The sequence below is a fragment of the Papaver somniferum genome, chromosome 9, assembly GCF_003573695.1.
Source record: "Papaver somniferum cultivar HN1 chromosome 9, ASM357369v1, whole genome shotgun sequence".
In the NCBI taxonomy this organism is placed as follows: Eukaryota; Viridiplantae; Streptophyta; class Magnoliopsida; order Ranunculales; family Papaveraceae; genus Papaver; species Papaver somniferum.
Window position 1 is genome coordinate 153,682,152 of NC_039366.1, and position 72,089 is coordinate 153,754,240.

The following is a 72,089-nucleotide window of genomic DNA, read 5'->3' on the forward strand; positions in this document are numbered from 1 at the left end:
GCATTTGGATGAGAAGCTACAAATATTTATTTATTTTATAATCCATATGTATTGATGGTTTTGTCATTAAATTTGACAAAGGGGGAGATTGTTAGAGCACTGCTCGATCGAACTCGCATGCGTTTCTATCTCAAGCATGTTTATCAATGTTAGTGATCAAATTTATAAGTCTTGATTTCTAGCCTATTTATAGATGTCTCGGACTAGGACATAGATTGCGTAGTTGAGCTTATTTTCACGGCGCTCATCATTTGAAGACGAAGAACTACAAAGGGGAGATTGTGGAACTTCATCGACAAAAGGTATGTGGAGACTTAAACTCATCTATCACTTGGAAAGTCTATTTCTACTCTATCTCCTATATTTAGACATAAGTCACATTACGATATAGTTTTTTATATGCACATTTGAGTTTTCGAGTTGAGTTTATCTCGCTTACATATTTCTCGAAATATGTGTTGGCAAGCTTTCGCTTCGACCAAGTTCATCTTATATCATGTGAAAATTTTCGAGTAACATCTTACATGGTTTGTGTGATACAATCATTTAGTGTTGCCTTGGAATGTTTCGTAATGATTAATGATTATTTCAATAACTTGAAAATTGCTTTGATACTAATAATGTGTGAAAACGACTATTTTCATCCTCTAAGAGAGTTTCAATGATTGAAATAAGAGTTTAGAACACTTAACCATTATTGGATATGTCATGTTGTGTACTCTTGCACATATGTAATCCATGTCCGGGAACCATAGTATGCGCACCCGTTTGCATACCTGTTGGTTTGAGAAATCCGGGAACCTAAGTATGCATACCCGTTTGCATACTGGCGTACAGGTTCATGTCCGAGAATTTCTGCTGGGATTTGAAATTCGCGTACCCATTTGCGTACTGGCGGAACTCAATCTTAGTCCGGGTATTTCAAGTATGTGTACCCGCCTGCATACTTGAAGGTTAAAGTTCTAAAATCGGTTTAAACATGAAGATAAACATTTATATAATAAGGAATGCAATCTTTGCAAACCGTGGCTATAATGTTCATGATTGATTCGAGTGAATCAAACCGATTTTGCTTCAATTGTGTTCTTGTATAATTCTATGAGAATATAGCAATTGAACAACTCTTTAACTAGTTTCATTTGAGTCATTTGAACTAGTTATGGTTAAGATGAATAAGGTTGATATGAGAGTAATCATACGGCTAATCTCGGTTAATTATTTGTGAACCAACATGATGTACACGTTTAGGTACGGTTACATAAACCTAAATGAGGGTACATTTCATTTGTGTGTAACAAGCTAAGTCCGATCTAACGGTTGAAAGATATTAGCTTGGTTGAATCAGGTTTTTCATCTAACGGTGAATATTGAATGCTTTGTTACCAAGGTAACTTGGATTGCAAACTCTGATTTGAAAACTATATAACGGAGAACTCTAGCAACTGGGAAACCTAATCCCTACACCTCATGTATGTTATTAGTTGCATAACTAGAGTCAATTCTCCTTTAACCTTAGGTTTCTATCGAGACCCTGTAGGTTAATGACTTCAAAGACTTCATTGGGATTGTGAAGCCAGACCCAACTATTTTCTTTGTAGTTGCGTAATCTGATCTTGCCTGATTCTATCGTATTGAGTACAATTGAAATAATTGACTCGAGATTAATTTCTCTGATACGCAAGATAAAAGTAATCACAAACATCTTCGTCTCATCATTTGTGATTCCACAATATCTTGTTTCGCTAGTCGATTAATATTATTGTGAGGTGATTGATAATACTAGGTTGTTCTTAGGGAATATAAGTCTGGTTTATCAATTGGTTCCTGTTCACCTTGATTTATCAAAAGACGGAATAAAAACTCTTGGGTATTTCTGTGGGAGACAGATTTATTCAATCTATAGACTTTTCTGTGTGAGACAGATTTGTTTATCAAGTCTTCGACTTTGGGTCGTAGCAACTCTTGGTTGTGGGTGAGATCAACTAAGGGAATCAAGTGTGTAGTATCCTGCTGGGATCAGAGACGTAAGGAACGCAAATGTACCTTGAATCATTGTGAGATTGATTAGGGTTCAACTACAGTCCAGTCCGAAGTTAATTGGTAGTAGGATAGAGTCTGTAGCGGCTTAATTCAGTGTGGTGTTCAATCTGGACTAGGTCCCGGGGTTTTTCTGCATTGCGGCTTCCTCGCTAACAAAATTGTGGTGTCTGTGTTATTTCTTTTCTGTATTATATTTTGTTATATTATTGAAATATTACAGGTTGTGCGTTAAGAACAATCAATTAAAATATCCAACCTTTGGTTGTTGATTTACATTGATTGACACTTGAACGTTGGTGTTTGGTACCGTTCAAGTAAATCCTCTTATTCAATCGGGCTCGCATATTTATATTTGCTGATTGCGGATTGAATTAAGAGCTAGAGATATTCAACTCTTTGACATACTTTAGATTGACTCTGAATGTCTAGTTGATTCTCTAGAAAGTGTATTGGAGTAAGTCCTCTCAGATTGCCAAACGAATTGCTGGGTGTGGTTGTTAGACCCCCGCATTTTCAACCACATCACACATATACAGTCCAAATGTAAAGACTTGATGTGGGTATAGATAAGTCTTATGCTCTCAGTAAAACTTCTCCTTGCCTATATAACTTCCAAGCAAGAGACGAGAACATGATCCAACAGAATTATTACTTGACTAGCTAAGAATTTATGTCTGCTCTAAGAAGAATGTCTAATCATAAAAATTGATATATGTTAAACCTAAAAAATATAGGCATGAATTAACGAAGTTTTCATATTCTTGAGACATACACTTAGCTCAAGTAATCATTATCTTCATTTTCACTATTTCTCAAGTAATGGTATTGGAAGGATTTCCCCGCATACAAACCTGAAGGAAGGTAAAATCGATACCTCACCATTTTAATTTGAGTTCTAGTTCGTGAACAGAATCCTCTTAGAAATTTCTTTTGTTCTAAAACTCCTCACAGTTAGTTGTCCTTTCTTTTTAAGTCTCACATTAGTTATGGAACTCTTCCAAAATATTGCTTATGGAGTGATGCATATGTGTCTTATGAACACAAACCCATATTCGTAAGAACTATGGAGCCTCCAAGCAAGATATATTCTAATGAGACATGTATTCCTATGGTTGTGGACAATCACACAACCATGAAGGAAGATGAAAAGTCCTCTCCCAAGGAGAAACATTATTATTCAAAAGGAACAAGAAGAGCATGAAAAAGCCTAAAGAAAATTGCTCCAACCAATAATGGTTTGCAACCCTTATTGAATAACTTAAGAATACTAAGAGGGAAGTGGAGAGACTGAAATACATCCTGCGAAAATCGCTTGAGATTCAAGAAACATTTTTCAAACAACAGCCTAATATGTTTGGGGGAGTAAACGCTCTTATTCACAAACCCTATATTCCAATGTTAATTTATCCTTGTAGATTCTTATTATTTTAAGGAGGAACACTAGTTTTTGGAGCAGCCTTTATATGGTTACATTAGATATTACAAATACTATCATCTTGCAATGATTAAAATTTATTTATTTAAATTTTATTTTGGAGATGACTCGTAATGTATGATATTTATTGAGTATATATATATATGTGTTGCTTGTTTTTTGAGATTTGTTCTTTGCTATCATATTTCTGGTGATTAGAACGGATATCTCATATGTTCTCATGGGTTAAGCTCTTAACTCTTTGTGCTCGTTACTGCCTAAAAAATGAGTAAATTATCTTGAGAATTGCAACATTGATCTTCCTACAGTTACACTTTTATGAATATATTGGATGGACTCCGTAAGATGGTCTTATTTGTCGCCTTTCCTCCTTGAATGTGTAATTGCCAAGGAATAATATCGAGAAATTTAATCTATACGTCTGTACATGGCTAGAGAAAATAAAGCTCTTATGTTGAGTCGTATCGCATAAATTCTCCTATTTGTTTGTAACTGTCCTAAAGAATAGTTTTTGTCGATGATTATTTTTCTCACGAAAATAATGTATCTTGGTGCCTCTAACATTATGATCAATATTTTTAACTTCTTTGTTTGTAACTGGTGGGAAGAGCGAAAAACATTGGGATACAAATCTACTTTGTTCGTAACTGGCAAGTAAATCTGTTAATTTCAAGAAAATCCTTCTCTTGTGATTAGACAAAGGTCGCTCATGTTGTTCTTTTGGGAATGCCACTGAATAGGGGAGAGTTCAATTTGAACTTGTGCTTAATTATCATATATCTTTGTGGGGATTGCGACTGTGAAATTGTTGGAGATGCGTGTACCTATATACCTCCTTGATGAAAACGTTAAGTTTACTCGGTGGAATCGTCTAAATAAAAGTTGGTATGTGTTCTCTATCCTTGATAACTTCTTTGTTTTAATTCATTACAATCCATGTTTTCGCATTTGCCAATTTTGTTGGCAAAAAGAGGGAGACTTATTTAGTAGCATTCTATTAGAAGATATGGTTTTTCGGAGCATTATGTAAGTGGGAATTGATTATAGGTTTTACCCATCATGCAAAAGAAATAAGTAATGACTAAGGGGGAGAACGTATCACCATAGTACTGTTTCAAATTTGTGGTGCAATTAAACTTTGAGGAAGGTAACAATACTATATTTTGGTATAACAACCATTGAGTTGAGTGATCTATCATACTACAAAAGCTCTAAACGAGCATTCTCATAAGTTTTTATCGCTATGGGTATTTAACAACAAAGGAGATGAAACGACCATATGCAGGACCATAGAAAAACTTAAAGAACGAAGAATTCAAGATGATGTTTAAGAACCAAGGAAATTAAGCATGATAGAATTTCAGCTGAAAGACCTTGAATCCTTATGTATTAATAGTTTTGTCACTAAAATTGACAAATGGGGAGATATTTAGAGCATTGCTTGGATGAAATCGCAAGTTTTGCTATCTCAAGATTATTGTCAATGTTAGTTGCACAAAACTATATCTTTATTTCAAGTCTACTAAAGTAAAGTCTATGATTAGGATTATAGGTTGGTAGTTGAGTATCATACATCACTGAATAACCCTTGAAGATTGAAGACTAAAGATCAAACAAAAACATTTGGAGCACACCATCAACAAAGAGGTATGTGAAGACTAAACCATTCTCTTTACTCACACAAGTATTATCATTCTATCTATATGAGACTATATCGTATGAATTCTAGTAGATTTAATATTGCAAAGAAGAAGTTTCGAGTCAATGTTGTCTTGTTAAACATCTCGAAATATGAATCAAGCAATGGATGTTCATGGGTCCTTATCAATCTTAGTTCGAAATAATTTATTTTTTAAGAACTATGCTTGTGGATGATTTGAAAATTCCCCAAGCAATGATATCTATATCTATGGCGATTGGGAATATTTCAAAAATTAAAAATAGAGTTTCTAGAACTACTGAAATTGGACCGAGAGTAGGTACGCATATCCAATACATGTACCATGTGAAAAGCGGGGGTCTACAACCACACCCAATATTTCGTTTGGCAATCTGAATAGAAAAACTCCAAATACTTTCAAGAGAATCAACTAGACAGTTAGACTCAATCTAGAGAAAAGTATATCCAAGAGTTTTGTATCTCTATCTCTCAATTCAATCTGCAATCAGCAAATAGAAATTTGCGAGCCCGATTGAATATAAGAGAAATAACTTGAACGGTACCAAAGACCAATGTTCAAGGATCAATTTAGTTTCAATCAAAAACCAAAGGTTGGATTTCCCAATTGATCGATTCAACGCACAACCTGTGATATTTCAATTACATAAAAAAATATAATGTGGAAAATAAATAACACAGACACCAAAGTTTTGTTAACGAGGGAACCGCAAATGCAAAAAAACCCCGGGACCTAGTCCAGATTTGAACACCACACCGTATTAAGCCGCTACAGACACTAGCCTACTACCAATGAACTTCGGACTGGACTGTAATTGAACCCTAATCAATCTCACACTGATTCAAGGTACAGTTGCGCTCCTTACGTCTCTTATCCCAGTGGGATACTACGCAATTGATTCCTCTAGCTGATCTCACCCACAACTAAGAGTTCCTACGACCCAAAGTCGAAGACTTGATAAACAAATCTGTCTCACACAGAAAAGTCTATAAGAATAGATAAATCTGTCTCCCACAGAAATACCTACGAGTTTTGTTTCGTCTTTTGATAAATCAAGGTGAACAGGAACCAATTGATAACCCCGACTTATATTCCCGAAGAACATCCTAGTATTATATATCAATCACCTCATAATGATCTTAATCGTATGGTAGCGAAATAAGATATTATGGGATCACAAACGATGAGACGAAGATGTTTGTGACTACTTTTTATCTTGCCTATCGGAGAATAAATCTCGAGCCAATCTTAAAGAATATCGTACTCAATACGATAGAAACAACAAGATCAGATCACGCAACTACAGAGAAAATTGGGTCTGGCTTCACAATCCAAATGAAGTCTTCAAGTCGTTAACCTACAGGGTTTCGTGAAAAACCTAACGTTAAAGGAGAATTGACTCTAGCTTATGCAACTAGTATCACACAAGAGATGTGGGGATTAGGTTTCCCAGTTGCTAGAGTTCTCCTTTATATAGTTTTCAAATCATGGTTTGCAATCTAAGTTACCTTGGTAACAAAGCATTCGATATTCACCGTTAGATGAAAACCTGATTAGTTTCAAGCTAATATCTTTCAACCGTTAGATCGAACTTAGCTTGTTACACACAAATGAAATGTACCTTCATTTAGGTTTATGTAACCGTACCTAAACGTGTACACCATGTTGGCTCAAAAATAGTTAACCAAGGTTAGCCATATGAACAGGTTTTCATCTAACGGTTCAAATGAAACTAGTTAACGAGTTGTTCAATTGTTATATTCTCATAGAAGTATACAAGAAGACAATTGAAGCAAAATCGGTTTGATTCACTCGAATCAATTCATGAACATTATATCCACGGTTTGAAAAGAACACATTCCTTATTATATAAATGTATTAGTTCATGAACTTAACCGATTTTAAAAGTTTTACCGTCAAGTACGCAAACGGGTACGCATACTTGAAATATCCTGACTGAAATTGGGTTTCTCCAGTACGCGAACGGGTACACATACCACCAATCCCAGCAGAAAATCTCGGACATGAACCTTACGTCAGTACGCATACGGGTGCCCATGCTTAGGTTCCCGGACTTCTCAAACCAACAGGTAAGCATACGGGGTACGCATACTATGGTTCTTGGACATGGATTACATATGTGCAAGAGTACACAACATGTCACAATCCAATAATGGTTAAGTGTTCTAAACTCTTATTTCAATCATTGAAACTTTCTTAGAGGATGACAATAGCCGTTTTCACACACTATTAGCATCAAAGAAATTTTCAAGTTATTGAAATAATCATAACGAAACATTCCAAGTCTACATCAAATGATTGTGTAACACAAACCATGTAAGATGTTACTCGGCAATTTTCACATGATCATCTTTTTAATTTCGTCAAGAATATAAGATGAACTTGGTCGAAGCGAAAGCTTGCCAACCCATATTCTGAGAAATATGTAAGCGAGTTAAACTCAGCTCGAAATCTCAAATGTGTATAGTAGAAAACTATACCGTAACACGACTTATGTCTCAATATAGGAGATAGAGTAGAAATAGACTTTCCAAGTGATAGATGAGTTTCAGTCTCCACATACCTTTTTGTTGATGAAGTTCCACAATCTCCCCTTAGTAGTTCTTCGTCTTCAATCGATGAACGTCGTGAAGTCTAATGCTCAACTACACTTTCGATCCTAATCCGAGACTTAGCTATAAGTAGACTGGAAATCAAGACTTATAGTTTTGGCAACTAAACTTGACAAACAAGCTTGAGATAGCAACGCTTGCGAGTTCGACCGAGCAATGCTCTAACAATCTCACCCTTTGTCAATTCTAGTGACAAAACTATCAATAAATATGGATTACAAAATAAATAAACTTTGTAGCTTCTCATCCAAATGCTTGATCTCCTTGGTTCTTCAACTTTACTCGAAATCTTCGTCACTTTCAAGTACTCCAATGATTCCAAATGTGTTCAACTCAGCATCATAGTTGTTGAAGATCCGTAGCTATAACAATGAGAAAACGGTTGCTTTCAATCATTGTTATACAGTGTCATAGTATCATTACACAACATGAAAGTTCAATTGTATCACAACTTTGACAACAATACTATAGTGATATGTATCACTCCTCCTTAGTCAATACTTCATCATACAATGAAAACCACTCCCCCTTACATAATGATCCGTAAACCATATGTATTTGTAGTGTGAACTACACATTAATTCTCCTTATTTTTGTCAATATAAAATGGCAAAGGTACGAAAAGTAGTGGGATCCTCATGAAATTTTCATAGAGATACTTCATGACCAAAAGAGAATAACATACCAACTTATTTAAATGCAATCATATAGCCGAAGCTAAATGCATTCATCAAGGAGTTTATAAAGATACAAGATAACTCCTACAATATTCCACAACCACACTCCCCACAAAGATTTGGCAATTAAGCACAAGTTCAAAAAAGAACTCTCCCCCATAAAATGTCATTCCCGAAAGAACAACAAGAGCGACCTTACTTTTACGAGAAAAGAAGGATTTCTTTGGACATAATCAAATCAGATGAGAACATGAATTTGTATCCAAAAATCACAATTGAATGAGCCACAAAAATGATTAATTCAATTGGCCATGCTCGAGATAAGAGAACTTACGGAGCAACACGATATATGCACAAAGTTGTGGATCAGGGAAAGACCAATACTGCGGAATAAACAAAGATTCATTCAATTTTTCATCACTATTTGCACAATGACATATAATAGACTTAATATTTGTAAACAAAATTTTATCCTTTCTTCCATCAATATTTGCATAATGACATAAAAGGCTTAACTTTTGTTTGTCAAAAGTTCATTCTATCTTTTATCAATAGTTTCATACCGACATAATAGAGATAACTTTTGAACAAGTTCATATGTACTTCTTATGAACTCAGCACAATTAGCAATTTAATTGAAAGAACGTAATCATTCAAGGCTAAGGCGCCATTAAAGTTATTACATCACATAACCTTAATTTAAGCTCAACAGAAGAAGTTTAAACAGATAACAGTAAAATATAAGAAGTTCAACAAGCCATGAAAAGCAAGTAACAAAATTACTAGAGCAGAGAACAATCACTTCTCCCATTCTGACTACTAATTTTCCCATAGTCTACGTAATGTATACAACTCAGAGAATCGGATACTAAGTAATATTGATACCTCTGTTGAACTGATGATGCTAAGTGATAAAAGATACACAAGATCACGATAATAACAAAGAACAACAATATGAAGTAAATGCTACTCCCTCTGTTTCTGAAAGACCGTCCTCTATTCCTTTTTCGTCAGTTTCAAAATTGTGTCCAGCTTATGTTTATAGTCATACTTTTTCAATGAACTCTCTAATATACCCTTGAATTTTTTATAATCATAAATCCATTTTTAACGCGACACAATCTAAAATATTAAAGAAATTAGTATAATTGAGGAAACAAATATATCCTTCATTCCTTTTAAGAAAATATACATTTAACTCTAAAAATTAAATTCCTAATAAAATTTATACTTCATAAATTCGATATCTTTTAAATTTTCCTTTTATATTTTGTATTTATAATTCTCACAACAATTTTGGATAGTCTTTATTGCTAGCATTTTTATTAAAATAAAATAGGTAAGTAACTAAGGGTAGTCAAGTAAAATAGTATGGTCTCCTTAATATTTTGAAAAAGTCAAAGCGGACCGTCTTTGTGAAACGGAGGGAGTACTAAGTTATCATGAGACACAAGAGATTACGTGGTTCGCCTTTTGTCTACATCCACGGGGTAATCAGTGATTTTTTTATATTAAGTTGTGGTGGTTACAAAGATCTTAAATGTTTCCCAAAGTAATAGAGAGAACTCAAGTTGAAGTAAATACTTAAGTTATAAACATTAAAGAGGTATAAGCTTAAGACTAGATCTTCTTCTCCTAGATATTGAATGCCCTTATTTTGTTGGTGAATCTTGGTATTTATATTCCCTTCAACTCCAGATATATCTTTAACCTTCAAGTACGTGAACGGGTACGCATACTTGAAATACCCGGACTGAAATTGCGTTTCGCCGGTACGCGAACGGGTACGCAAACCACCAATCCCAGCAGAAAATCTCGGACATGAACCTTACGCCAGTACGCATACGAGTGCGCATACTTAGGTTCCCGGACTTCTCAAACCAACAGGTACGCATACTATGGTTCCCAGACATGGTTTACATATTTGCAAGAGTACAAAACATGTCACATTCCAATAATGGTTAAGTGTTCTAAACTCTTATTTCAATCATTGAAACTTTCTTAGAGGATGACAATAGTCGTTTTCACACACTATTAGCATCAAAGCAATTTTCAAGTTATTGAAATAATCATAATGAAACATGCCAAGTCTACATCAAATGATTGTATCACACAAACCATGTACGATGTTACTCGACAATTTTCACATGATCATATTTTGAATTTCGTCAAGAATATAAGATGAACTTGGTCGAAACGAAAACTTGCCAATACATATTCCGAGAAATATGTAAGTGAGTTAAACTCAACTCGAAATCTCAAATGTGTATAATAGAAAACTATATCGTAACACGACTTATGTCTCAATATAGGGGATAGCTTAGAAATAGACTTTCCAAGTGATAAATGAGTTTTAGTCTCCACATACCTTTTTGTTGATGAAGTTCCAAAAGCTTTCCTTAGTAGTTCTTCGTCTTCAATGATGAACATCGTGAAGTCTAATGCTCAACTACACAATCTATCCTATTCCGAGACATCTATAAGTAGACTAGAAATCAAGACTTATAGTTTTGATCACTAACATTGACAAACAAGCTTGAGATAGCAATGCTTGCGAGTTCGACCGAGCAGTGCTCTAACACCATGGATATCTAAAATTGCGGAATATAGGTGGGTACTCATACCCAGTACACGTATCATGGTGTTCTGAGTTCGTAAATGAGGGGAGGTACGCATACCCAGTACGCGTACCTCAAGGACCTGAGTTCGTGAATAACCTTAGGGTATACATATGCAGTACGCGTACCTTGGCCATCTGAATTCACGAACTAGTTCATGGGCACGCGTATCTGTTAGATCACTGCTCGGTCGAACTCGCAAGCGTTGCTATCTCAAGCTTGTTTGTCAAGTTTAGGTGTCAAAACTATAAGTCTTGATTTCTAGTCTACTTATAGCTACGTCTCAGTTTAGGATAGAATGTGTAGTTACACTTTAGACTTCACGACGTTCATCGATTGAAGACGAAGATCTACTAAGGGGAGCTTGGAGGAACTTCATCAACAAAAGGTATATGGAGACTTAAACTCGTCTATCACTCAGAAGTATATTATATTATATCTCCTATTGAGACTAATTCATATAGGTATGTAGACTTTACATTATACACATTTGATATTTCGAATTGAGTCTAACTCACTTATATCTTTCTCGAAATATGTGTTGGAAAGCTTTTTTCTTTAACTATGCTCATCATTATTCTTGACGAGTTTAGTTGCAAACAATTTATTTGTTGGAAACTAAACAATGAGTCAAAAGATGATCATGTGAAAATTTCCTTGTAACAACTTACATGATTTGTGTGAGACAGTCATTTGATGTAGACTCGGAATGTTTCGTATGGATCATTCGATCACTTGAAAATTACTTATAAGTTAATAGTTTGTGTGAGACAGTTATTGTCGTCTTCTAAGGATGTTTCAATGATTGAAACGGGAGTTTAGAAAAATTAACCATTGTCTGGATATTGCACAGTATGCATACCCGTATGCAAACTATTGTAAGAATGATTCAGGGTCGGGAACCAAGTATGCACACCCGTATGCAAACGGTTTTAACTGTTAAAGTTCGGGAACCAAGTTTTCGTACCCGTTTGCAAATTGTTTCACCTGAGTTCGGTTTGGAACGACAGTATGCGTTTTCGTTTGCGAACTGTCGGAAAAGATCAAAGTCCGGAACTCTAGTTTGCATACCTGTTTGCAAACTGAGTTGGTTTATGTTATAAAATCGGTTAAGTATTGTTGATGGTGGTTTTCAGTTCAGGGCTAAAATTGTAAAACCCTATGTTTAATGTGTCATCGTTCTGCAAAGAAACTGAGCCATTTAAGAGTGATGAGTTCCCATGCCTCTTTACTTACATATGTATTGAGCAACTCAGTATATTTATATATAAAATTTATCCAGAATGGTGCGTGCAGCAACACCAAATATTCTGTAAATTTTATCCTTCACCTGCATTACTCACTAATGCATGGCCTATGTTCGCTCGCAGCAGAGTAGCATGAGTTTCCCGAAGTGTCAGGATTAAGATATGCATGGAAGTACTCAATCAGAGACAGACAAAGTTATGTTGTCCTCTGAAATATAATTAGTGATTTTGTATGAACGCACAAAATTCACAAGAAATTGACTAATTTTGTGTCAGCCCACATAATTCAATTTTTCTAAACCTAATTTTACTGATTTACAAAAATTAGGTCTTTTTTGCGGCCTGCGCAATATCTCGAACCTTATTGGTCGAGACCAAACCTAGGAAAGCTAAGAAATTGATCCGCCATGGACTAGTAGGATTAAAATCCTGCCAAAAGTATAAAACAAGAAGTAAAAGAGAAACTGCGACAAATAAAAGCAGCAGCAAAAGGAGGCGCGGCCACGCCACTTAGCCGGCCGGTTTACCCTAGCAGACACTGCCTGTGGCTGGCCGGCCACGCCCCATATTATTGCTTGCCGGCCCCTCTTTCATACCGACCAATTAGATCATTCCAAAAGCGCCACACACACTTTTAAGTAAAGTTGGAAGTTGGTTGGTCGACACACCTAATTCCTTAAGGAATCTAATATAGGCTGCCCATGTCAGTCTTAAAACGATCACGACCGAAAGTTTTGTCCGGTCTAGCCACCTCCTAACATAGTCGGACAAGCGCCACCATGCGCACCGGCGGGCTGTATGGGCTGTCGTAGGCTCAAAAAATTAATAAATATATTTCCCACTAATTAACTGGTAATATAGCGGTAGTAAGAGATCGTTCCCATAAAGAGCTGTGTAATTGATAGGTTATTTGATCAGCAAGATAAAGTAAATAACAAAGGGGGTTTGGTTGTGAGATAAATAAAGAGACAATAAAGAAAATGGATGATTAAGGAATCCTTCGCCATTACCAAGCGATAACTGGATTAATATACTTACCTATTATTTGTAAGAACCATTCATCACCAACCGTGGAATAACAGCTAGCTCAGTGTTATCCCCAAAACTCCTTTTACCACGGATACGGAAGCTCTCCAATATCAGATTATATACAACTGAACCACCAAGTAGTAGCTCACTCAAGGTGTAATCCAATCGAATGCTTTAAGCTTTGTGAATTAGGTTGATCCCAGTAGTTAAACTCTTAGCTCAAGGTTTACTTGCTGGTGTTATCTTCACACACGATTGCTACACAGAGTCCCTCTGTAAGGTCTCGCAATTTCTACTTGTGTAGAGAGTTAATCGACGATTACTTATCTCATAACTTCCACTAGCAATAGAACAATTAATATATTGATCTAATAGGCCTCTCAAATCAATATAAGAATCACTCATAAACCCTAGATATGGTAAAGACAAACGATGATGATAAAAACTCTCAATAGATTCGTATTATTAATAAAGCTTCATGCTTAGAACATTGAATTCATCCTTAATCAACAAAGGATTTAGCTACTCATATTACAAAGAAGATGATAATGGTGGTTTCCCCCTAAAGGGGTAAACCCTAGGTTTTGATGTAGAACTTGTGATATGAGATTCAATGATATTTTTACATAACCTAATATCTTTTTATTGGTTTACATTGCTTGGTCTCTAAGTATTTAGTTAGGTTTAGGAACCCAACCCGAAAATATGACCTAACGAGTTCAAACGTGCCCTTAGGCCTTCCAAGGTGTGAATACACGTTTCCCATTTGATAAGTTTGCGTACCCAGTCCGTAAACTTCAAATTCTAGCAGATATTTTCGGAAATAAGTCTGCGAACTCGGTTCGCAAACCCAGTTCGCGGACTTCACTGTCTTCCGTATTCAATGAAAACTGTTTTGGCCACAACTTCTTCATCCGAACTCAGAATGTCCTCATTCTTTTTGAATCCTTTTTATCTTTCAATTATATTCAAGATGATGATGAGAAATACTTAATTTGAATGAGTTAAGATCGGTCTTTGGCCTATGTCTTAATCATGAGTGTTTTGCTCCTTTTCGTCGCACTTCTTCCACTTCTCTTGGACTTGGGCGCTTGGATACTTGTGATACTTCTCTTCTTAGCTCTTTTCAGCACTTTGTAGCTCCTTTTTTGATGATTCACCTAATAGATACAAATAAGAGAAAGCAAAGGTAATAATAAGAATACATGCAAGAATAATAGCTAAAACAAGTATGGAATGGACACTAAAATTATATGAATTATGCACTTATCAAATTCCCCCACACTTAGATTTTGCTAGTCCTCGAGCAACCTAAATAAAACTAATCCTAAATACAACAACTCCATGTCGTGAGGATACGGTTACTCTTAGCATGAATAACAAGCCTTTAAACCCCTAGGTGTCCCTAGTGGACGAATTATAGTCTCGTGAGGGCTTACAATAGGTATACCCACAAAACCTATTCCAATTTCTCGCCTTGGAAGAACCACTAAGGATAGACGCAAAGTAAAACCCAAATAATTAGCTCGCATAAGTTCTTTAGCCACAAACATCCTACATACATTCCAATCCGTACACATAAGCAATTACTTATGTATGTCATTCAACCTGATTGCAAAAACTCTACTAAGATAGTCATCGTACTTGTTGCAACGTTTATCACAACACTCGCATACTGAAATCACATGGATAGATAAGAAAATGGAGATAGAAAAGTGAAGTGTGCAAATGTTGACTTAGGTGAAAGATGTTACTCACAATACTTGTATGAATGTCGTCAAAGGATATATATTTATAGCGCACTAGTTGAGAGAAGCACCCATTTAACTCGACCACATGATTAGATACTCTAAGCGCATGTTCCTTTTCAGCAAGTATGTGATAGTTGCCTTGGATCCTGCACTCCACGCTTGCTTAGGAGACGGAGACAGGGACAACGTTTCACACATACTTTTATCCAAGTGTCAAGAACCTCATAAATAGTCTTTTTGACTTTCTATATAATGATGATATGGTTTTTGTTTTCATCGACTATGATTATCCGCGATTCCGGACCTATCATTTATTAGTGTTGATAAATGAAGAGGAGCCTTATATATACATTTCTTTCTTTCTTTCTTTTTTTTTCTCCTTTTTTTTCCGGCTCACTCTTTATGAGTGTTAGACAATTGTCTACGGGGATTTCAAATACTCAACCAATGATTATCTTGCTACAACATCTACGGTAGTATCAAGATCCCACCAAATCACTTTAGAGAAACATAAAACTGCAAAGATAAAAAGAAAGTGATTCAGTAACAATTAATTGCGAGGATGAATCTTTCACATTCAATTATGAACGTGTATATTTAAGGATTGAAATAAATGGAACTTAATCTATAGCCATAAGAACTGTTTCAACCTAAAAAGGTTTAGAGTGTCATCTTAAGTAGCTCATAATTAACTCCAAAAGATGAAGTCTCAAGAATGAAAGAAATCAAAGAGTATTATTATTTATTTATTTATTATTTTATATGCAAACCAAACATGCTTAACTACTCCCCCACACTTAAACTCAACATTGTCCTCAATGTTCAAAACTGAAAATTCTGATTTCTGACATAACAGCCCTGAAAAACTCAAAAACTGTACAAATGGGTTGGGAACTAAGAAAAACATCCAAACAAAAGTTTTTCACCTACGTATTTTCTATAACGTGTCAAAAGGGCACAGAGTTTTAATAAACGGTCTGACTTTGATGGCCTCCAAACTGACTGACATGCAATCTGAAAAAGTTCTGGAAAAATACCGAAACTCAAATGTCCAGGCCTATATCTCCAACTTAACAGACTCCGAATTCAGATTTTCTTTTTGGAAAAGAAATGTGATTCTGTCCTCTTTAAAATTTGAGGTCAACCACTCAAATCGGACTCCGTATGAAATCTCGAGAGTTGTTTTCGTGACAACTGCGCAGTCAGAATTTTCTGTCGAGAATTCGTCAAAACTTTCATTATAGAAATAAGACTTGTAAAATATAAGATGATAATGTAAGATATGATATGCAAAACTAATAAAACTAAAAAATAAAAGGGATAAAAATACAAAACCGATGGGTTGCCTCCCATGAAGCGCTTAGTTTAACGTCGTCAAAGCCCGACGTTATTGTTATCGTCTGTACACCAACAATCTGAAAATTTGGTAATCCTTCAAATAACAATATGCAATTCAAATAATAGCTTCACAAAAACATTAGCACAACATATAAATATTGAAGCTATCAATTTATTGAAGTTTCCCCGACACTTAATCCTTTCTACACTCGGAAGTGGATAGAGAACATAAAATTCGGGAACTTCAAAAGGTTCCTCAGCTTGGTGAACCTGCACAATTCTCGAATCAAACACATCTAGTGGTGGATACTTAGAAACAAAATAATCCGTTAAAACTTTGGAAGCACACAACTCCAATCCTAAGTGATGTATTTTCATAAAAGTTGGGTTAACAACTCTTTCGGGAACTACTTCAATTGGATGGAAAGGATCAATAGATATAGAATTATGCAAAGGATTAGACAAACCTTGTTTCGGATCCTCATTAATTGTATCCAGTGAATTATTTACCTCAAGTATGTCGTGGTACTCTATCAAACTATCATTATCTAGGTCAATTGGGTCTTCCGCGACTTCAATCAATTTGATTTCATTCTCAATCTCCATCTCTTCAACACTCTCGTCATCCGAATCAAATTCCGCTCTCAGGAACTCTTCTTCAGTGTATATTTTGGGGTATTCTGTATAAGTGTCCGTCGAGGAAATAATCGGGTCTACTTCTTGCAAATCAACTGGCTTAAAAACATTTTAATATGGATGTTCATTGTAACGTTGATATGCATTTGAGTATGTCACCGTTCATAGCAATGGTTCGGTCACCAAGGCTCCTCCTTTTGAATAGGCGAATGATCATTATTATGATCCGGAGTTGGGATAACTTCATCATTGTTACATGGAATCTCCAAAGGTTGCTCATCTTCAAAATATTCTTTGTCGTCCAAAGGAATTTCAGAATTGTTTTGGTTTTGAGGCGAAACTTCTTCTTCATTCATTGTCAAGCTGAGTTGAGCAATGCGATTCTTCATGATATCTATAGACCTTTGAAGTCCTTCGAGTGCATCTTCAGTCTTTTTGCTATGCTCATACATATTATTCATAAATTGGAACATTAGATTTTCCAGATTAGAAGAACTATCATTATGAGCATTGATATCCATATTTTGGTAGCGTTCCTCCATACTTTGAATTTGCTGGTCCATTTTATGTATGCATCGTTGCAGAAGATCTGTCAGACTAGAAGAATCATGATTAGAAGCATAACTATCCTCCCATCCTCGTGGTTGTTCACTTGCATACCCGTCATAAGGTTTTTGATATGTATGTGAGTGTCCATTAGGTTCCGTGGGATATTGACCATAACCAAAAGATTGGTTTTGATTATACCCATAGGCTGGTTGGTAGTTGTCATATGAATGAGATTGAAAACCATATTGATTACCACTGTCATATGAGTGGTCTCGTGCTCCGTACATGTTATTTCCGTAAGAAAACATGACGACTCACAAGAAGGAGAAAAATAAAAATAAAAATCTAAAAACAAGAGCAAAACAAGCTAAAAAAATAACAAATCAATTTGCGACTGTTCCCCGGCAGCGGTGCCAAAATTTGTATGGGCTGTCGTAGGCTCAATAAATTAACAAATATATTTCCCACTAATTAACTGGTAATATAGCGGTAGTAAGAGATCGTTCCCACAGAGAGATGTGTAATTGATAGGTTATTTGATCATCAAGATAAAGTAAATAACAAAGCGGGTTTGGTTGTGAGATAAATAAAGAGACAATAAAAAAAAGGATGATTAAGGAATCCTTCGCCGTTACCAAGCGATAACTGGATTAATATACTTATCTATTGTTTGTAAGAACCATTCATCACCAACCATGGAATAACATCTAGCTCAGTGTTATCCCCAAAACTCCTTTTACCACGGATACGGAAGCTCTCCAATATCAGATTCTATTCAACTGAACCACCTAGTAGTAGCTCACTCAAGCTGTAATCCAATCGAACGTTTTAAGCTTTGTGAATTAGGTTGATCCCAGTAGTTAAACTCTTACTCAAGGTTTACTTGCTGGTGTTATCTTCACACACGATTGCTACACAGAATCCCTCTGTAAGGCCTCGCGATTTCTACTTGTGTAGAGAGTTAATCGACGATTACTTATCTCATAACTTCTACTAGCAATAGAACAATCAATATATTGATCTAATAGGCCTCCCAAATCAATATAAGAATCACTCGTAAACCCTAGATATGGTAAAGACAAACGATGCTGATAAAAACTCTCAATAAATTTGTATTATTAATAAAGCTTCATGCTTAGAACATTGAATTCATCCTTAATCAACAAAGGATTTAGCTACTCATATTACAAAGAAGATGATAATGATGGTTTCCCCCTAAAGGGGTAAACCCTAGGTTTTGATGTAGAACTTGTTATATGAGATTCAATGATATTTTTACATAACCTAATATCTTTTTATAGGTTTACATTGCTTGGTCTCCAAGTATTTAGTTAGGTTTAGGAACCCGACCCGAAAATATGACCTAACGACTTCAAACGTGCCCTTAGGCCTTCCAAGGTGTGAATACACGTTTCCCATTTGATAAGTTCGCGTACCCAGTCCGCAAACTTCAAATTCCAGCATATATTTTCGGAAATAAGTCTGCGAACTCGGTTCGCAAACCCAGTTCGCGGACTTCACTGTCTTTGGTATTCAATGAAAATTTTTTTGGCCACAACTTCTTCATCCGAACTCGGAATGTCCTCATTCTTTTTGCATTCTTTTTATTTTTAAATTATATTAAAGATGATGATGAAAAATACTTAATTTGAATGAGTTAAGATCGGTCTTTGTCCTGTGTCTTGATTATGAGCGTTTTGCTCATTTTCGTCGCACTTCTTCCACTTCTCTTGGACTTGGGCGCTTGGATACTTGGGATACTTCTCTTCTTAGATCTTTTCAGCACTTTGTAGCTGCTTTTTGGATGATTCACCTAATAGAGACAAATAAGATAAAGCAATGGTAATAATACGAATGCATGCAAGAATAATAACTAAAACAAGTATGGAATTGACACTAAAATCATATGAATTATGCACTTATCACGGGCCCACTAATGCTTCGGACAATCGGAGTCCTTCCAACTCTCAAGCGGAGCCACTAAATGATTACCCAAAGAAGGCTGGACGCGCGGGTTACAAAACCCGTCGGAATACGATCTTGGCCGCCCAACTTCGCCAGCCGAATTGACCGGCCTAGATTCAATCACAATCAACGAGAAAGGATATGCTCACCAGTGGTCCGGATATTGTGCTGGCCAGACGAACAACTCCCAGCACGCGCTAATACCAAAAACCGTTGGCCCAAAATGGGTTGGCCACACGTATTTTAAAACCTAAATTGAATCAACAGCAGTATGCAACTGCCGCAAAGCATCTCGGTCGTCCAACTTCGCTAGCCGAATTGACTGGCCTATATCTAATTTTAGGCAACCAATAAGATGTCTCTGTGATCACCAGCCATCTCCCTTCCATGAGGAATGATCGTCCAAGCCGCGACTTGCCTACACGACTCCCAAATGGCTGCCCAAAGGTGTCCAGTCACGCGGAATTTTAATAGATTCAATGGGCAGCCATTAACTGCCGCAAATCATCTCATCCACTCAATTTGTTTAGCCAATTTAACCGGTCTAGATTCAACATGGGCCGACCAATAGGGTGTCAAAATGGCTACAAGCCATCACTCTCTTATAAGGACCGACCGGCTCACCTTTGGCGTGCATGAATAGCTCCTGATAGCTTCCTGAAGTTGGCCGATCATGCTCCTTTTAAGACATTAAGCTCCACGACTAATTTAAACGAGCTTTATACAACAATGCTTTATGAGCATCGATTTCACAAATAATTTAATTATTTTACCTAAAAAGCATTACACGCTATTTCTTGCGGCAAGTCTCATGGCTTAACTTATAACATATGACCGCCCGCATCCTAGCTTGCGCGTGATTGGTCAAAATATCTAGGTCTTGCCAGCAAGACCCACAACTTGCTACATATTTTCCACGAAAATACTCGAGACATCAAACATGTCACAAACTGGGGGATGTTCATCAGGGTATTGGTCTGGAGGTTTACAACGTGCGGCGTGCAACACGCCCATTATAAGAAAATGTCAGGAAAGACGGACAGTTAGTGGCAGCAGAGAAGTATGGGTGTAAACCAATCCGTATTCTCTCATAGAAAGACGTGGTTTTCAACATTTTTACACGATTCCCACTTCTCCATCACTCAACTACTTCCACTTCCCATGAGATCAAGGTGCGTTCAACTATGACTTATATAAATAGGTTCTCAACCTATTTTAACCAACAACAAGTGTTATCACACAAGTATCCAGAAAACATAAAAAGAAATGATAGCTTACATTCCGCAAGCCAGTTCCACATTCTGATACAAGTCATAAAACAACCACGCCTTCAGAGTTAACCATTCTGATCTCAACACCTTCTTCGCTTCCCTCCCTAAGATCAACCCTCTCCTTCATTTTGTGACCGAAACAAGACTGGAACAAGCATTTCTTGGTTTAGGCCAGGATTGTACAAATTAATATCTTGAATCTAAAGTACTCTCGTGCAGTGTTTAGGGTTTAGATTCGTTTCTCGGCGGCACACCCAAATTTACCATTTCCAGCAGAATCAGTTTTTACCCGAAAACAAGTATGATTTATACTCATGAACAATACATGTATAAATTAAGGAATGCAATCTTTGCAAACCGTGGCTAAAATGTTCATGAACTGATTCTTTTGAATCAATCCGATTTTGCTTCAATTGTGTCTTGTATACTTCTATGAGAATATAAACAATTGAACAACTTTATGAGTAACATAATTAGATCCATTTGATTATCATTTGATCTATAAGTGTTAAGATGAATGTGGTTAATACAAAAGTGTTCCTATGGCTAACTTCGGTTATCTGTTATTGAGCCAACTTAATATACACGTTTAGGTACGGTTACCCATATATAAATGAAGGCATATCTTATTTCTGTGTAACAAGCTAAGACCATCTAACGGTGGAGAGATATAGATTTGGTTTTAAGTAAACTTAGCTTGAATATTAAATCAAGTTTTCATCTAACGGTGAATATTGATTGCTTTGTTTCAAAGTTATCAAACCCTGATTTTAAGATTCTATAAGAGAAAACTCTAGCAACTGGGAAACCTAATCCTCACACCTCCTGTGTGATACTAGTTGCGACTATAGTCGATTCTCCTTTAACCTAGGTTTTTCCTAAAACCATTATAGGTTAACGACTTAAAGACTTCATTGGGATTCTGAAGCCAGACCCAATTATTTTCTCCGTAGTTGCATGTTCTGATCTTACTTGTTTATCGTATTGAGTACTATCTTCTCTAAGATTTGCTCGAGATTTACCTCCAATAGGTAAGATATAAAAAGTAATCACAAAGCTTTTCGTCTCATTTTTTGTGATTCCACAATAACTTGTTCTGCTACCATATAGTTAAGTTATTGTGAGGTGATTGACATTTCTAGGCAGTTCTTCGGGAATATAGGACCAGATTATCAATTGGTTCATGTTCACCTTGATTTATCAAAAGACTGAACAAACTTCATAGGTATTTCTGTGGGAGACAGATTTATCTGTCAGAATAGACTTTTCTGTGGGAGACAGATTTATTTATCAAATCTTCGACTTTGGGTCGTAGCAACTCTTAGTTGTGGGTGAGATCAGCTAAGGGAATCAAGTGCGTAAAGTCCTGCTAGGATTCAGAGGCGTAAGGAACGCATACCTTAATCAGTGTGAGATTGGTTAGGGCTCAACCACATTCCAGTCCGAAGTTAACTTGTAGTAGGCTATAGTCTGTAGCGACTTAATACAGTGTGGTGTTCAAATCTGGACTAGGTCCCGGGGTTTTTCTGCATTTGCAGTTTCCTCGTTAACAAAACTTCTGGTGTCTGTGTTATTTCTTTTCCGCATTATATTTTTATATAATTGAAACATCACAGGTTGTGCGTAGTTCAATCAATTGGTAAATCCAACCTTTGGTTGTTGATTGAAATTGATTGGCACTTGAACATTGGTCTTTGGTACCGTTCAAGTTATTTATCATATCAATCTGGCTCACATATTTTTATCTGTTCGAATGCAGATTGTGTTGAGAAATTGAGATATATTTATTGGATGTTTTTCCTTGATTGAGTCTGACTGTCTAGTTGATTCTGTTTGAATTATATTGGAGTTAGTCCATATAGATTTCCGAACGAAATATTGAGTGTGGTTGTTGGACCCCCGCTTTTTTAGTATGCTTTAGAAAACCTACCCGGTATGAACTAAGCAGATGCTCATGAACTACTTTCACAAATATGTTTGGCATTGCTACAACTCTCTTGAACACCTCTAAGACATCTTTGATCACTAAAATACCTTGTGTATGTGCATCATGATTCAAGTCTTAATTGTTTAATGAACACGATGTTGCTTATTAGTTCTTAAGACATACTTGTCAATGAACTATCATTATACATGGTTCCGGTACTCTGGACCTAGTGTATATTCTTCTATGTAATTTCAAGACGAACTTCTCACATGCTTGCATGAACTCCTAATAAGAGTTTCATCTAAACTGAAAAAGTGTTTGCTTGAATCTCAAGTTATCTTAGTTTGAATTCTAAGAAACTCATTAATAATTATATTTTTAGTTGCTAATACAACTACAACTAATTTTAAAAAACTTAAACGATATTGAATTCAAAGTTTAGTATTGGAAGACAAATGGGTGTGGTAAAGATGGATTTGGGTATAAAAGATCTCGTTTTTTATAAATGTACTTTTATGGAGTTTACTCTTGCTTCGCTAGGACTCCTTCATCAAAGAAAAATTAGTAGAAGAAATATTATTAATTTCCTTATTAAGCTGGATAGGAATTGAGGATTCCTTCAGTATGGAAGTGAGATAGATATATTATTTCCAATTAGCAATTGAGGCTCCCAAAAATAGGAGCTATCTTTCTTAAGTCTATCTCCGCCTGAAGTGAAATTAGTTTACAGAGCAATTGAAAAGGTTTGGTTCTAATTTGAAAAAATTTGAGTTAAATTTGAGGGAATTTGATCTCTATAATCGATCTCTACAGAATTATGCATTTAACTGTATTTCTGGAGAAGTTAAGCTTTGGTGGAGAGAGATTTTGATGAAGTTGAATGTGTTGCTGCTATTAAACTTTTAGGCCAAAACAAGGTTTTAGGGTCTGATGGTTTTTCTGTGAGTTTTTTTTGTTGGGATATAATCAAATTTGGTTTTCTTAATATGATTAAAGACTTGCAGAATAGAGGTTTTTTGGATTGGAGATTGAAGAATACCTTTATTGCTTTATTTTCGAAAAAAGATACTGTAAAAGAAATAAAAGATTTGAGGCCTATCAGTTTGGTTCATGGTGGTTATAAGATTGTGCCTAAATTACTTGCAAAAAGATTCAAAACTATTTTACGAACTATTATTTCTCAACATCAGTCGGCTTTCATTAAGAAGACGCAAATTTTAAATGGGGTTTTGGTGGCTAATGTGTTGATTTATTCCATATTAAGAAGTGGTAAGCCCGGTCTTCTTTGTAAGGTTGATTTTGGAAAATCCTTGATCATGTCAATTGAGATTTTTTAGATGAGATCTTCAAGATGATGGGTTTTGGTAAAAAATATAGAAGTTGGGTTGGATGTTGTGTAGGTTTGTCAAATTCTCTGTTCTTATTAATGGTAGTGCTTTTGGATTCTTCACTAGATCTAAAGGCATTCATCAAGGAGATATTTTTTTCTCATTTCTTTTTTCTTTTAATTGGTGAAGCTCTCACTTTTATGATTGAGAAATCTCAACAACAATGCCTTATTTCTAGTTTTCAGGTTAGTAGTACTTGCACACTCGTTAATCATTTGCAATTTGCAGATGATACTTGAAAAAGCGGGGGGTACAACAACCACACCCAATATTTCACTTAGCAATCTGTATGGACATAATTCCAAGAGAATCAGCTAGACAGTCAGAACTCAATCAATAGAAATGTATCCAAGAGTTATATCTCTATTTCTCAATTCAATCCGCAATCAAACAAATAGGAATTTGCGATCCCGATTGAATATAAGAAATAACTTGGACGGTATCAAAAAAAAAATCCAAATGTCAATCAATTTAATCAGCAACCAAAGGTTGGATTCCCAATTGATTGAACTCACGCACAACCTGTGATATTTCTATTATATAACAAAATATAATGCGGAAAAGAAATAACACAGACGCCAGAAATTTTGTTAACGAGGAAAATGCAAATGCAGAAAAACCCCGGGCCCTAGTCCAGATTTGAACACCACATTGTATTAAGCCGCTACAGACACTAGCCTACTCCAAGTTAACTTCAGACTGGAATGTAGTTGAGCCCTAACCAATCTCACACTGATCAAGGTACAGTTGTGATCCTTACGTGTATGAATCACGGCAGGACTCTACGCACTTAATTCCCTTAGCTGATCTCACCCGCAACTAAGAGTTTCGATGACCCAAAGTCGAAGACTTGATAAATAAATTTGTCTCACACAGAAAAGTCTATTGTATAGATAAATCTGTCTCCCACAGATAAACCTATGATGTTCCGTCTTTTGATAAATGAAGGTGAACAAGAACTAATTGATATACCGGAATTCTATTTTTGAAGAACAACCTAGAAATATCAATCACCTTACAATAATCTTAATCGTATGGTAGCGAAACAAGATATTGTGGAATCACAAATAATTAGAGACAAAGATGTTTGATTACTTTTTATCTTGCCTATCGGAGAATAAATCTCGAGCCAGTCTTAATGAAGATAGTACTCAACACGATAGAAAATGCAAGATCAGATCACGCAACTATAGAGAAAATAGTTGGGTCTGGCTTCACAATCCCAATGAAGTCTTCAAGTCGTTAACCTACAAGGTTTCTTTAGAAACCTAAGGTTAAAGGAGAATCGACTCTAGTCGCAACTAGTATCATACAGAAGGTGTGGGGATTAGGTTTCCCAAGTTCTAGAGTTCTCCTCTATGTAGTCTTAAAATCAGGGTTTGCAATCAACGTTACCTTGGTAACAAAGCATTCAATATTCACCGTTAGATGAAAACTTGATTAGACTCAAGCTAATATCTTTCAACCGTTAGATCGAACTTAGATTGTTACACACAAATGAAATGTACCTTCATTTAGATATGAGTAACCGTACCTAAACGTGTATACCTTGTTGGCTCAACAATAGTTAACCGAAGTTAGCCATATGAACACTTTCATACCAACCTTATTCATCTTAACCATAACTAGTTTAAATGACTCAAATGAAACTAGTTCTAGAGTTGTTCAATTGTTTATATTCTCATAGAAGTATACAAGACACAATTGAAGCAAAATCGATTTTGATTCACTCGAATCAAGTCATGAACATTATAGCCACGGTTTGCAAAAGATTGCATTCTTATTATATAAATGTATTAGTTCATGAACAAATCGATTTTAGAACATCATCCACTTAGGTATGGGTATGGGTACGCTCACCTAAGTAGCCGGACTAAGTTTGGGTTTCGCCAGTACGCGAACTGGTACGCATACCTTCCAAACTCAACAGCGATTCCCGGACATGAACCTTACGCCAGTATGCGTATCGGTATGTGTACCAAGTTCTCGGAATTTCACCAACCAACAAGTACGCATACGGGTATGCATACCATGGTTCCCGGACATGGATTACATATATGCATGAATGCACACAATGATTAAATCCAATTGTTATAAAATCTCATTTCAACCGTTGAAACATTCTTGGAAGGCGGGAATAGTTGTCTCACACGAACTATTAGCTTCAAAGCAATTTTCAAATGATTGAATGATCAATACGAAACATTCCGCTGTCTCACACAAATCATGTAAGATGTTACCAGGCGATTTTCACATGATCATCTTTTGACTTTCGTCAAGAATATAAGATGAACTTGGTTAAAGTGAAAGCTTACCAACACATATTTCGAGAAATATGTAAGCGAGTTAAATTCAGCTCGAAATATCAAATGTGCATAAATGAAGTTTATAAGCTTACGAAACTACTAATTTACATCACAAAAAATAGTTATATTGTATCATCAGTGTCTCTTTCTTCGCTATTAGGGCAATTATCTTCTTCGCTGTTAGGGCGATTTTATCTGCACTTTGATAGTGTTTCTTTCTATAAATTCGTTCGTGATTTGATTTGTTGGATACAAGTATATCGGAGATTCGACGGATGCAATATCAAGTTCTTCTTAAACATAATAATAAATCTAGGGTTTCCGGGCTTCTCACTACACATGAGTTTTTGGGAAAATCACTCCTTTCTCGTAGGAGTATCTCTTTTCAAGAATAAAATCAATCAAAATGGTCGAGTTATGATTTCGAATACCATTCCTTCTCCAATATCTACATACAAGATTTGGGTGCTACCGTTGTGGATCGCTCTTTCTCTTCGCGACTTATTTGCGTTTTGCATCTTTCATTATATTTGTTTCATGCTTATGTTATATTTGTTTTTTTTCTTAAAAACCATTATGTAAATGTTTCTTAAATGGAATGAAATACTAATGATTTGATTATCAAAAAAATAAATAAATCAACATCTCTTTTTTCCTTAGGAGAGACTGGTAACTGCCACGTCAATTACAGATGTTTTAATTCTATTTTTTTGAATCCTATTATTCGGGCCCAAAACTCCATGGATTTTTGGGGCTTATTTGGGTTCTAATATCCTAAATATGGATAAGGGGTACCCAATCAATATGAAAATTCCAATTTGCCCTTACACATAAATAAATCATAATCTCACTATTCATTTAAAAAAAAAAACTAAATCAACTTCATCTTATTCTCATTCTCTTCTCATTAACAAATCATGATTTCATCATGATGAAGATGAAGATCATAAAAAAAAAAACTTAAAACTATCATCTTCTCTTCATCCTTCTCTTCTCATTCACAAATCATGATGATCATATAAACAACTGAAAATAATTATCTTCTCCTTCTCCTTCTCTTCTCATTCATGAATTATGATGAAGATGATGATCATAATTTTATCATGTTGAAAATGATGATCATAAAAAGAAACAACTAATTTTTGCTTTTGAATGGTTAAAAAATCCAGTTTGATGAATTTCAGCAAAAAAAAAAACTGTTTCTGAAGCTGTTTATGGCTGGGAGTTCATATTTTCCCAACCGTAAATCATTTATTATGGATGGAAAATATGTGATCCTAGGCAGGTACACGGTTGGTAAAATAAGAATTCTCATCCGTAAGTAGGTATCTACGGTTAGGATTTCATAACCGTGAGTAATTTTGATAATCACCCAAGCAAAAGAAAAACAAACAGAGGCCTAGTTTCGTCTTGTTTTTTCCCAGTTGAAAGAGTTTTTTTGACTTTCAGAACCAATTTCGGCTGGGTTTTCCCGAAGGTAATTGCTGTTACGGCTGGGAAAACCTAGCCTTAACTGGTTCTGAAAATCAAAAAAAATAAAAAACATTATCGGCTGGGAGTTATTTATTTCCCAGCCGTGAGTATGACCTACGGTTCAGATTTTATGTTATTCCCGTCCTTGAACTGTCATTACGGCTAGATCGTCGTTACTTCCTAGCCGTAATAACTAAAACAACCAGATTTCTAATGGGTATTAACGGATTTGAATCAACAAAATCTTAAAAATATAAGGTTCCCTTGAGAGTTTTAAGGCTATGCTTCATCACATTAGGTGGTTGATTTTCAAAAAGGTTAAAAAATATCCTCAAAATCCTCCTACTTAATCAAACAAAAAATATGAGAGAAAGTTTTTTTTGATGCATTTTTCTTTTGATTTTCAGAAAATTAATCCCATGATTAATTTTAATCCATTCTCTAATCTTGTTTAGTTTACTTAATCATCTTGTGAAATAGAGAAAGGGAAGAATACGAAACAAAGTAGAGAGAAAAAGAAGGAAGAAATTTTATTCATATGTATGTATAGACAAATATTAGAGCCACTATTTATAGGGCTAGACACAAGGGCATTCCAGTAATAAACGAGATTTACCCTAGATATTCTTAACATAATTAGACGTTTATAACACTCCCTCTGATGACATTGTGACTAAGCTAATTACAAACATACCAGGAAAACTCAAAAGAGAAAAACCTGAAATTGCATAAGCACGTAAAGACTTGAAACAATGTCGGATACGCAAATGTTGCCTCGTTAAAACCTTGAGAAGGAAAATCCAGTGGGATAAAACCTTGAAGAACGAAAAGGAGTACAACACTATAAGTCCAGTAAATGCACCTTTTATGATGGCGCCCCCCCTGATGAATACTTCATTCAAATCTTTGAGTTGAGACTTTCCGATTTTGAAGAACGAATTTCTTGAATGCAGAAGACTTGTGTGCTTTCATGAATATGTCTGATAGTTAATGAAGTCTTCTTTTTGTTGCACATGCAGTATTGCCTTCGATTAATACTTTTTCGGAGTCTACGTTCTTCATCAACACATTGAGAACTTGTGTTATGGATTGCTAGCTTCCCGAGATGATTTCCAGAAGTTATTGATGTAGTTTGTTCAACATAGAGTCAAGATTTAGATAAATTACCATAAGTGAACAAAACTAAATTTGTGGTCATACCTTATACGAGTCAGAATGATATCCAAATTACTAAGGGCTTGTTATGTTAATTTGGCTTAACAAAATGACCTAGTTAATGGTGGGAATCCACCAAATAACCGAAATTATATACAAATCCCCCTTGGATGACCACCGCCAGTAAAATCCGATGGGAAAAAAATTTGGACGAAGGAAAAAGAGCACAAATATCAACATTTTGAAAATAAAAATTCAACGTCAGCGAGATGTTTCCTCGTTAAAACTTTGTCAAGAAAACCACATGGGACAAAACTTGAAACCAAAGAAAAAGAGTACAACTTTTGACGTAAATATGGATGCTAATCAACTATATGAGTATTATTAAAAGCACCAAAATCATAACTATAGTTTATATTATAGACAAGTTTAAGCAAGCATAATATATACTGCAGATTTTAGAAAATTAATATTTACGCCGCCAAAGTGTGAATTTTTGTGTTTTTAAGGACTCATCAAGAGACCAATGAAGCTGACATTATCAACTAAATAATCCGGATTTTTGGTCTTTTACCAACACATAAAGGATTGTTAAACCTGACGTAATCGAGTCAGATGGATGCCTGAATATAACTTTAATCCACTAAGGATTACAAATTTGATATTGTTCTCCGACCACATATCTTGTGTGAATGCAAAGAGTCATCCAAAACTACCACGCCAAATGCATCATTTAGGAAGAACAAAATATTATTGAACAAATCATAGGGTCTGAGCAAAAATAAAACCCTCTGATCGTTTATTTAACGATTATTTTTATCATATAACACATTATAATGACTACACCACCCTAAAATAAATAGTCTCGGCAATTTTATGGTGTCAAGTCCTGGATTCGAAATTGCGTCGATCGAGAAATTAATCCAGCCTAGTTGGATTGTATGCCAACCAATCACATATGGCAATATTCCTCTGCAGAGGGGTTAACAACCACCATCTTTACTATAAATGAATATTTGACAATCCTTAGCTTATTAAGAGCCTACACAATTCTCAAGTTTATGCATATCCTGAAAAAATCTCAAAATTACTGGTATGCCACGCTCACGGGCATTATAATTTCCTCATCTTCAAGTGAGAAGATATTATATTTGAGAATGTGGATTTGGTTGACTCAATTGGAGCACCACCTGTAGCCTCTTATAGGATGCTACTTATCTGATGTGACTGGATTTCCTCTTCAGAGACAAAAGCTTATAAAAGCAAATGAGACATTTCACGCCAAGCCAATAACATCCTTTTTCAATTTGATCATGATAGGAGAGACACTGATATAACATTCAAGTTAATTAACACAAACTTTTGCTGATAGTGTATAGTCTCACCCTGATTATGGCGGAGATATTTTCATCTCATAAAAACGAAAACAAATTTCATAAAGTATTATCTGATTAATTCGAGGACATATACCTATAATAATTTCTGGATGTTGACAATACCAGGTTGGGTAATTAATAGATACTGACTCAACAGGAGCGATTTTTAAAAATTATGTCTTACAACATAAAAAAAATTGTTTACTAGATATACATATATATATATATATATATATGATCAACCATGAATTACACTTGAAAACCAAAATTAATTGGTTACAATAGCATATAAAACATGCAAACGAATTAAGCCTCCATTATTTACGAGACCAAGTAGGTCCGACAAAATAATAATTCATCTGAGAATGAAATAATGGGCACCTTTTTCTAATGAAAATAAAAAAAATTAAATCACGATCAATTGAATATAATCACTTCAAGGAGTAGTGATATTTGCTAATGAGCAGGGTGCGCACCCATTGATCTTGAGTTTCCTATCGTACATGTGGAACGGTTCTGAATTTTGGAGACTAGTATCAGGAAGAAAATAAAAATAACAAGATAATATCCCTCAGAAATGCAGCAATTCCTCGTACACTGGTATTTGCAGTTGATAATAACAAGATATCGATATGTAATTTTAAGATTGATAAAGAAAAACAAATCGATATTCGTTTTAGAAAAACATCCACTTGTGGTTGATTAATGATGGTTCCTTGTAGGAAATAAAAACCAATCGAATTGATGAAGAAGAGAAAATCAATATCAATTGAGTTTTGCGATATACCAAAATCGTATCGATAATTGGAAAAAAAATATTTTAGTCATCGCATATGGAAAATCCATTTTGGTTGAGAGATGGTTTCTTGTATAAAACAAAATAGAAACCATATAAAATTAAATCACATGATCTTCATCTAATAGAAGAAGATACCTATCTTAATTCGTCGTAGGTTAATGAACCATGCACGTGATTAACTGCCAAAAAGGTAATCAAACTGCAATAACACTAAAAAAAAAATCTTATTTTTTTTGTTGTGATTACAACTTCATTAGAGGAATAGGAACTGTAAACCATCTTTCTATGGATTTGTTTTTTCTTTTTGTTACCACGTGCGTGATAACGTCTTGTGAAATAGAGAAAGGGAAGAATAAAAGACAAAGTAGAGAGAAGAAGAAGGAAGAAATTCTATTCATATGTATGTATATACAAATATTAGAGCCATTATTTATAAGGCTAGACACAAGGACATCCCAGTAATAAACGAGATTTATCCTAGATCTTCTTAACATAATTACACGTTTATAACAAATCACCATAATTAGCACTAATCAAATAAAGGGTACATTAGGTATTATAGAAATAGTGTTATAAGGGGTTGTAAGAATTACTACTTCATGACCTCATGCAGCCCCCAAAATCCCATCCTTTTTTTTGGCCCCAATAAGACCAAGCACTATAGTGCCACTTTTCCCTGTCCTGTCCCTCATATGTAGGGAAAAAAACAAAATCGCAACCACTATGGTCTTTCATATCCCTACATGTGTAGGGATATCCCTCCCTTTCTCTACAAGGAGGATCACATCTGATCCGGGTAGTAGGGAAGGGAAATCACACGGCTACTCAGTCGCCGTATGAATTTACACTTTACGGTTACTCAGTAGCCGTAGCATTTTACACGGCTGTTGAGTTTCTGTATCTGGTTTTTTAAGTTTTACCTTAAAACTTTCTTTTTTCACTCTTTTTTTTTTTACTAAAACTTTTTTTTTACCTATTATATCTACTTTTTACCTATTATATATCGTTTTTTACTCTAAAATATCTTTTTTTTACCCAGACAAATATATTTCTATTGGGAAAAAAATACGACAACTGAGTAGCCGTATGGCACTATTCGTACGGCTACCGAATTTCCGTATCGTGTAGGGAAGGGAAGAAAGGGCACCATAGTGAGGCTGCCTTTCTTGTGATATCTGTCACATGGCAGCGTAGCCACCGGCTTACTCCCCTGACCAAACTCGGCCCCCTTCCCCACAGTTAGTTAATACTCCCTCCGTTCCTTTTTAATAGGTTGGTTTTTATAAATAAATGTTTCAAAAAAATAGGCTGGTTTCTTAATTGGGAAAGTCAAATCTTACTTTAATTTTCCGGGACCATTTTTCTTTTAACTTCTTTTGATGACAAATGTCATGTGGACCAATTTCACTTTAATTCTTTTGATAACAAGTGTCATGGGGGCCATTTCACTTTAATTCTTTTATTGACAAGTGTCATGAGGACCACTTTCAATGATTAGTTCTCTTAATTTCCTTAAATTTCTCTATAAACAAAACCAGCATATTAAAAAGGAACGGAGGGAGTAATAATTACACGAGATCTCCAATATTTGAGCGGAGACTCGAACTGCTGACTTCCTATTTGAGAATTCTTTTGATGACAAGTGTCATGTGGACCAATAATTACACGAGATTTCCAATATTTGAACGGAGACTGACCTCCTAGTTGAGAATCAGACTCCTGGCCAACTCGGCTAACGCTAGATGGTTAATTACTATGTAGATTTGTCGAGAGCTAGAAGTTTTTAATTCCTAACACCGACTTCTATCCCTCTCATCGGAACTAAATTACTCTGTAGATTTCTAAGAACTTGTGAATTAGGTGAATATGGAGTCTCGCTCGAAAATTACTCGAAGTGGGTTTTCAGAAATATATCAAAGAGAAATCGGTTTATCTCAGTCGAGAAGTTTTGCTCACAGAATCGCTGGTTCAGAGGTATATTTTTCTCTTATTTCCATTTTTGGGTTAATGAAATTCAATAAAATTAGGGATTTTCACAAGCCCTGTTTTGTGTTACCCTTGTATCTGAATTTCTGTTTCGTGGATCAGGCTATTGTGGAGCAGATTGATCTATATGGGAAGTTAAATGCTCACGATGGTTGTGTAAATACAGTGCATTTCAACTCTACAGGTGATTTTATTGTGTCAGGTTCTGATGACACACAAGTTAATTTTTGGGACTGGGCTGCAAAGAGCAAAAGGTTGGCATATTCTTCTGGACATTCAGACAATATATTCCAGGCCAGAATTATGCCGTTTACTGATGATAGAACAGTTATCACCTCTGCTGCTGATGGCCAGGTATGATTTTTTAATATAACCTCCTACAGTGCTCACAGGCTTAACTTCGAATGTAATTTTGTTTGGATATGGTCTGCTTATTTGTTCATTCTGTAATCTTTAATGCTTGGCCGGTCAGTCTAATAGTTCCACCTTTTATAAAGATTAGGTGGTGTTATATTTTAGGCATCTGATTCTAAACTAGTGAATGTCTCATTTTTATGAACCTGGATAGTCTGCTTGGCTGTACTTTTTTGTGGGTACTTTCACCTATTGGTTGAGAAAGACACTGAAAATGAGTATGCCATCAAAGGAACTGAGCCGAAGTTTGGGGTGGAGGTCTGACTTTATGTACATTTGGCTTCAACAGGTCAGGCTCGGCCAGGTCCGGGAAAATGGGGAGGTTGAAACCAAAAGGCTAGGAAAGCATCAAGGCAGTGTACATAGCCTTGCTATAGAACCAGGAAGTCCTCACATATTCTATAGCTGCGGTGAGGATGGGTTTGTACAACAAGTAGGTGCACTCCTACTAATATATTATATATACTGTATCTGTTTCCCTTTGGATAATTGTTGCCCCAGTTTCTATGAGGATTTCATAATGCACATATATTTTTCAGTTCGACCTACGAAGTCGTTCTTCTGCCAAGCTTTTTGCTTGCTCTTCACTTAAAGAAAATAAGAGGCCTGGCACCATACTGTTAAACGCGATTGTAATCGACCCAAGAAATCCAACTTATTTTGCAATAGGAGGTTATGATGGTTATGCCCGTGTGTATGACATTAGAAGCTACCAACAGGAATCAAGTTCTTCGGACAGTCTAGTAAATACCTTCTGTCCTCCAGATCTACTCGGAACTGATAACATTCACATCACTGGGTTGGCTTACTCTAACAGCAGTGAGCTGCTTGTTTCCTACAATGATGAGCTTGTGTACCTGTTTCAGAAGAACATGGGATTGGGCTCAAATCCTCATTCAGTTTCACCTGAGAACTCAAATCCTCATTCAGTTTCACCTGAGAACTTAAAAAGACTTGACCGACCACAAGTGTACTTGGGGCATCGGAATTCGCAGACAGTTAAGGAGTGAGTTTTTTCGGTCACAGTGATGAGTACGTAGTAAGTGGATCAGATTGTGGTCATATATTCATCTGGAAGAAGAGTGGTGAACTTGTGCGCTTGATGGTTGGTGACAAACACATTGTAAATTGTCTTGTGAGCCATCCATTTCTGCCTGTACTTGCCACAAGTGGAATAGAAAAAAATGTAAAAATTTGGGTTCCAATGGCTAGCAACCGTAGTCCACTTCCTAAAAATGTAAAAGAGGTCTGTATTGTTAATTTCCTCAACAGAAATCTTCTGCATATGCCTCCCTTGCTGTTTCCTTATGGTAGGATTTCTCTTGGCAGATAATGGAGGCTAACAAGCAGGGTAGAGAAGATCGTTCACGTATAACACTAACCCCTGATGTTATAATGCATGTGTTGAGGTTACAGAGAAGGCAACCCTTAACCTATATTGATAGGCGATACACTAGATCTGATCTTGAGAGTGACGAAGAAGATGAAGGAGAGACTTACATCTTAGGATTTGCAGATGATGATGCCTCTTCTGAAGGGGGGATTTACTAATAATTCCAGAGACTGCAACATTAGCTAATTTATGCTGATTGATGTTATATATTTGTTAAAATTATTAGAGTTTGTGTTGATTCCTACACTGTAGGTTTCTGTCTTGGCAGTTGTAATAGCTCTAGTAATCTTTCGTAAAACATGTCGTTTTCTTCGACTGTACTCTGTAAGAAATCAGGTGAAGGAGCTAAACCAGATAACCTATCATAACTCGACACTCGAATGGTTGGTCTCTCATGACGCAACTAGATTGCGTTTTACACAAGGAGAAGAAATGTTGTGATGTGGCTCAAGTGGAAACCATGTTTAAGAATCCTTGCACAGACATACTGCTGTACATCATCACGCGGCATATTTACCAGACTAGAGGCGTTGCTCTTTCTAAGAACCAGTAGGTCAGTTTATGCATTTCTATTTAGAGTTTGTATCCTCCTTATAGTCAATAAAACTGTATCTTGTTTATTATGAACACTTACCAAGCTATGTAGGAAACAGCTACTAGAAAGTCTTTACTGTCCATTGGAAACCAGAGAAATGTGCCTTGTCAGAAAATGTATCTCTTAGTGGGGCTCATTCACTGTCAGAAAATGTATCAGTTTGAAGTAGGTTGATGTTTCAGGCTCAATTTTAAATTTTATAGGAGAAATGAACATAAATGAAGCCTGTAAAGGTTAACCATTAAATAACATGGGTAAACAAAAAGACTTCTGTTACATTTTTTTTTTTTTTTTTTGTTCTTCCTGTTTTCTTTCTAAATGCTTCTCGATTTGAGATGCAGAGTTAGAGAAAGTAATGAATCTCTTAACAAATCCCTAAAAAAAAATCCAAAAAGGAAAAAAAAAAATGATAGGAAAATAATGGGTGAGGGACCCCGGATCATCACATGATATTGATGTTATCCTGATCAAATCCTCTCACCAGCCTTATGTTATTTGCTTCCACATATGCCGTCTCTCAAAATTTTCACCTGCATCCTGCAGGTACTCTACCTATTCCACAGCCAAACAAACTATTGTACATATCAGTGTATTGCTAAAATATCATACAACAGATCACTTGAATTTGAAGGTTTTTCGGCCGAAGCGTTTAGAGCTTTGTGATTTTTGGCAAGGACAAGCTATATATTTTTGTCCAAGAGATAAAGAACAATGGTCAAGATCCAAGACAATTTTGGGACCCAAAAGTGTGGCTAGGATGCGGGACAAGCTTTCTGTTTCTGGGAAGCTTTAAGTGTAAAATGTGGTCATCATGAATAATAATACAGGAGACAGTGCCAGCTATAACAGATAGCTTTGTTTTTATGTTTGCAGAGTATTTTGATATAATAAGATGTAGCATTATTACCTGAATTAGGAGCCATGGAAGGAGGCTTAGAGATGATAGTTGGGATTGAAGCTGCTGTCGCGGAAGGATACATGTGAGCAGCAGGAACTCCCATTTGTGTTTGGTGGTGGTACTGATAGTATGGATAAACAGGCATCATTGTGTTTGCACTCACCATACCATGTCCTCCTGGATACACCCGAGTGAAATGCCCATTCACGTAGGACCCTGCTTTCTGTTTTTGATTACCAACCACAGTATCATCACCATCAGATCAGTATCAACCGTCTAAAACATAACTGGACCCACAATTTAGGCCATCAGATTAAAAAAAAAAAGTCTTACCGGGTTGTAATCGGCAGCCATGTAAGCTGGAGAGTACCTGAAAGATATATCCAAATTGCATCCAAACCGTTAAAAGTGAAGATTAACAATATGTAGGAGCTTTGAAGATAGACAGGAACTGGTTAAAAGAACTTGATGATAAACTCACGCATAAGGATGATAAGGAACAGCGTGTTGGTGATGATAAGGTGTAGCCGGAGTACCGGCTGGGTAATACCACTGTATCCGATTCGCTGGTGCTGCTGAGGTGGATCTCGGTCCAACGTTAGATCCTAAGTGACGACAAAATCAGATCCAATTGTGCGATTACGTAATGTTAGAAGAAGAAGAAGAAAATGACAACTACGGCAGATCATGTTCATACCTTGTGGCGATATAACAGGAGGAGGAGTAGCCGGAGTTGAGCGAGGTCGTCGTGCACCGAGTGAAGCTAGATTACAATTTGCTCGACGTCCGTTGATGACAGGTGTGGCATCTTCACAAGCATTCTTAGCTGATTCTGGCTCCTTAAAGGTGACCTAGACAAAATAACACAGTATACGCACCACAATTAAGAAGAATACATATATATGGAGATAGTGTTACGGCCAAAAAAAGAAAATAAATTATAACTGTAATGTAGTGTCATGATAATGCAGGTAAATTAAGAAACTTACGAAGCCGTAACCCTTGGATCGACCAGTAATTTTATCAGAAATGATAACAGCTTCTAAGATATCACCATATTTCTCAAAATGTTCTCTCACAGCTTCTTTCTGTGTTTCCCATGCTAATCCACCAACAAATACTTTTGTTAATGTTGTATCTCCAAACTGTCCAACGATGTTGTTGATGATAGGACTCATTGTCATCTCTTACTTAGCAATGATCAAACACGAATATCTCACTCTATATATGTATATGATGATATCTTACAGGAAAACTACCCTTGCTAGCTAGTTAACTACACATGTATCTTGTAAAATTGAGATATATAGAATAGTGGAGAGAACTTGGTTAACTGAATTACCAGAACAGATCAGATGATGATATGTGTTGTATGTAGAAGGGGGTGGGAAAGATTAGAGAGAAAAAGTTTTATAAGGTGAGAACGTGAGAGGAGAGATTGCAACAGGTTGGAAAAAGAAAACATAAATTTATAAAGGCCAAAGAAGAAGAACAGAAGAGAGACAGACAGGCGCTGAGGAAGACAGGTAGACATAAACTCTCTCTCTCTCTCGTCTAGACCTCATGAACGTGGTCTGGGGTCATATGTATTTCTTCCTTTTTACAGGCTTTTATATAATATACCCATGTTAATTATTTGATTAATTATGTAATTGAATAGGAATAAAACAATCTGCTTCAAGATTGTCCAAATCTTGTTAGGAATGGTCCTACTCATTTGACGATCTAGATTACAAGTTGGCAGCGTCATCATGATCATAAGTATCTTGCTTTAGTGGACAGCAGTAATTAGGGAGTCATGCAAAAATCTTATGGTGGGTTTGTTTGAAGATTTCATCGTTTCTAGTAATTTATAATTTCATGGGATAATAAATTTTGGAATTCATGTAAATTTTGTGTGTGTTTGGTAACTCAATAAAAATTCGTAGGATTTATAGAATTTTCTTGTATTAAAGTATTTGTACCATTTGGCAGTACCCTCAAATCTTAAAATTACATACATATGAGATTTATTTATAGTTAAAAAAAAAAGTGGGTCCATAAATCCATTGATAAGTTTCCCAGCAAGTCTTAGGGGAAGGGGTCGGACTCCATGTGGAGAATTTGCTGAAAAACTGAATCTCGTAGGAAACATGATTCCAAGAATTCGGACAACCAAACATACAAAGGAAAACATAATTCTACCAAATCCTCTGGACCCATAAATTTCACCTTTAAAATTCTACATCCAAACCACCATTATTATATTTTTAAACAAAAATTGGTTAGGTTTTTAATTGGCCACTTAAGAATATTACCACCACACACGACGTTAATCCTCACATAAAAATTTGTTATTATTAAAAGAAATTTTATTATTGGATAAAAAGTACTTACATTAATTATTTTGAAGCCTAACAAGCTTAGCTCCAACGATATACTACTACATTAATTGAATAGGTTGTTGTGCTAGCCTATCAGCGAGTCTTATAGATAACCTAGCCAAAAGAACCGAAACGGATGGGGTTGAGATTGTATCACAAGAGGGCAAACTAACTCTATCTTTCATGTAAATATCTGCAATATTACGCTATTATAGGTTCGAACTTGGGACTTCCTGGAATGCATTAAGCTTTAGAGAACGGAGATGACCCGTTTTCCTAAACATAATTGATTTTTCGTTCTTGCTAGCAGATTCGTCAAGTGATAATCCATTTGTATGTCGAAATAAACAGTTGGGATCATAAAAGGAACAAAAGAAACTCCATACCGTTAGATTGTGGTTTAGTTTTTTTTTTTTGTATTTTTTGAAGCATGAGATTGTAGTTTACTATAATAACGGTATAAGTACCAGATTTCGCAGAAAACGAAGTGGTTGTTCTCTTTGGTCGTTATTAATTTATCTTTACTTTGAAGGATTAGGATTTGGACCTAAACGGTCAAAGTGGAGTTTGACCACATTGTACTCGTGGCGCAACTCTGCAACTCCATTCGGGGTACCACGTGGCCCCTACATTTCTACATTTGGTTAACTAGTATATTCTTCTGGTTACTGTGTGGGTCACCAATATTAACCACTAAATCTCATATCATCACTCGATTCTAAAGAGTATTTGTAATTCGACGGTCAGAAAAAATTGTGCGCAGACAACATGGTTAGCGAGGTAATTCAAGTACATCAGAATCATCGAGTGATCTGATAGTTTCGTGCTTCTCTTACTGCATAGGTAAAGGTTTGAACCCGGAATCACCAAACAAATTCTAATTTAAAGGAGTTCCAGATATGAGAGTCATGCTGTGACGAGGTCATTTGACAGTATATGTAAGGATGCATTTTCTAGCCTTTAGATATTATGTAAATGTACTAGAAATAACTCGTATCGTAACGGCACTGACATGATTTGATATTAGAATTATTGATTTTTTTTTCTTCCCAATCACTCAAACTCAAAAACGATTTATTCGTATCAAGCAAATTTCTTTATACACTGAAAATCAACACATATACATCAATAATAAATCAACCGCCAAATTCCTTAGCTAATATGATTCTCTTCTCATCACATTCACCTGTAAACAAATATAACCTATAAAGCATTTTTATTAACGGGTTTATTATGATCCTAAAAGATCTTATTATCATTTTTGTAACCGAAATAAATATGACACACGTATTTTTTATTTGGTTTTTCATTCAATATCTCTTTTAATATCTTGAGTTATGAGATGATCAATTAATTATTAAATTAAAGTTATAATGAAAGAGGTTACAAACACTAATTATTAAATTCATAATGAAAGAGGTTACAAACACGACGACCGTCAGATGTCTATTGCTAGGATGAGACTGGGATGGTTGGATCATCCGTCTGTCTCTCAAATGTTATCTAGCCGTCGGTGGTTAAAAATCCCTTTTATTTTGAATTATAGATTTAGAGATAACATTTAAAAAATAAAAATGGGCACCTAGCTCAGCCGGTCATCCCCGTTTCCCAAAGATTCATGCGTTCCAGGAGGTCCCAGGTTCGAGCCCCCAATAGCGTAATATTGCAGGAATTAACATGGAAGGTAGAGTTAGCTTGCCCCTTGTGACACAATCTCAGCCCCCATCCGCTTCGGCTCTCTTGACTAGGTTACTCATGAGGCTCGCTGGTACGCTAGCACGACAACATGTTCAATCAATGTAATAGTACGTTGTTGGAGCTTAGCTTGTTAGCCTTTCAAGTTCCAACTAGTTAATGTAATACTAATTATTTTCTTTTTTTTTATTTTATTTTTTTGTATCCAATATTTAATTTCATTTGTTTCCTAGTCCTTGTAGTAAAACAAATCTGATGTCCGTTAGTATAATCCTATTTCGTTATCTTTTCGACATCGATTGTAGCCTACTTTATCGGTACATTAAAGAAGAAAGCAATAGCTTCATCTTGCAAATTCATTCCCAAGACACTAAGAGCTTGTTTGGTATAGTTTTTGAAAACAGTTTTCTGTTTCTAAAAACAGAGAAAACAGAAAACAGGAGAAAACATGTTTGGTAGAGACATTTTCAGAAAATGTTTTCTACTTGTTTTCTGTTTTTGAAAACAAAAAAAATGAAAACAACAAATTATTGTTTTCTGTGTTTTCTCTTTTTTATTTTTATTTCTTCTTCTTCTTTTCAGAACAAAGTAAGAGATCAGGGGAATGCATGTCAGTGAATCATGGCCAATATCACTATCTCTTAGACGAGTCTTTACATTTGATCTGATTTAGTCGATTTTCCTTAATTTTCAAAAACTGTTTTTATCTTACCAAAAAAAATTTAGAAAATGAAAACAAGGAAAAAAGGGTATGTTTTCAAAATAGTAGAAAACTATTTTTGAAAACTGTTTTTAAAAATTGTACCAAACAGGCTCTAACTTTTCTTATTATGATCATCTTCGTACATGAAAGTTATAATTCATTGTTCAATATAAGTAATCACATAGAGCTACCCGAGGAAAGGAAAGAAACTGAAGACGAAATTGCAGCGCCCAAGTAATTCAAAAATCAATGCAACTGACCGTAATCAGTGATAGCTACGCTATTGATGCAGTCCCAGTGAAAACTAGAACATTACTGTACTGTACAAAAATGCAATGCGATTGCAAAGACATACAGTTGGAGTTGATGATTTTGAACTCTTAACGTTGATTGTTAAAGAAGCCTGAGACAAATCTAAACTTATGTTAGCGAAACTCAAAAATTATAGCACCTAATATGATTATAGGCAACCAGTAATTCTGCAAAACACACACAGACAAGTTATTGCAGTGTGTAGCAATGGGAGGAGGAATGGAAACAAACAAGAACTAATACGTTCCAAGACTTAAATACAACAAGCAAAACTTATAGAACATAACTTTCGAAGGACGATGTACTAGAAGTTTTTTTTCCCTATTATTAATTAATCCCCTCAAAGCCATTACCAGTATTTAATCCATCTTCTTCCATATCCAATGAGATATAAGAACCCCAAGGTATAGCTAGGTTTAACAATTTAGAAAAAATTAAATTGAATATGATTAAAAACCCAAATTGAATATGATTAAAAACCCAAGGGTGTCAGAATTATTTTTAATTTATTACAAGGATTAAATTAAAAAGGTGGTGTTCCCGCACGCAAAGAGGTTGCTTTGGGTTTGTCGTCAGATAATAACAAGAATCTACGCCCAGCGGATATTCTCGTGCTCAACTGGAAAAACGACAAAGACGTGTGTATGGATGTTACAGGTGTCTCACCCTTCACTGGTGACGGAGTTCGTGGCTTCGTCTCAGGCCAGGCTATTTCGAAGGCAATTTCGCGCAAGGTTCTAAATATTTGAGTAAATGCGATTCGCATGGTTGTGGTTTGGGTGTTTTAGCTTTCACTATCGTAGGAGAGCTTAGTGAAGATTTTATTTGTTTTTTCAAGCGCCTTAAGAACTTCTTAGTTAGTAATGACGCTGGTTGTGGCCTAGGTAGGTTTATTTTAATAGATTGGGTGTTGCTATTCAAAAAGAAGTTGATGCCCAGCTTGTTGTTCGGTTGCCAACTAAAAGCTTTGTTGTGTAAACATTCAGTTTTTGTTTTTGTATGTTTAAAGTTTATTTATTAGAAGAATAAATAAAAGTAAATAATGGATATAAAATGAAGAAAAAATGATAAATACTATATACTTTTATTTTTTAAATCTTGCCTCGAGATACATATTTATGATATATAAGGCCTAGAAAGTGCACCCTTGCCGATACTGTCACGAGGGTGACCTCGTCACAGCATGACTCTATGAGATAATTTTGAGACCATTGTTCTACCATATTAAAAAGAAGGATTAGAAAGAAAAAAGGATACCCAAAAATCATCGCTAATGGTAGAGTCTCATGTATGTTTATGCAAAGATCTAACTAGTGGTTGAGCCAAATTTTAAGATTAAGGAGGTTAAAAGTATTTTTGTATATAGATTTAGGCTGAGTGAACTATATATAGAAATTTTAAAAATAGGAGACTAAACGCTAAAACTTGGAAGATTAACATAAATTGTACGATAAATAAAGGATTAATTAGTGATTTAAAGAATTTTATGGGGGCTAGAATCCGGTCTTCTGTCGTTGAGTCTGATGTGTGTTTTGTGAATCAAAATAAAAATACTTATTTTAATTGGGTTATTGGATAAAAAGTATTATTACATTAACTAGTTGGAAACCTAACAAGCTAAACTCCAACAACATACCACTATATAAGTCTGAACAGGTTGTCGTGCTAGCCTACCAGCGAGCCTCAAGAGGAACTTTAAGTTTGAACAGGTTTCCGTGCTAACCTACCAGCGAGCCTCAAGAGGAACCAGCCAAAAGAGCCGAAGCGGATAAGGGATGAGTATGTGGTAAGGGGGGCAAGCTAACTCTACCTTCCATGTCAAATCCTGCAACATTGCGCCATCGGGGACTCGAACTTGGGACCTCCTAGAGACTCGAACCTGGAACTTCCTAAAACATATAAAATCTTTGAGAAACGGGGATGACCAGCTATGCTAGCTACTGATATTTTATTCACTTCTTTTTTATTGATGTGTTAAAAATTTGATCTGGGGTATGGAGAAAATATACAATCCTAAATGTTATCTCTTTTATCGTGTAAACATCCCATACAAGTATTTCTTCAAATTCATTCGTCATTTTACGCTATTGTAATTAATTATGAGTAATTCACAATTAATTTACAATGAAAGTAAATGATTTTGGTTCCAATTTGAAGAAATTTGAGTTAGATTTAAAAGAATTTGAAAATTGAGAAATTAAATGGTTGGTAAAAGTTTTTTCCTAAATGTTCCGGACTTTTTTGCAACTATGTCAAACTCTTTTTTTTTCCTATTATGTCTTAAACTATGTCAAGTTTAAGTGAAATTTTGGAGCTATATAGTTAAGTATTTAATTTTTTTATTTTTGCTCCAATTTAAAGAAATGTGGTCTAGATTTGGAAACATTTAAAAGAAAAATGGATATGAAACATCGCTAAAAGTCATATACATTTTAAGGTTATTTTATTTTTGGTACTTAGATTTTGTCCAACTTTTGAGTTTAGTCTAACATTTATCCAGCTTGGTGTTTGGTACTTGAAATTGATGTTGACTTGTGTTGACTCCATTACATTTTGACTTTCGTTTACTAATTATCAAAAAAAATATATAAAATCAAATTATTAAAAAGTTTACAATTATACCCTTCTACTTTAGTAATATGGGCCTAATAAGTTTGGGACCCTTCTTCTCTATATCTCCGCCCCTATCGCCTCCACCACCGTATCAATTACCATCACGTATTGCAACTACCAGAACATACATCTCTCACTTTCTTTATCAATCACCAATACTGCACCCATCCTCCCTTTTTCAAACACAATATTAAATTAAATGAATTTTATTTTGTTGCAGGATATGAAAAGTTCACATACAACATCACCACTGCAATTAATGGAAGAATCATAAGAAAAATAAAAATACAACTGAATAGATCTCTCAAAATCTAAGAAACAGGGGGTGTTTGCACTGTTGCTGAAGATGCTTAAAATCGTGAAGGTATTGTTGGTTGTTGATTTGGTTTGGATCTAAAAAAACTAATTTCATCATCAAGAACATCTGATTTATTTGATTTCAGGGTTTTGGGGCTTTTAATTTGAACATCTATCTATTGTCTGAATTTGAGTTGAGATTGAAGTTTAGATTTGTAATCGAATGATTTTTAATCGGGTATGTATGTATCTTGCAATTGAACGAGATTGTTGTCAAAAATCATCACGGAAGTGAGAAATTGATTGGAATATGGGAAGTTGCTTCTTCAATTGGGTTTTTTTGTTGAATATGTTCACGGGGGTTTGCAAAGAGGAAGAGAAATTGATTGAATTTTGGGAGCTACTTCTTTAATAGAGTTTTTGGTTTAATCGGTTTGTGGGGTTATGTAGAGTAGTTGAATTTGTTCATGTGATTATGAAGACAAAACAAAAATCGATTGGATTTGAGGAAGCTGGTTTTCAATGTGAGCTTTTGATTCACGGGGTTATGCAGAACCGATAAAGTAGAAAACAAATTAGGGTGTTGGGACGATTTTTTTTGGTAAAGTGAAAGGATATAAAAGTAAATCAGAGTAGTAATTAGATTTATTTAATAATTTTTAATAATTATCAAACGGAAGTCAAAATCTATACAAGTCAACACAAGTCAACGCCAATTTCAAATACCAAACACCAAGATGGACAAATGTTAGACCAAATTCAAAAGTTGGACAAAACCTGAGTACCAAAAACAAAATAACCCTACATTTTACATCCCACCGTTATTATCTTTTTTTTTTTTGATAAGTTTGCACAAAAGAAAAAACAATTAGGGAGCAGTAGCAATCTGTTCTAGTGTAGCCACACAGCCCACACCTCTTACAACATTATTAAAATATGAAATAATAAAATTAGGAATGTTCCACATTCAAACTCCTTCATGTTTCTTAGCAGTAGCATCCTTAGCTAATCTATCAACAACTCAATTAGTCTCTTTATATCTTTGTTTGAACTTCACTTGATCAAAAGAGTCTTTGAGCCTTGTAATTTCTCGGACAAGGCCATCAGTGTTCCAATGGGACTCGTCTTCATTCTTGCACATAATAAAAGTAGAATCACTTTCCGCTTCCACACGATGTATGCCCAACTCAGCAACCAACCTAAAACCATCTTTGATCGCCCACACTTCTATAACATAATTGTTATTCATGAAAATATGCTTCGCAAAATAGGCAACAAAGGGCTTCAGCTTCACCTCTAATGACTTCACTTATTCCTGCAAAACCACATCCATCTGAAGACCCATCGATATTGAGTTTAAACCTGTATTATGACCCTCTCAAGAAACATGAATCTCCTGCATCACATTCCTTCCTGCAAACAGTTCTGAATTGACATTGTAGTATTTATGAGCCAGTTTCAGTGCTTTAGCAAGCACGCACATAACACTGAATTTGACATTTTCAAAGACTAGTTTATTTATGTGGATCCATATACTCCATAAAATGAAAGGACAAACATCTTCCCATTTCAATCCCCCTAGGCAAACATCATAAGCGCACAACTTTATAAAGAAACTAGGGGAGAAAATATCGAAATCAAACTTTATGCCAGTCCAAATACTTAACTTATCCCTTATTGATAACACCTTAGAGTACCCAAAACATAAATAGAAAGGAGTTTCAAAGTCAGAGTTACATAGTAGACAACCACGGTGATTACAAATCTTTTTCCGATACAAAGCTTTATTCACATTTAATTTTTTATGGAAGAGCTGCCAAAGAAAGAATTTATATTTTAAAGGATAATGTGATTTCCAAAGAAATCACCAGTTCTTATTAGAGGTAAGAGCATCGCTAGCTTTCGTGTTTGGAAATTTATATGCATCGTAGACCGGGACAACACCAAATTTACTAGCAGTCTATCACAGTTGTCATATGTTAGAGGATTTCCCGGTTGAACCCATCAAGTGTTGGTTTGTCAAGGTTGGTTATCATATTTTAGTATCAAAAATCAAATTCGATTGATTGGAATACTAGATTCAACTTCAAGACTATGAAGTCTAGAACTGTTGATACATACAAGTATTACTCTGAAGACCCGGAGTTTCCGAATATTTATCAACATCAAAGAAGACATCATCCTTCTACTTGAGGTTAGTATTACAAGATTTGACTTGTTCCCATTTCTATGTACATTACTTTAAAGTCGTTTAAATTGAAAACACAACATGCGAAGTTATATATATGAAACTCTAGTATTGGAGACTTGATCAACTTCTTGTGATCAAAGTGTCAAGGATGAATATATATATCAAAGTAGTGTACATTGAATTACGAAGTATAACACATATCTTTTGAACTTCGTATAATCGACATAACACTAATTGGTAACTTGTTATTATTTGGTATGTTGAACTTTCGGTTGAATCAATACCTTGGAATTATGTTTAACTACATATTTTAAGGAAGTAGACGTGCGGAACTTGTTTCATAGTTGAAAAGTGATTCAATTATGTATTTTTAACACGATCTTTAGCAGGACCGATCCCTATTCATTTGGGATCTCTAGCAGGACCCATCCCTATTGGGTAGCAAAATCTATTTCTGGTTTCACGTATTTTCTAGGGTTTGTGTAATTTTCGGAATGTGGGTTTGTAAAATAGGAAAGTTTAAGATGTCGACATTGTGAGTAATTTAAACATGTGTGTAAATATTATCTTTTATTGTTCAAAGATATTCGTTGATGCTCAAAGGTGAGATCCCAAACCGAGATGTTTGAGAGATTTTTGGATATATATATAATTTCATCAAGCAAGACATATCCATGGAAGATATATTAGTTAAGTATCTTGTATGCTAGCTAATATTAAGTTGTAATCCAAGAGGTATTTCGGTATGACAGTTGGATATTTATTGGAATTAGAAAAAAACCGAAAATACGTGTTTATTGCATATCTTGAGAATATTTTTTGTTATGGAAACTCCTTGGTGTTCAAACTACATTGGTCTATAAATAGTGAAGTTTGTTCTTCTTACAAACTTATCCTGAGGCAGATCGCCAACTTCATTTTGTAACCACCGTTGTATCCAGCTGATAGTATTACTTGTAACCTAATTAGGCGAAATCTCTTGCATCCGCTAGTTTAAAGTCTTCTGTGGGATCAAGAAGTGTCTAGATAGTACCGTTGGTGGGAAACTAGAATCTGAATTGTTATGTTAAGTTTGATTATTGATTTGATTGACCAACTGAGTTTGAACCTTGATTGCACCTTGTTTATTTATTCTGAGAACCTTCTATTCTGATATAAGATCACTCGAACTAGATCAAGGATCGACATAGATCAGATCTGTTTTTAGATATGACGATGAGCTTTTAATCATCCTATCAGACTTCGTTTTGTGCGTGATAGATCACAAGGAAATCAAGTTTTTTTTGTGAAGGTACTTTCAATACATTAAAGATTTGAAGACAAGAAAACTTTTGATTGACTTCGTATCTTTGTGATTTAACTTCGTGCACATACCTTATCGGATAGGATTCAACTAGGTCTTATTTATCTTTGATACTAATCTTATTGCTATTCGTAGTAAATCGGCAATCTATCATTTGGTGGTACTCTTCAGTATCCGAATATGATAGTTTGTATACCTAGATCTGGTTATCTTAATAATGTAGATCTTGGTAGATCTTACCCAACAAAGGAGTTTATTATATTAAATGGAAAAGACTTTGTTGAACTAAACATATAATCTTTGATTTACTTCTTGAGATTGGAAGAGTGGTTGTCGAATAGATTAGTCATTTACTATTTCAAAAGACGATCCAAATAAGTTGAGTGCTTGAAGTCTTCACATCGACTGAAGAAACATAAGATAGTGGACTCTATCTCAGGATTCACGTGTGTTAGCCAGATTTTTTGTAGGCGCAGGGATACTGAGGAAACTAGGTAACTAGGGGTAGTTTACATGGTCTCAACAATACGAAGTTCGTAGTTGTCTTTGTATAGCGGCTTACTTCCGAGAGTATTCAAAACTGGACTAGGTCGCGGGGGTTTTCTGCATTTGCGGTTTCCTTGTTAACAAAATCTTGTTATGTATTTACTTTTACTTTACGCAGTTATAATTAAAAGTAAATACAATGTACATTAATCCAAACACTTGGGTTGATCTCTATACTTAAGGTTCGGTTATGGACTTATAATATATACCAAGTGTATATCTTGTTGTTGTCATCTTCTTGAAAGTCTCTATATATATTAGATTATACAAGGTATCAAACTTATAGGTTGATATTGAAAAGATTGTGGTGTACTTGGTACCCTTGTCATTTCAATTGGTATCAAAGCAGGCAAACACGAAAAGATCTAACAATCCATGGTTGGTGTGATCCAACCTATAAGACATGAGTCAAAATAAGATTAAGCGAAAGCGAAGAAAAGACTCAATTAACGTATTACAAGAGGTTGCTAAACCACTATCTGAATCAGAGGATACAAACAGTGATAATGGTTCTTCCTCATCTGAATTAAGTTCGGAATGTTCTTCTGATATTATCTTGAATGAGTCCAAAGGATCTCACGATGAGTTAAAAATAAGTCATGTAAACATGCCCAATGACTCAAATTGAAACCCTTCAAGGGATGATGCAAGTTTTGTGGATATGGTAACCTCCGTGAAACAAGTCAGTGAACAACTGCTTACTAACACTATTCACCTAAGCATGTCCTGTGAGGTAATTAAAAAACTTCAAGTTGATTTATAATAAAAAATTATTGAATGTGGAAGACTTTCTCAATATCTCGAAAAAATGAGGGAAAATGATTCTCAACAAATACAAAGTCTTGAAGACAAAGTAAGTAATAGTTTTTCTCGAGCAGAACAGTTAGAGAAAGATCGTGTTTCTGCTGTTGAAAAAGCCTATTTCTTGGAAGAAAAACTTGCTGAATCTAAAGCAATAATTAACTTTCAACAACTGAGTTTTGAAGAGAAAGAAGGTGTATATCTCTCTCGAGAAAAACGCCTTGAGCTAATCTAACTGGTGCTCTTGATAAAATCAAGACGTTGGAAGAATAAAAATTGAACTTGAAAATTTTCAATGATAGCTCAAAAAATTGAACTTCAATGTTAGAATCAAGTAGAAATCATCGTCGTACACGAGGATTGGGCTATAAGGGAATAGATGCTTAAAATATTAACAAACAAGTAAAATTCGTCAAGGGTAAAAATTCTTCTCAGCCAGAGGCTTCCATTAATGTCAAAGGTGCTCTGTTTTCTTATAAAGAAGTAAAGCATGTCAAGCCTAATAATTGTGTTCAAGCAAACTCTTCAAGTGCGACTATCAAAGAAAGCACCTCTGATAATGTTAATAAAGCAACACTGTTGAACAGCGATAGAAAGAACAAAACTCGCTAATATCCAATGCAAGTGGATCCGCAAAAAAAGTAACATTAAAACTCATATTCCTTATATTACTAAGCATTGTTATTATTGTGGTAATAAAGGACACTTGCAATGAGGATGCAAAGATCGTAAGATGCAAGATGCACCTTCTTTTGTGTCAAACGAATTGGATAAGTTTGGTCCCCTAAAGAAGTCAGATCGCTATTATCCGAAATTTAGGCAAAATAATTAGTATAATGATAGTTCAAGTTTTGTCTATCGCTCGACGAGATCATCTCATTAAAGACCCGATAATAGAAGGAGAAATGATTTTGTTAATGCGAAGACAAGATTTGATGTTCTAAATTGGAGAAAGGTTATTTCTTAAAGTATTCGGAAGGGAAACGGTCCTAATGGTATGAAGGAGAAAATTGCTCCCTCGAAACCCATCAATACATGGGTCCAGAAGTCCTCCATAAAAGCATCCAAGGAAGGACTAAAAGTAAGTCACAAGGATGACACTCAATTGATAAATGTAGGTAACAATGTTTATGAGAATCTTCTTGAAAGACTTATAAATATCTCAAGTTTCCTGAAGTTCCTTGTACCAGTGAATAAGGTTGCACATGGGCCGGTACGGTCCGGGTTTCTTATGAACCCGGTACCTGTACCTGGAGTTGATCGGTACCTTATTTTGAGGACTTGTACCTGGAGTTGTACCTATACCTGAAAAACCGGTTCGTACTAGTCCGGTACCGGGTTTTTACCCTATCTCTTGTCTCCGCAATCTCATACACATCCTTTGTTCTCAACTGCAATTGCATATAACTCACTCCCTTGCAACTCACACACAACCAATGACTCTAGCCATCCCAAGAACCCACTACAACCATTTCTTTGCAAACTCATTTCTTCCTTGAGTTCAAACACCATCTGAATCTTCAAAATCAACAACAACCACAGTAGTAGCTCCATCTTTACAGAACCAAATCAGTTAACATCGACCACAAATCCAAAAATAATAACATTGATCTTCAGTTCTTTGTTGATCAACCATCCCACAACTCTCTATAAAATAACCCCAAATTCATAGAAAACCGTTGAATCTCACTTCATGTTCTTCTTACCCCATCTACTAACAACATCATCCATCAATCCTTCATTTCCTTGTCATCATAAAGGCATCGACCATCATCTTATCCTATCTAACCCCTCAACAACAGATCCATCTTCTCTCGTGTCTACATTCAAACATATACAAATCTTAATTCCAGTTCTGAACTCTAAATTTCAACTGCTTGAGCTCATAATAAACGGTACCACTTCAAATATCTCTCAATTTAATGGTAGTAGTAACCGATGTTCTTCTCATATTAAGCACATAATTAGCAGTTCCGATGTTCATCTTGAAATCAAACTCCTTTGAACATATCCATCCTCTTCACCATTTCAAATTATAGCGATGAAGAAGAATATGACGAAGAGTTGAACGATGCCTATTGTGGACTTGTAGAGGTGGTATCCGTCTCTATGATGAAGAAGAAGGAGGTGGTATGACGAAGAAGAAGAGAGAAGAAAAAGATATGAAGTGGGTGAAAGATATTTTTATCCTTAACCTAAAATCAATAGCCCGTATTGAATCCTATAAATTTTATCAATGGTTGTTATTTATCGGTTCTTTGGGTACCGGTTCGGTCGGGAATCATAACAGAATCGGTAATTGTACTCCCTTATACACCGGTTCTGGAAATAGGAACCGTTTCCTGTACCCCCTTAGCAGCTTTTGGTTCGGTTCCGGTTCTTTTTATCGGTTCTGGTTTGGTTCCTGTGCAGCCTTACCAGTGAAAGTTATGATAATGTCACACTTTATCATAAGTTAAGGGGAAAAAAAGAACATGAAAAATGAATCAATGGGATTTAATAGTGGTCCAATTCCTCTTGAAGATCTTTACTAGGATCCTTCTTCGTCGGTACTCGGAATGACCTCATTCTTTTTGCGTTAGATTTGTATTCTCATTTTCTACAAGATTGAGGTAATTGCAATACTTGATTTTCTGTTGAATATTTATGAGTGTATTGCACTTGAGTTTGCAGGATAAACCTTAATTTTTCTGTCCCATATATCGATTCACTTTCTTATGATTAGTGCCTTTTGTATATGGATGATCTTCGGATCATATGTTATACCAAGATCATAAGAAAATTGTGATGTTTTAGCTCATATGTAAGTCACATATGCTAAGATTTGTTTATATTCTATAAACTAAATATTTTGTATGCATTTGAGTGCTTTCGACTTATGATATTTACTTTCGGTTTTTATTAACCCTAATATTTCGATTTCTTATATATGTTTATCTCTTATGATTTTGTGACTTTTTGATTTAGCAGTTTTCGCATTTAACCTTAATTTTGGGTTGCTTTATCAAATAATCATAAGTAGATATTAATTAAACTCATGTGTGAAGTCACGATTATACTATTATGTTTTATGTTTTATAATCGTTTAGTGTTTTATAAGTTGTGTATTTAGTATACATATGAGTTTCGGTTTTAACTTGTTACTATTGGCACGTAATAGCTAAGATCGTGTCGACCTTTTTCCGATAAAGATTTCTTTTTGTTATTCTTTTGTCTTGCAAAGGAATAGAAAAACACATGGGGAGAGTTTTGTATTGAACTAGTACTTAAACGTCATGTCTTTGTGGGGTGAGTGGTTGTGGAAACGAAGGGAAGAATTATTTTGACCTCTTTCCTGATATGAAAACTTGATCGGTTCGGATCCTAGTTTGTCATATCGAAAAGCAAGGTAACGATTTATTTGTATTTTGTTAATAGTTTTCCTGTTAAGAAACGCTGATTTAAATGCCTATTCTTGCTTTTGCTTAACGAAATACGGTACAATTGTTGTGTTACAATTGGTTCCGATTAAGAAAAACTAAGTCAATCTGATTTTTGTTTTGCTTAACAAAAGAAGGTTCAATTGCTTTAGTCAAATTGATTCATGATAAGGAAAATTGAATTAATTCTGATTTTAGTTTATCCTTGTCAAAACAAGGTACGATTATTCAAGTCTAATCGGTCCTTGATATAAAAACTAGTTATCTAACCTAATTTTATCTTGTCTAAATGAGGTACAATTATTTATGAGTAATTTGATCCTGATAAGTAATTAATTTAATTATGATCTTAGTTTGACTTATCAAATCAAAGGGAAAATTGTTCCGGGCTATCGTTTTCTCGATAATAAGCTAAAACAAATTACTTAGGTATTTTCGGTTCTAGTGTTGCTTATCCAAAATGGTATGTTAAACCTTTGTGCTTAAATCTTATAGGTTGTATGACTTCTTATGAACTTGTAAGATCATATCGCTTTGCTTATGTATTTTTTCGTTTATTTATCGTTTTTGTGATAAAAAAGGGGGAGAAATATATGGGGTATACAGTGACTTATAATCACTGAGAAAGGATATATGTACTAAAAAGTATATATCTAACGAAAGAGTAAAGCATAAACTAAGAGGGAAAAACATACCATCATGCCATGTAGTATTACATACTACCAAAAGCGAATAACAAATGTGTTCGGATTGAATATCTACCTAGATTTCCATTAGGGAGTGTAAAGCTTTTTTTATTCAAATGCTTCAATATCGGCATTTATTTTTTGAATATGTGCAGGTTATTGTGATGTTGAAACTTGGAATCAATCGTATGAAGAATGAGTTAACATATTTTTATATAATGTAACATCTTTTTCTTTTATTTCGTGTATTCTCCATATGTATTTGAGTTTCGTCACTAAAATTGAGAAATGGGAGATTTTTAGAGCATTGCTTGGTTGAACCCATCAAGCGTTGGTATGTAAAGGTTGGCTGTTATACTTTAGCATCAGAATTCAAAGTCGCTTGATTAGATTACTAGAGTAAACTTCGTTAGTGTGACTACTCATTTTCCCGTAGTCTACGTAATGTATACAACTCAGAGAATCATATACTACGTAGTATTGATACCTCTGTTGAACTGATAATGCTAAGTAATAAAAGGTATTCAAGATCACAATAATAACAAAGAACACAAATATAATGTAAGAGCTTCTAAGTTATCATGAGACACAAAAGATTACGTGGTTCGACTTTCGTCTACGTCCACGGGGTAATGAGTGATTGTTTTGTATTAAGTATGGTGGTTACAAAGATCTTAAATGCTTCCCAAAGTAATAGAGAGAACTCAAGTTGAAGATTACTTAAGTTCTAAACATTAAAGAGGTATAAGCTTAAGACTAGATCTTCTCTCCAAGATATTGAATGCCCTTAGTTTGTTGGTGAGTCTTGGTATTTATAGCCCCTTATGCTCCAGGTATATCTTTGCTGCCTTTGGGTCCATCGTCTGCTGATATATCTTTCGTACAAATGGTACCTTCGTTCGCCGCTTGCCTTATCCAGTCGAACCTTGCCATCTCAGCTGACCCACGTTCCTTCGGGAACTCCCCAATCTTAGTATAGGTTGTACCTTCGTTCACCGCCAGTTTCTGCCAATCGGGTTCTGCCACATAGTATCTCTCCACGTGATCTGATTATGCGTGTAGATAAGAGATTTTTGCATTTGATGCCGATTAGATATCTCATCTACCTTTGTCCCTTCGCCAGTTGCCTTCTTGTAGACTAGGCTTTTACTCTTATCATCTCAACCGTCGAGGCATCCTTTCTTGGGACGGGATAAAGTAGATTTGCGAAGGTATCCTTTGTTACTCAAGCTTCTCTGTATAGAGAGGGCTACACATTTAATCTTGTATGCGGCCACTAATATCGTGACACGTGCTCCGCAGAATGTTGGTATTCTCAGTTTGCCCCTTTTCTTTCATATTCTACCGTTTGGTAGGATTGGAAGAAAACTTCCATTACGCCACCATTTTGCACGTACCGATTGGGTGGTCCCTACATGTCCTTTCATGCAATAACTTCCCTTTGAATTTCGGGACATCCAAATTTTTGGATTCTCCAGCCGCCTATAAGAAGGGAATAAAGAGAAGGAATTTTCATTAACTCCTTTTCCCCTTCCTCGAATTGTCTCTCTCCATCTCTTTCAGAGAGATTTTTCTCCTGCCGCTAACTACCCAAACTCTCTTACGATTCTTCAAAGTTCTGGTTTAGCGCTTGATTATACAAGTAAGTGGATCTTACCCGTTGTTGCTGTTTTCATATTTCTTCATGCTCGGTTCTGTATCTTCTCTTTTGATTGCTTGATGTTGCTGTGGTTCTTGCATGTAAGAATTATAGTACTTTTCACCTGTTCATGTTGCATGAGAACTTGGGTTTCATCCCATTTCGCGTTTTGATGATGATTCGGCTATGATTGTTCTTCGTCTGCATCTTTGATTATGTGATGAATGATCTTTGATTTTGCCCCATGATGAGTTTAAACCCTCTCCTTTGGTTAGTTTAATAAAACCCATGCCCAAAGTATATTGGTTTTTTCCCTTCATTTGTTTTTGGAATGGACTGTGATTTTCGTCCGCCATTGTTGATTGGGATGTTCTTCCTGTTGGTGCAAGGAATTATGAGACTCCCGGAGAAGCCTACGCATAAGGGTCCGAGGATATTTTCTTCAACTGATCCACCTCCGCGGATGGATCATCCTGATGCTACGCCATCCCCTCCCCCTGAGGACCCTGATATACCTACTGGGACTGAGGTGGCTATGGTTGCTGAGGATGTTGCGGACCCTGAGGTTGAAGAATTTGTTGTTGAGGACCTCCCACCTCGTCCTCCTCCTCACTATGATCTTCAGAGGCTTCAATTACGTGATAAGGATAGCTTCTCTCATCTATCCATTGCTGAGATCACCAAGTCTTCTTATCTTGATCGCGATAAATGTTGGGCATATACTCCTTTTCTTTTGACGGGTCCTTGGGTCGGATTCGCTTCTGCGGACCCCGACGTTTCTCATACGGCCTTTTCCTTACTCATGAACCGTGATGAATACCATCCTTGGGTTTCCCACCATGTTGCTTCTCATAAGGTGACTTCCGCTTCGTTTCAAGTTTCTTTATGTTATTTTTGTTCCGTATATATTCTCATATACTCCTACTTCCCTTTGTAGTCTACTTCTGCTTTCTCTGCTGGAGGAACTGCCCCAGGTTCTGCTGCTAAGATTGTTCCTGGCTCCGCTAGTAATTCAGTAGCCGTTAGGGAAAAGAAGAGAAGGGTTTCACCTGGTGTGATTGAGCCGGCATCTGCTGAAAATCGTATGGTTAGGGTGTCCCCTTCTGTAGAGATGTAGTATGGTGGTGATTTCTGGCGTATTCTACGGTCTTTATGCGATGCTTCGGTGGTGACCCCTATTGCTGAGAAGAAGCTTTTCGAATCCGGGGATGGTTCAGGAGACATTGTAGGCTTAGGATCTTCTTCTTCTTAGTTAAAATACTTCCTTTTGATGTTTTAGAACGATGTATGTTCCTTTGACGCCTTTGACTGTGGTTGATGTATGCTTGCCCCCTTTTTCCTTTGGAAAGTTGATTCACATTGCTTTCAAATGGAAAAAGTATCTTTGCTTATATGGTGTTTTCTCCTTCGTGGTTGGTCTTGTGTTTGCCTCTCACAGTCCTCTGTTAGCGAGGTATCCTTGATAGACCTCTCCCCTTTGCTGAAGTTGGCCGTCTTTGTAATTTAACTCTGTCTTGTTTGACGGCGAATATGTTTTCACTAGAAATAAATTTCATCCTTTCCCCTGGCATTTCACACCTAGATATGTACTGATCCTTGTGGCCAAGTTTGAGCCATCCTTTATTCGCCAGTCGACACCATATTTGTGCGGGTTCGATTTTCGAATATTCCTCGTGTTTGAATTAATATGTACCCTTCGGTATTATAAACGCCTTGTCCAAGTTATGTAGGATTAAGCGTATTTGGTTTGTTGTTTTTCCTGAGCATTCTTGTCAGGAACATCTTCCTGTTATCTCATGGTGACCTTCGTCAAGTAAAGTTATTTTCGTGGCTAAGGTGTCTTTGTTAGAGGATGGTCTGAGGAAGACTCAGAGATCCTTAGAGGATTGTTTGTTGACTCTTGAGAGGGCCAATAATGCTTCCAAAGTTGCTGAAGACGGGCGTAAAGCTGCCGACTCTGCCTTAGCTGCTGAATCTTCTAAAGCCATAGGTTCGTTTCTTCTTTACCTTAGCTTTTTCTTCGTTCTTGCTTGGCTACCTAATTCTAAGATATCCTTCGCCTGCCAGCTGGTAGTTCTAGTGAACTTAGATGCCTCCGGGATCAAGTAGCCAAGTTAACCTCCGATGTATGGTATTATCAGAAAAAATTTGATAGGATGATGAACGTAACTGTCCATAATGAGGCCCAACTTTCCCTTGAGTCTGCTCATAATGCGGAATTAGTGAAGCAGATGGCTTTGCTTCGTAAGGAGTGTGATGAAGCCCTTAATTGGAAGGAGAGTCTCATTTTAAAGCAAAAGGAGGATATTTCCTTAGCCGGGAAACGTTTCTCAGCCCAAGAAGTTATCCACAAGAAGTATCATGCAGATTTTGAAGATGCCTGCGCTTCCTTAGCTAAGGTTACTGCAGAACGAAAACGTCTTGTCTTCTGAGGTCTGTTCTCTTAAGAAAAAACTTATCGAAGCTGGCTCTGTGTCTTCTTCGATGTCTCATGCGTCTTTAGTAAAAAGGTTGGAAGAGTTAGAAAATGTTTACCAAGCTTTATCCTCTGAGAATACTTCGCTCCGGATTGATGTTGATGATCTTCGTACGGAACGAGATACGCTTGTGGAAGATCTCGACGCCGCTGAGGTGGATCTTGCTGAGGCTCAACATAGTTTAGAAGAATCCCTTATCCATGCAGGAGGTAGCTTAGGGCCCTTATTTTTCCGCGGCATCCTTCGTACCTTTACTTGCTTTGTTTCTTTACTTCTTATACCCTTCGTTTCTGCAGGTCTCCAGAAACAGCTATTGGGTGCAAATGCTAAGATTACCCGTCTTAAAGGTCAAATATCCTCGTTGGAGATTTCTCGCCAATTTGATGTTGCTGCTAAGTTTAAGGCTGAGGCGCTTCAGCAAGCTAACCGTCAGCTCTGCGCTTAGATGATGGAGCTTCGCCAGAAGTCGGCTTCGGATCTAGAAGCTCAGGCTTCTCAGATGAAGGTGCAATTCGAGCGTTCGACCATTGATTACATTAGCAATGCCTTTGCCGAGGTCAATCTCCAAGCCGAAGGAGTTGTCTTTCCTCATCTTCCTTACCCTTGATGTGTCCCGTTTCTCTTTAACTGAATTCTTTGTTGTGTTATGCCCCCAGTTGAGGGGTCTTTGTTGTCTCCTTTCCTTGAAACAATGCTTCGTTATGTTCTGAACCTTTGTCATCTGCAACTTTTAAGACGTGTTAGTCGTATTTTGGTAACATTATTATGGTTCCCTTAGTATTGCATGAATATATGTAGCCGTGTTGTGTCTAGTTATTTGCACATTCGAGTTATCACAAGGTGCTAAGGTATTTTTAACCTTTGGTGGAACATTCATCATCCTGCCCAAGTATCCTTTGGCCAGAAGGTACCATGGTGGCGAGGGCTCCTACGTGGGCAATGATTTTCCTATAACCCTACGCGTTCAGCGCGAAGGATGCTTACTTTGACAAGGTATCTCTATAGGGGATGTCTTACTTTTTCTTATTGCCTCATGAATGGAGCTATCACTCCGAGGATCCGAGTATTAACACATGCGCAGTTTTGCCTTGCCTTGTCTCATCGTCAATTCTGACGGAGGGTGTATATTCTAACCCAGTTTTTATTTAATCAAAATAGACTTTTTTCTTAGCAAAAAGTTTCTTTCATTGATTAGTAAGGTTTATAATACCTTTGATCAGGGATAGAACATGGTGGGCCGTTTCCCCTTCCCTTATTCTCCTGAGTGATAACCATTCACTTACGGATAGTACTTCTTTAGGTACATTGCGTTCCAGGGGTGTTGTAATACTTCTCCTTTGAGGTTCCTTAGGTAGTATGATCCTTTCCCGCAACGTCGTGTATGATGTAGGGCATGTCCCATGTTGGATCTAGTTTTCCCCACTCCTTCTTCCTCTGATATGGTGGTATCTGTCGTAGCACGTATTCTTCGACCACGAAGATCCTTGGGATAACCCTTTTGTTGTATTCACGTGCTAGACTTCGTTGATAGTTTACCATCTTTTGCAAAGCCACTTCTCGTCTTTCTTCGAGAACATCAAGCTTTTCCAGCATCAGGTCCGTCGTCAGGTTCTTTTCCCACGCCTCTGTTTTTGTTGTTGGCAGTATTATCTCCGTTGGGATGACTGCTTCTGCTCCGTAGGTTAGCAAAAACGAAGTTTCTCCCGTAACCGCTCTTCTTGTAGTTCGGTAGGCCCATAAGACATTGTGTAGCTATTCACACCATATTTTTTTGTATGCCCCCAACTTCTTTTTTAAGTTTATCGCTATCGTCTTGTTAGTTTCCTCCGCTTGTCCATTGCTTTTAGGGTATATCAGAGTGGACTTATTTTTCTGAATGTTGAAAGTGTTGAAAAACATGTCTATGTTCTTTCCCTCCAACTGCTTTCCATTGTCAGAGACTATGGCGGCTGGTAACTGGTGTGCCCGGGAAAGCGTATAAAATTGAAGCGAAATGAAAACGGGCCTACAGTAATACCGCAAGTGCACGGTCGTCGGTTGTAGCTCGTGCAAGTACGGGTCGATCCACAGAGACTGGGTGTGTTTGGAGTTCTCTAGCTATTTTGGGCTCTAATTTGTTATTGGGCTATGAATAATCAATGGGCTTTTGAGTGCTAATGGGTTATGAATACCCTTGGAATGAGTTGGGCTTTCAGTGGTTTTGATGGGCTGAACTTGGGTTCAGTTGGTTTCTGATGTGAATTGAACTGGGCTTGATCTTTGGATTGAACTGGGTCTTTGCCTTAGTGAACTGGGCTTCAGTTTGTACAAACAATGGACAGTGGGCTTAGAGAGTTTTTGGTCAAGAAGAAAAGAAGTGACCAGGAGAGACAGGTAACAGTGAGCAACAATGGCTCTAGGCCAAAACATCAAAGATAGAGGAAGAAGGCAGTGAGGCAATAATACAAAGGCAGTTAGCCTAAGGCAAAGACAATGAAGAAAATTAAACAAGACAATGACTAAACAGCAAAGAACTAAACAACAATGCACTAAACAAAGCAGTGACAAAAGATTGTGAAAGTGATGAAGATAGTAGTGAAATAATGAGGCAATGGATGATAAAACAATAAACACAAGGTAATAGTGAAGTAAATGTGACAGTACAATAAAACTAAACAAGAACAATGGAACCAAGGCCTAAGCCAAGGGCAGGGGTGTGAAGAAGACAGTGAAGTAAAAAAAACAAAAAAAAAAAACAAAGCCAAGGGCAGGGGAGATGGTGAAGGTGAAATGGTGAAGGTGAGCCTAGGCATACTACTAGAGTGGGAAGAGAACCAGCTTGCTCACAGTCACTAGTGAGCACTAGTTTCTCCCCACTGCTCAATCAATCCAATGCTTCACAGGCTTTAGCCTAACATTCACACAAAACAGTAAACAAGAGTGATGAAAGAACACTAGGATGTTGAATCCACCATTAACCTAAGGGATATTCTACTCACAGCTAAGAAAATTACCAAAGTGCTAATTGTCTGATTAAAGCACAACTAGTCTAAGGGCTTAGCAACACTGAACATGAGCTGCACATGATGAAGACTATCTTATTGATTCATGGTTTCATCTAGTCCTAGCATTTGAGGTTTAGAACATACATAACAAGAACATTAGAGAACAGGAAAACATAAATAATGAACAAAAGATGAACAATGAAGGAACAAACATCACAAACATCACATTAACAGCAGCTTAACATGAACAACAAATTGAACAGATTACATACATGATTAAACAGGAACAGTGCATGAAACAACACAAATTGAAGAGACTCAAAAAAACATTAACAGAACATAACAGTTCTGGACACTGGCTATTCCAGCATAAGCCTTTACATCACACCAGTCCCTTCTATTTATACCCACAGACCCAATTTGGGTTTTCCCCCAAATTACAAAATTAGGGTTCTTCCCAAAAAAATCCCTAAAATCAAACAGAAATTAGGTAAATTGTTTCTACCTAATTTGACAGTACAAATCAGACCCATATCTTCTGATGCTCTCCCTAACAGAAAATTAGGGTTTTTTAATAAATTCCCCCAAATTGACAGTAGACTAGGGTTTTGATTTTCGAACTTACCAAACGTGATAAGACGAGTCCGTCTTCAACCCATGCTTCTTCTCCCTTCTCTGCTCCTTCCCATGCCTCAATTTCATCTCTAGGTCACCTACTTCATCAACCTATCACGCTTAGGGTTTCAGGGAAGAAACGTGAGAGATTGAGGGAATAAGGGGCTAGATAGTTAGGGGGTGATGATGGGTTGGTAGTTTAGGGATGATGTGAGACAGGTAGAGGTGGTGATGGAGTCAGAGCAGGTGGAGAAGGTGGTGGTGGTTCTGCAACTTTCGGGGTAGGGGAGAAAGAGGGAGAAGATGAAAGAGAAGAGAACAGAAGAATGGTCGATGTTTTTAGGCTAATAGGTATAGGTTGCTAGTGTGTGAGGCGGGATATCAAAGTTCGATGTTGGCGAATCTGAGTCACTGGATGCGAAGCTGGTAGGTGAATCGGATGGCTTCCCCTGAAGAGGCTGGTAGCGACCGTCGGATGTCTTGATACAACGAAGTTAACGGCGAAGATCGAGGTTAGGTGCTGAAGTGTTTAGCGGAAGTATCGATATTTGATGCGCAGGCAAAGAAGCGACCGTAGGATCTAAATGTGATCTAATCTGAAGGCTTGGAATTTAGGCACTATGGTGTTTTTCAGGTACTTCAGATTTTGATGAACGATGAAGAAGCGACCATTGGATGATGAGATGGATCCAATCTAACGGCTGAGAATGGAGGCGGGTATGGATATAGAAAATGGGTTTGGGTAAGGGTTTTGGGCCTTGGGTATGCCAAGCCCATATCTTCTTTAAGAACAATTCTTCCTTCTTGAGCCCATTCCTAGCTTTTTGGACGTGCGCTCCATTCTTTGCGGCTTCCTTGCGTAATTTCTTCCGGCTTTTCACCACTCTTCAGCTCTTTTCCGCTCCGCAAGTCATCCAGACTTTATTTATTACCTAAAAATGCAAAATTAATTAATAAAAATATTTATTCTTGAAAACAATGAAAATACAGAATATGGGATAAAATGTAGAATTAATGCAAAAAAGATGAGTTAAATGCCAACAAAAAGGGATAAATATATACAATATTTGGCACTCATCAAATACCCCCAAACCTGAATTTTACTTGTCCTCAAGTAAAACAAAAATAAGGAAATCCTACCTATACCACTGTCGCTGGTCTCTCGAATGCATTTAGCGTATGCACTAAGCCTTTTAAACCACTAAGTGTCCCTAGTGGACGAGTTGAAGTCTCGTGAAGGTTTGCTTAGAACGTACCTACAAAGTTCTAGGTCAAAATATAAGCTCAGATTCCATCAAATGTGACATGTGCAAGTCAGTTTAAGCTCACAGCAAAATGGAGATGTCAATCTAGCTATCAAAGGCACAATCCTAGCACTGATAACAAAAAAAGACATGTGATAAGAGTGTAAAGTGTATCTACACATGTGTAAAGAAAGATCTGAAGTTATGACTACTAATCACCAAGAGATAGTTTCTCAGGCTAAGAACCAAGGTCGAAATCTAGCTAGCTGTCCGGACAATACGAGAATTGTGAATGAGTTGGAGGTATTTCACAATTACTCGCGTTGTACATCAATGGCATACACCCTTCCTTGCTTATTACAATGAAACAACAAAATGACTCTTTACATGACTCTTATTTACATTGACTACTCTCTTTTATTTTTGGAACAAGAGAGGATGGAATTGATAAATACTTGATTTTTTTGTATTTTTCTGATATATATATTTTTTTTTTCTGAATATATACATCGTTTTTTTTTTTTTTTTTTTTTTTTTTTTTTTTTTTTTTTTTTTTTGGATAGCAACAACACATTTGATACATATACAAAAGGAAACAAAAGATTACATGACACTTTGCAAGAGGTAGCCCTTTTTGATGCACCCAGTTAAATTCGATGGTTGTCTTTCTTAATGTAACCTCCACCTTCTATCCCAACCAACCAAAGAACAAGCTAGTCAAGTTTCGTTCAGTATTCTAAAGTGATTGGCAATCGTAACTTCCTATCAAACACCTTGAAGATCGAGGCTATACATGTATTGGTAGATCGTGCGCGTGCAAATTTCTTAGCACTATGTGAATTGTGCTAGAATCAGGGTGCCTAAATATCTAGACTAAGACTCCTAATAATTACATATTTGCACAAGAGTCAACATTTCAAGGTAAATGAGCTCCATTTTTATGATTTTTCATTTTTTTAATTTTTTTGAATTTTTTCGATTTTTTCAAAAGAATAAGGAGTTCGTTTTCAATTATAGCATATTATCATGGTATCCACTCTATACCCCCAAACCTAAACTAAACATTGTCCTCAATGTTTCAAAATATGGAACGAATTAAAATGCAACATATGGAAAGGGACATGCTGAGTAGAGTAAAAGGAGAGAGAATACCCGATTTCGGCGAAAGCAGAATTAAAACTCCGTTATCCAAGGCAAAATTCCAACATATTCGGAGTCACAATGGATGAGCACAAAATATATACAAAAGGAAATTTAACTAACACATTATCTACAAGCAAATTTTGGTTTTTAATGGGATTGGACTTTTTGGAAAAAATTTGGTTTTGTCGGGAGACATTTGGTTTTGGCGGGAAAAAGAAAAATTTTGGTTTTTTAGGGAAACATTTGGAAAACTTTGGTTTTTATGGGAGAAATTTTTGGTTTTTTTTGAAATTGGGAGCAAAAGAATTTTTTTTTTTTTTTTTTTTTTTTGAAAAGAAAATAAAATTTGGTTTTTGAATGGGAGCAAGCCCACTGTTGGTTTTGTGTTTGCTTTGGCCCAGCTTGGTTGAAAACTTTTGGTGGAACTGAGTCCAAAATCTCGGCCTAGAATTTGGGTACTCGGCCCACTAACGAGTTCAACTAGCGTGATCGGTTACAAGCTCAGCTGGGTTTAAAAACCCAGAATACAAAATACAAGTCCAAATTAAACAAGCTCACAAAAATTAAATACACAAGCCCACAAATTAAACAAACAAGCCCACAAATAAATTATTACAAACCCAACAGAAAATAAGAGAAGCCCAAAAATTGGCTTTAATATTACAGCCCACAATTAAAAAATTGGAAGCCCACAATTCGGGTTCTCTTAAATGGGTTACCTTTTAAGCACAGCCCAGCTGCTCTGATATTGTTGCAAAAACCCAGTTGGGCTTTGGTTCTTTTCCTTGGTGGCGTCCCAGCAGAGGAAAAACAGGTTCAGAACAGCAGGTCCAACAGCAAATGAAGTGAAACAGATGCAGATGCAAATGCTATGCAGTGAAATGCAAAAATAGCTAATAAAACTACAAGAAAAACACAGCACCAATCCCCGACAACGGCGCTAAAAACTTGGTGGGCCCGGGAAAGCGTATAAAATTGAAGCGAAATGAAACGGGCCTACAGTAATACCGCAAGTGCACGGTCGTCGGTTGTAGCTCGTGCAAGTACGGGTCGATCCACAGAGACTGGGTGTGTTTGGAGTATTTAGCTACTTTGGGCTCTAAATTGCTATTGGGCTATGAATAATCAATGGGCTTTTGAGTGCTAATGGGTTATGAATACCCTTGGAATGAGTTGGGCTTTCAGTGGTTTTGATGGGCTGAACTTGGGTTCAGTTGGTTTCTGATGTGAATTGAACTGGGCTTGATCTTTGGATTGAACTGGGTCTTTGCCTTAGTGAACTGGGCTTCAGTTTGTACAAACAATGTACAGTGGGCTTAGAGAGTTTTTGGTCAAGAAGAAAAGAAGTGACCAGGAGAGACAGGTAACAGTGAGCAACAATGGCTCTAGTCCAAAACAACAAAGATAGAGGAAGAAGGCAGTGAGGCAATAATACAAAGGCAGTTAGCCTAAGGCAAAGACAATGAAGAAAATTAAACAAGACAATGACTAAACAGCAAAGAACTAAACAACAATGCACTAAACAAAGCAGTGACAAAAGATTGTGAAAGTGATGAAGATAGTAGTGAAATAATGAGGCAATGGATGATAAAACAATAAACACAAGGTAATAGTGAAGTAAATGTGACAGTACAATGAAACTAAACAAGAACAATGGAACCAAGGCCTAAGCCAAGGGCAGGGGTGTGAAGAAGACAGTGAAGTAAAAAAAACAAAAAAAAAACAAAGCCAAGGGCAGGGGAGATGGTGAAGGTGAAATGGTGAAGGTGAGCCTAGGCATACTACTAGAGTGGGAAGAGAACCAGCTTGCTTACAGTCACTAGTGAGCACTAGTTTCTCCCCACTGCTCAATCAATCCAATGCTTCACAGGCTTTAGCCTAACATTCACACAAAACAGTAAACAAGAGTGATGAAAGAACACTAGGATGTTGAATCCACCATTAACCTAAGGGATATTCTACTCACAGCTAAGAAAATTACCAAAGTGCTAATTGTCTGATTAAAGCACAACTAGTCTAAGGGCTTAGCAACACTGAACATGAGCTGCACATGATGAAGACTATCTTATTGATTCATGGTTTCATCTAGTCCTAGCATTTGAGGTTTAGAACATACATAACAAGAACATTAGAGAACAGGAAAACATAAATAATGAACAAAAGATGAACAATGAAGGAACAAACATCACAAACATCACATTAACAGCAGCTTAACATGAACAACAAATTGAACAGAACACATACATGATTAAACAGGAACAGTGCATGAAACAACACAAATTGAAGAGACTCAAAAAAAAATTAACTGAACATAACAGTTCTGGACACTGGCTATTCCAGCATAAGCCTTTACATCACACCAGTCCCTTCTATTTATACCCACAGACCCAATTTGGGTTTTCCCCCAAATTACAAAATTAGGGTTCTTCCCAAAAAAATCCCTAAAATCAAACAGAAATTAGGTAAATTGTTTCTACCTAATTTGACAGTACAAATCAGACCCATATCTTCTGATGCTCTCCCTAACAGAAAATTAGGGTTTTTTAATAAATTCCCCCAAATTGACAGTAGACTAGGGTTTTGATTTTCGAACTTACCAAACGTGATAAGACGAGTCCGTCTTCAACCCATGCTTCTTCTCCCTTCTCTGCTCCTTCCCATGCCTCAATTTCATCTCTAGGTCACCTACTTCATCAACCTATCACGCTTAGGGTTTCAGGGAAGAAACGTGAGAGATTGAGGGAATAAGGGGCTAGATAGTTAGGGGGTGATGATGGGTTGGTAGTTTAGGGATGATGTGAGACAGGTAGAGGTGGTGATGGAGTCAGAGCAGGTGGAGAAGGTGGTGGTGGTTCTGCAACTTTCGGGGTAGGGGAGAAAGAGGGAGAAGATGAAAGAGAAGAGAACAGAAGAATGGTCGATGTTTTTAGGCTAATAGGTATAGGTTGCTAGTGTGTGAGGCGGGATATCAAAGTTCGATGTTGGCGAATCTGAGTCACTGGATGCGAAGCTGGTAGGTGAATCGGATGGCTTCCCCTGAAGAGGCTGGTAGCGACCGTCGGATGTCTTGATACAACGAAGTTAACGGCGAAGATCGAGGTTAGGTGCTGAAGTGTTTAGCGGAAGTATCGATATTTGATGCGCAGGCAAAGAAGCGACCGTAGGATCTAAATGTGATCTAATCTGAAGGCTTGGAATTTAGGCACTATGGTGTTTTTCAGGTACTTCAGATTTTGATGAACGATGAAGAAGCGACCATTGGATGATGAGATGGATCCAATCTAACGGCTGAGAATGGAGGCGGGTATGGATATAGAAAATGGGTTTGGGTAAGGGTTTTGGGCCTTGGGTATGCCAAGCCCATATCTTCTTTAAGAACAATTCTTCCTTCTTGAGCCCATTCCTAGCTTTTTGGACGTGCGCTCCATTCTTTGCGGCTTCCTTGCGTAATTTCTTCCGGCTTTTCACCACTCTTCAGCTCTTTTCCGCTCCGCAAGTCATCCAGACTTTATTTATTACCTAAAAATGCAAAATTAATTAATAAAAATATTTATTCTTGAAAACAATGAAAATACAGAATATGGGATAAAATGTAGAATTAATGCACAAAAGATGAGTTAAATGCCAACAAAAAGGGATAAATATATACAATATTTGGCACTCATCAGTAACCTGAACCTTCAGATGATTTGCTCAAACAAAAATTTAAAGACGTCTGTGTCTCTAATTCTTGCCAAAGCCCTTGCTTCCACCCACTTGGTGAAGTAGTCCGTAGCCACGATAAGGTATTTTCTTTTCGATGTCCCCTCTATCAAAGGTCCAACAATATAAACCCCCCATTTGACGAACGACCATGGGCTGATAACTGTGTTGAGCTCCGTTGCTGGTGCCTTGATCTTCCTTGCAAAGCGTTGGCATCTTTCGCAGCGCTTAGCCACGTTCTTTGAGTCTTTCTCCATGTTTAACCAATAATATCCTTGCATCTTGGCTTTGATCACCAATGACCTTCTTCCACTATGGTTGCCAGCTTCTCCGCCGTGTATATCATGTAGTATATTTCTGCCTTCGGTTTGTGAGAGGCACCGCATCAGAGGTCCGAGAAATGACCTTCTGTACAGTATTCCATCATGTAGGCTGTACATTGCTGCCTTTGATTCAAGTTTCTGAGCTTCTTTGACATCTGCTGGTAAGGTACCTTTGTCAAGGTACTGGTGAATTGGGATTCTCCAATCATCTTCCGCTTCGTCTTCGTTGCTTTCGTCCGACATGGACTGGTCTTCGTCGGCTTCGTTATCTGGTTCTTCTACCTCTTCGTCTTCTTTCTCCTTTTCTGCTTCCTTCATGGACCGAGTTTGGACGGCCAAGGTTTCCTCAACACCCGAGATTGGTCCATCTATCGAAGGTTCATATATCCTCCCAATTTGCACGGAGGTGGTATTTCTGTCCCTCAACATTGATGATATGAATGCTAAGGCGTCTGATGTATTTTCAAAAGTTGTTGTGAATAGTGGTACGAACTGGGGTTCTTTTCGAACTTGTGAAGGAGATAAAAAAAATTTAGATTTAAATAAATTTTATAAGTGAAGCAAAATAGCAAAGTGATTGGAATATTTTTGGAGAAACTGGGGCTAAGGATTCCACTCTTTCTACCAATTTAAAATGATATTTCTAATATTATTATGCAAATTTTTACTTTTAAATAGTTTTAATTATTGCAAAAATGGATTTTATAAAAGAATAAATGTAAGTTAAAAGCATGGAATATCAAAAACTCTAAGTCAAGCATATACCATCAATTAAAATGACAACTATTTAATAAAAATCCTTGGAAAAACTCTTTGTTCAAGGCAAATAATTAAATATAATAAATTGCATAAATAATTAAAATAGAAATTACCCCTTTTTCATTGGCCGAATAGTTTCCTCCGTTGCCCCAGAGGATGGGTTTAGCTCATCATTGTGTAAACTTGCTCAAAATTGATATTCATTGTTCAAAAGATGTTTACAAGGATGAAATGGAGAAAAATGATAAAATCGGGTGTTTGCAACGTTTATAACTGTTGCAAACACCGTTACAAAGAACGATATCCCTAAAGTGCAGTAGTATTTAGAATACTACGATCCACAGTCGACAGTCGTTGTCACTGTTGATAAACGAGTGTCTTGGTCAGTGTGTTCTTCTCGTTCTTCCCTTCCAGCAGCATCAGAAACTTTCTTCTCTGGAAGTTTTTCTATCGATTTCCTTGAACTCTGTGTTGCTCTATTCTATCCCCTCTCACTTGCCAACCTTTCTAGTAGACCCAAGGAGCATATTTACATTCAAAAACACGCTGAAATCCATCGCTATAACTCCAAATAATCCTTCATTACTCGGGCAGTGAAGAGAATATTTTCTTACCATTTTTGGAATTTCACACGTAAACTTCATTGTAGCACACTCCAATTCAGCTTATACACGCCTCAGAATTCGTCTAACGCTAGCATAACTTCTCCATGCACAGCAGAAACATATTTTTGCTCGTGTTACAGTCCAGGTACTCTGTTTTGGGCTTGTGAATCACACCGAGAATTCCATCCAAAGTTAATCGATCCTGTCACTCATACTGTGTTTCTTAACCTATATCACATCTCTCTACCAAATTTCAGCCATTGAATCGACCCATAACCCCTTCATTTTCTCAATTGAAATTCTTCCAGAACTGTTTAAGTATTTCCCGCCAAAATTCAGAATTTGAATTCTTGAAGATGACTGCCCCCTAACCGTCTGTGGAGTGTAACTAGCAGGTGTCCAACTCAGGTGCCCCTTATAAATCGAGGTGCCCCTTATCCAAAACAGAGAGTCCGAATAACAAATGTCCTCCGGGATGCTCCACATAATTTTTCGAGCCGATTTTTCCAAAATTATTTATTTCCAAAAAAATACCTACAAACACATAAAACACCATAATAAGAACGAAAACGAGTACTATCAATAGAGATATTGAGGACAATCAGACACAAAAATGTGTCTACCAAATACGCCCAAACTTATAATTTGCTAGTCCTCGAGCAAATTTATTCTAAAAAGGAAAATCATTTGAACCCCTAGGTGGCCCTAGTGGCGGAGTGTTGTCTCCGGAGGGTTTACCAGAGGTGCACCCACAAAACCTTTACTCCAGACCCTAGCTAATTATGCAGAACCTTGGAAGGCACTAAAGAATCTCCTTGGTTGGCATACTTACTGACTACAAGAGGAAGTCCCCTGACGCGAAATTCCAATTGTTGTACACGAGTTTCCACTCAAGCATACTAAAATTCATATAAAGTGACAGAGCTCTACTAAGATAGTTTCACAATGGACATCATACTCGGAGTCAAACTAATCACATGAAAAGATCAAGAAGATGGATAAAGAAAAATGTTGATGGTTGAAAAGTGAACGGTGTTTCCCATATCTGTCTTAAGGCCTCTGCCAAGATGAACCTAACCTAAATGACTGAGATACCGGTCTGACTAATATCAACACGACTGGCAAATACAAGGGAACCAGTGGTCGATAATCCTAACTCTAGGTCAACATAACTGGCATATACAAGGGTACCAGTGGTCGACTTTATTGAACACACATTTATTTAAGAACTAACAACATGATTAGATCTTGTGGATCCAAGTGGATGCTTCTTATCAGCAGATTACATGGTAATTCCCCTGGATCCTGCATTCCACGCTTGTTTAGGCGACGGAGACAGGGAGAACATACAAATATTGCTATCCAAGTGTTAGTATTTATTCCGATTGGTCTATTGGTCTGGTCTAAAATAATAATAATAATAATTTTTTCTTTTTTTTTTTTGTAAAAGGTACTCAGTCACTCTATTTCACCCTAGCAATGGTAACAACTTGAATCGTGTGCCCCACCGAATCACTTGAAAACGAAAAGTAAAAATAGAAAGTGAAAAGGACTCGACAACATATGGCGAAACTATCATGTTATTTGTAACACCTGAGCTCTGTGCTTTTATGAATAGATTCTATAGATGTTTCCATCTAGTCAGATTGGTTCCTCAACTCCTAAAACCAAAATGCTTCCATCCACTTAGATTGGTTAGTGCCATCCTGAATAAGCATAAATTTCTAGGCTCTGGAGTTTATTTATTATGCAACTAAAAAGTTTCTCCCATACCCCCAAACTTAAACCTAACATTGTCCTCAATGTTCTAAAGATAAAATTAAAAACATGAACAAGGAGAAACTGTTACCAATAAAGCAAAAGAGATAAGGAAAGATATTACCGTGTCGCATGAATATTGGGTTACCTCCCAAGAAGTGCTAAGTTTAAAGTCTTCAGCCAGACTTAGGAAAGGTTTAGTCAACTCGAACCGTATAACAGTAATTGGGTCTTCAAAACCAAAAAGAGCTAAAAATTACGATGGACGTATCTACTATGATTGATTTACGTATAACCTGTGATATTTCAATTACAAAGATAAACAATATAGTGCGGCAAAAGAAATAACACAGACATCAGAAACTTTGTCAACAAGGAAACCACAAATGCAGAAAAACCCCGGATCCTAGTTCCGATTTGAACACCAAACTTTATTAAGCCGTTATAGACTCTAGACTACTATCAATACTTCAGACTGGAATGCAGTTGTAAGGACACTCAAGCTCGTCAACGCTATTTGACCAGTCAAGAGACGAATTAGCCGATAATGACTCGGTTAGTTAATTTAGATTTTAATTAATAAAATTAATCTAACAACGATCTAAATACGAAATTAGTACTATTGGATAGAACTCGAAAAGCTAGGCAAAATGGACTACTCGTACGTGTCAACAGGGTACCGGACGAAGAAGATATCATTGGATTAACCGTCTGGCTGCCCTTATCCATTTTGTGGGCGCATTGGTAATTACTTGGTCTTATCATCAAAACCCATCGAGATAAACTCGATCTCAGCTCATTCTTATTTATTCTTTCTTCTCTCTCCTTCTTTCCCTTCTCTTCTTCTCTTTGCTTTTCTCTGGTGATTCTTCAAGCTTTGAGAGATGGAATTAAGTTACAAGATCGTGAGGGCTAGGTAGAGAGAAAGGATTGCTCGAGAGTGATGATGTTGATTCGAGTCTCGAATTCAAAGTTCTCAGAAAAGGTAAAACGGTGTTTGAATTCAGAGTTTCTGTTTTGGTTGATTCTTATTATGAAATCGTTATGATTTGTTATATTATAGAGTGGCTTTGTTGTCAATTGAAGTGTAGATGAATTTATAGAGTTTAATTTTGATTTCATATAGAATTAGGGTTCATGTAGATTAGGTTGTTCTAGTCGGCATCTGCAGATGAAGAAGATGAATTAAATTGAGGTTCTGATAGATGAATAAGAAGAGGGTTGTTGTTTAATTGCTGTTGTTGAGTTGTTCTGATGATTGAACTAAAGAACTGGGAGTTCGTAAGAAGTTCAATGAAGAATGTTAAGGATCGAGCAAGAGAGAGGAGAGCAT

The 72,089-nt window shown here is 36.4% G+C and overlaps 1 protein-coding gene and 1 pseudogene across 2 annotated transcripts; one reads left to right on the plus strand and one right to left on the minus strand.

The window, feature by feature from the left end:
- The first annotated feature begins 33,040 nt into the window (after positions 1-33,040).
- Positions 33,041-35,737, plus strand: LOC113310913 (annotated as a pseudogene).
- Positions 35,738-35,904: 167 nt separating this feature from the next.
- LOC113310914 (probable RNA-binding protein ARP1) lies at positions 35,905-38,101 on the minus strand. 2 transcript variants are annotated; one of them, XM_026559732.1, is made up of 6 exons: positions 37,568-38,101; positions 37,276-37,429; positions 37,060-37,183; positions 36,912-36,948; positions 36,588-36,801; positions 35,905-36,232 (listed from the first exon to the last, which is right to left on the minus strand). In XM_026559732.1, the coding sequence occupies exons 1-6, from the start codon at positions 37,760-37,762 to the stop codon at positions 36,207-36,209; spliced, it is 750 nt and encodes a 249-aa protein (XP_026415517.1). In that variant the 5' UTR covers positions 37,763-38,101; the 3' UTR covers positions 35,905-36,206. The 2 variants fall into 2 exon arrangements, with proteins under 2 accessions (XP_026415517.1, XP_026415518.1); XM_026559733.1 differs by having other exon boundaries at positions 35,909-36,252; positions 37,568-38,099.
- Positions 38,102-72,089: the final 33,988 nt, after the last annotated feature.

Coding starts and splice junctions, on each gene's coding strand:
- LOC113310914 (XM_026559732.1), bottom strand. CDS start 37,762: ATGACAATGAGTCCTATCATCAACAACATCGTTGGACAGTTTGGAGAT. Junction 36,949..37,059: donor GTTCCTTATCATCCTTATGC/GTGAGTTTATCA, acceptor TATATCTTTCAG/GTACTCTCCAGCTTACATGG. Junction 36,233..36,587: donor TTCCATGGCTCCTAATTCAG/GTAATAATGCTA, acceptor GCTGTGGAATAG/GTAGAGTACCTGCAGGATGC.